We start from the raw sequence: 72,089 nt of genomic DNA, 5'->3' as shown, positions 1-72,089 counted from the left end.
GCATTCGTGGCAGGCCTACTAGCCAGGGGCATATACGCAGCTAACTGAAACAACATCTAATATAGGACCACAACTACAGAACAGAAAAGGCCATGGACATTGTAAATGAGCTTCTTCGATTCAATGCAGTTTGGTTTTTGATTGTTAATAGAGATACAAAAAAGGCTTTGCATGCTGCCTGCTAAACAACACTGTGTTATCTTTATGTTAAAAAGGAAAGACTATGTTTAATGCTTTGTTCCGCTAATTTGTGCACGGGAATAAGTCATTTTTGTGCACACTTTATTGATTCAAGAACATAATTTGATACCTGCTGGATTTCTGAGATATTAATAGAATATAATCCTTTTAGTTTTTGTTTTTTTTATCTGCATTAAACCAGCGCGGACAGACCCTACCCATTAAAAGTGTACAGCACAGACATCTTTCATACCATTTCATGCATTGCTCGTATTTATTCTTCAAAAAGTTTTCTTTGCTGAGCTGATTTTGAAACAGGCCTTTGCTTCATTTTCCCCCAGCTATAGTCTGATGGCTTGACCTTGTTAGGTCTGTTTCTCTATAACATATTCACAAGATTCAAGTCCAGTCATTTGAAAGTGCTGTTTTGATGTCCACCCTAATTCAATAGTATGTACATAACTTTAATTTGCATTCATTACTCAGAGAGCCAAAGGAAAAAGTTGTTATTGTGTTGTTCTGATCGATAAGTCCTTGAATATAAAATTAGTCAGAATATAGGGATTAGGATATATTGCTTTTTCTTTTGACAAGCTTGTACACAAGAGATGTATCCAATGTAATCCAACACCAATCTCTTTTTTTGTCATCTTGTAGTCTACCTGACATCAAATTGTAAATATATTTCATCATCTATGAAATCACACACCACATGGTAACTACAGAAATAATTCCTGGAGAATAAAAAGGAGTGTTGATAAAGAGATAATATTCCTTCTTTTCAAATCAGAAGAAACTAATAGGATGGGCATAAGGTAGTAACTGAAAAACTCTGCTTGATTCAAAGACTTGACTGTAAAAAGTTTTCTCCTAAAGAAAAGTGCTGTGTGTACTGCTGTCCTTTCATTTACTCTGTTCCAACTGCAGTCTCTAATTAGCGGTTACACACTGTCAAGACACATTTACATACAACAGATCCACTGGTATTTTTCTCTTGTACAGCACTTTGTGACTTTGTCTGTAAAAGGTGCTATATTAAAGGTCCCGTGGCATGAACATTTCACTTTATGAGGTTTTTTTAACATTAATGTGCGTTCCCCCAGCCTGCCTATGGTCCCCCAGTGGCTAGAAATGGTGATAGGTGTAAAACGAGCCCTGGGTATCCTGCTCTGCCTTTGAGAAAATGAAAGCTCAGATGGACCAATCAGGAATCTTCTCCTTCTGACGTCATAAGGAGCAAGGTTATCTCCCCTTTCTCTGCTTTGCCCACCCAGAGAATTTTGCCCACCCATTAGAGAGAGAGACATCATGGCTTTCAAATGAGCAAAGTGGCAGTTGGTCAAGGCCACACCCCCACCCTCCATCTTGCCCCCCCCCCGTCCTCCTCAATAGCTACACACACAGAAATGGCACATCCTAAGGAAAGCTCATTGTGGGACTAGCTCTAGTGGCTGTAATTCTGCACCAAGGCTGAATTTCGGGAAAGAGACTTCAGATACAGTATTAGGGGACCACTAAGGTCTATATAAAAGAGACTTCAGATACAGTATTAGGGGACCACTAAGGTCTATATAAAAGAGACTTCAGATACAGTATTAGGGGACCACTAAGGTCTATATAAAAGAGACTTCAGATACTGTATTAGGGGACCACTAAGGTCTATATAAAAGAGACTTCAGATACAGTATTAGGGGACCACTAAGGTCTATATAAAAGAGACTTCAGATACAGTATTAGGGGACCACTAAGGTCTATATAAAAGAGACTTCAGATACAGTATTAGGGGACCACTAAGGTCTATATAAAAGAGACTTCAGATACAGTATTAGGGGACCACTAAGGTCTATATAAAAGAGACTTCAGATACAGTATTAGGGGACCACTAAGGCCTATATAAAAGAGACTTCAGATACAGTATTAGGGGACCACTAAGGTCTATATAAAAGAGACTTCAGATACAGTATTAGGGGACCACTAAGGTCTATATAAAAGAGACTTCAGATACAGTATTAGGGGACCACTAAGGTCTATATATAAAAGAGACTTCAGATACAGTATTAGGGGACCACTAAGGCCTATATAAAAGAGACTTCAGATACAGTATTAGGGGACCACTAAGGCCTATATAAAAGAGACTTCAGATACAGTATTAGGGGACCACTAAGGTCTATATAAAAGAGACTTCAGATACAGTATTAGGGGACCACTAAGGCCTATATAAAAGAGACTTCAGATACAGTATTAGGGGACCACTAAGGTCTATATAAAAGAGACTTCAGATACAGTATTAGGGGACCACTAAGGTCTATATAAAAGAGACTTCAGATACAGTATTAGGGGACCACTAAGGTCTATATAAAAGAGACTTCAGATACAGTATTAGGGGACCACTAAGGCCTATATAAAAGAGACTTCAGATACAGTATTAGGGGACCACTAAGGCCTATATAAAAGAGAATGATCTGAAAGATAGCACAGAGGAACTAATCACGGCAGCACAAGAACAGGCGCTGAGCACAAGATCAATAGAGGCCGGGGTCTACTATACCAGACATGACCCCAGGTGCAGGCTGGGTAAATATGCCCCTGAGACAGTCCAGCACATAACAGCGGGGTGTAAGATACAGGCAGGTACGGCATTCATGGAACGCTCTAACCAAGTGGCTGGCATAGTGTACAGGAACATCTGTGTTGGCAAGATGTTGGGGAGTATGGGCTGTAAGTCCTGAGGTCAGAGTGGGAGGCACCTTCAAAGGTGGCAGAGAATGACAGAGGTAAGGTCATATGGGATCTCCAGATCCAGTCTGATAAAAGGGTGGCTAACCATTGTGGTTGAAAACAGGAGAAGGCAGTTGTGATAGATGTAGCAATCTGAAGTGATAGCAACAAGTAGAAGGAACATGAGAAACTTGAAAGAAATACCAAGGCTTAGAGAGCCTGAATAACAAAGTCATGAATTCACATTTTTTCTACAAAAACATAAACAAACTTTTTCTTATTAGTGGAAAAGTTAGATCTGGCTGGGTTAAGATATTTACAGTGACTGTGTATTTACAGTAACTTTTTTTGAATAGACAATCAATATGCATCACAGGTGTGATTCAAGTCTTTTCATTTAGATGGAGATGAACTGGCTCAGTGTGTGGATTCACAATGTTAATTTTTACCGATCTGCCGTATGAATGTCCAGTTTTTCCAAAAGGTAAAGCTGTAGCTTCCCTTTGATTGCTGTTTCCATCTTCCACTTGCCACCTTTTATTTCCTGTCCAGAGTCCGAGAGAATGAGACTGCCTATTACTAAAGTCCCAGCTCTGTGACTGCTGCTGTTCTCTTTTTATATTCTGACTAAATGAATTAAGTAATCTCCATTAACTCTCAGTGGAGTAATAAGAAGGGTCAATACTCTTTGGCCCAGCTATTCTTTAGATTTGGAAGGCTCCCTTCTGACCTATTACCAAAGGTGATTCTCATGATTTTTTTTGTGGAACGATGGCTCTGGAACTTAGCTCTGCCACTTCTCTTTCTGCCAAAAGACAAAATTGGCCTGCGGGGGAGAAGAAAAGTTGTCATTAAAATTACGTATCCCTTGACCCCACTTGAAGGTCGTATACTGGCAGCAATTACTGAGTGTGACTTTAAGGAGAGGAGAGGAAAGGAGAGGAAAGGAGAGGAGAGGAAAGGAGAGGAAAGGAGAGGAGAGGAAAGGAGAGGAAAGGAGAGGAGAGGAAAGGAGAGGAAAGGAGAGGAGAGAGGAGGAGAGGAGAGGAGAGGAGAGGAGAGGAGAGGAGAGGAGAGGCTGGTCCTTAGTGGAGACTGGCTTATTCCCCTGGGGGAGAACAGGGTGTGTGTGTGTGTGTGTGTGGGGGGGACTGAAGTGTCCTCTAAATGTGAAAGCTCTCAAAGAAGATTCTCTTAGAAGGACAGACATCAGAAATGTTACCGATGGGACAATCCACTCACATCTGGTAATCATGAATATCAATATTCCTCAACCTACAGACATGTTGTTTAAAGCTTTCCATCAGCTGTTCTAAACACTGCTGTCTGTGAGTCATATGCCATACGTTTCACATTTCCAAGGCGTTTGTGATCAATTGGAGAAAGAAAAGAGGTGGGTAGAATTGATGAACAGCCAACAAACAAAACAGAAACTTAGTATGATGTAATACTATACTTCAAACTGAACACTCAGTGTGACTGACCACAGAAATGCTCAGCCACACATCCTGTCGGCCTATGTATTTGCATTCTCATCTCATTGTTATCATCTGAAATTTTAACTACATTCACTCAAGACCAGTTTCATTATCAGATAGGCTACTTGTACTTATCTTGAGTATTTATACTACTACTACTACTACTACAGTACAGTCATTTATGTTTCATCATCCTTCCAAAATATGAAGCTGTAGGCAACATGAAGCTGTTCCTGTAACTTAATTAACTGTAACTGCAACTAAGTCTGAGAGCTGGTATCAGGAGCAGCCGAGGGATCAGTTTAGGGGTCTGGGCTACAAGCGCTCAGTCCCCACCCACACTGAGAGGCTGTACTGCTTCCATTCATACAGCTGTCACTTGGTTCGGTAAGATAGAAAAGAGTAGACAGCCTGTGTTTGTGTCAGGCTGCTGTTTCCTACCAACGCATTCTCATGAACGGGTTCATATGATATCGTACGAAATCTAGGAGACCGCCGACTGGTCACGTGACATTGGCTACAGGGCTCCGTGCTACAGAGTGGCGGCTGCTAGCTGTTTAAGCCGCTACAGGGCTTTGTGATGCTTGATGCTTCGTCAGGTCAGCGGTACTTGGTGGTTCAGCTACCCAAGAATAGGTAACCCTGAGCCGGGTACAGAGCACCTCGAGCTGCCGGTTGTTGTTGGTGGTACGGTTACCCGAGAATAGGTGACTGTGAGCCGGGTACAGAGCACATATTGTGACATAATAAATATTTTTGACATTGAGTCAGATGTCAGAAGTGTTGACACACCCACAGCAGAATATCACCCATTTCAGTAATTCCTCTGAGCTCTACGGAAGGTTTTAGCATTTTTAAAATCACTGTTTTAAAATCCACAGTACGCTCCCGGGCCAGCACCAGACTGTAGACACACAGGTAGAACCTATCGTGGAGCATTTAGCAAAGAGACACAAATTATTACTTATCTCATGGAGCATTTTTTAATCCTTCAATGTATATGCAAATATAGGAATTGTTTTGAGAACCAGATTTTTTTGTTCACTCCACAGATAAAAGCCCGGTCACGACTCCACTCCTTTGCCAGATTTTCCCGTTGCTATTGGTAGAGTGAAATGGCTCCTTATTCCAAGCCTTCCTGGTGTGTTTGAAATAGATAGATAGTTCACTTTATTTAGTACAGTCACGATACAGAAGTACAGTCACGCTACAATACAAATGCACTTAAAAAGGAAGGATACAAATACAACTACAGTGGTACTGCAAAATGAATAAGGTGCAGAGAGGACATAAGGCAAATTATATGAATGTGTTTGTACACAACATACGCGTCCATTCCAACACAACTCTACAGCCAGCATGTTGTCATGGCAACCACCAGCATGCTGTTGTTGCATCAGGTGAGCCAATCACAAGTGAGAGGAGAAGGAATCAAACTTTAAAGTTCAAGCTGCATTTTTGACTCCTGGACTAACTGCAGTTTTTTTTTCCGTGTGTACAGTCTCCAGTGTTCCAGTGTTCTCTGGCTCAAGTAATTCTTCAGTACAGACAACTTTCTTCATCTGCCATGCCAACCAGCCCTCAGCTGCCACCACCTGCCCCCAGCCAGTTCTCCAGTGACCTTTTAAAAAAAAATATATATATATCTTAATAAACACCCTTGCTACAGCTGATACTGTCCTTCTATGACTGCTGGACTTGTAATAATAACCACTCAGTACTCTGTGTTCATAACCCAAGAAAGCAATGTGGAAAGACAACACTCTACTGTAAATGTATTTACCTGATTTACATCAGTACATTTGTATTTTTTTCTCATACATATGTGACTTTTGATAAGATGCATAACTCCTATTCAGTTCATGTTAATGTTCATTAGATTTATTAAAATGTTTCGATCTAAAATATGATTTATCATTCAACTATACATATATTACTTGACTGAATTTTTCATTCATATCTTGTTCAGTCCCTAAAAATCTTTATAATAATGCTTGTTGACTTCAGAGAATGAAAGAGCTGGAAGGTCAGCTCTCGATGGTAACCCAAGTGTCTAGATGGTTGAGGTTAAGCATTGACCTCACAGGCTTCAAGGTAGATGGCTAGGATGATGGCTAGGATAGGTCATCAGGTTGGGGGTTACGCGAGAGTTTCATGGGCAAATCTAGGGTTAATAATAACTAATCCCGCAAGAAGGAAGTTGTTTGGAGAGAGCCGGAGGGAGACAAAAAAGATGGCATGCCAGAGTGTGAAAGTCGCCATAGGCCACATAAAAGTCAGGGCCCTATCTTGCACCGGACGCACGCAATAGGATAGCACTACAACCAGGCAGAGCAACGAAGAAGGTAGAGAAGCTGGTTGATGGATTACCGGTCGGCAAAACTCCGAACACATCTTCCTTTTTTAAGAATGACTTCAGCGCCGTTCTTTGTTCTTTTCTCAAAGAAAAGCTGAACTCCAAGTCTTCCAGAAGACCGCTGTTCTCCAGCAGCAGCAGTCATAAGCCCCGCCCACCGACTCTATACACGATGTGATTGGCCTGACCAGAGTTTGGTTTTTGCACAGCGCAAAGCCCAACGCAAGTTTAAGACCATCCAGCGCCCATGTCGTTTAAATAGCAAACGCACCTGCGCCCATCTTTGCGCCCATGGGCGTGATCGCGCCATTGACCAACAAAAACCTGGTCTAAAGTCAATAACGCAGAATTTCATTATTATTTTAACAGCAAATTAGTAAAATGAGACTAGCGCACGCACACTATGCTTGTTACACACACAGGGACGCACAGCAGCAAACAAACAACTCCATCATAATAGCAATGCGCCAAGGTCCAAAAGCGCCTGGCTTTTAAAGGGAATGGGAGATGACCCTCTGATTGGTTTATTGCATGTTACGCCCAAAACACACCTATGAATTAATTAAGACAATAAGACACAGACCCTTCTTTCCACCGTCAAACTAGCCAAAGTGGATTCGTACACACCCTTAACGCACCTACGCCCTAACCCAACATCTTGATGTGGGTCTGGCTTGTCAGGCTACTCTGACAGCAGTCAGGCGTCCGTATATATACTATATATATATAGGTACATACATAATATATACATATATTTTTTATTGCTCCATTATATCCCAATTTCTTCCGGTTGGCGACTGTAGTTTTTATTCAAGGTTACCCAAACAGGAAGAAATAGTGCATCATTTGTTGGGGGAATCACAGTCATGGGCTGTGATTAAGCACGATTAATTGCAAATTTAAAATACTAGGATTTGATTGTAAACGTGCAGTATTAAAATAAATAAATTAGGGCTGTCAATCAATTAAAATATTTAATCGCGATAAAGCATATGATTTCCATAGTTAACTCGCGATAAATCGCAAATTACTTGCACATTTATCTGTTCTAAATGTACTTTAAAAACTGTATTTTTGAAGTTTTTAATGCTCAAGGGGTGTTTGAGACTGAATGTACTCCAGTGGTAACTCAGTTCACATTCACAGTACATGCAGACAACTTTAGTCTTACGGAGAGAACCATCTGGACCCTTTTCTTTCTCCATTTATGCTCAAGGAATTTGGATTCTTTGTTTTTCTTTGGCTCTTGAGCTTCTTTTGAATGTTCATTGAATTCGTTCAAAATCAGACTGGGAAGTCTCTCTTTAGATGAAGGGTGTGGCTCTTAAAAGACCATTTTATTTGTAATTCAGGATAAGGTTTGACCTCTGAAGCCGTACGGAAGGGTTAGGGTAAACCCCGCAGAACATGTGTGCTAAAAAAATGAGTGCCATTAAAATTAATTTGCATTAACTCGTTATTAACACGTTCATTTTGACTGCCCTAATATATATATATATATATATATATAATATTTTCAGCGGTGGATAAATCCACATTTGTTGCTCTAGTGAGTATTTTATGCAGTTTGGGATTGTGTCAGAATAAACTGCAGTGTGTGTGTTGATGGTGATGAGGAACATGTCCCGGAGTGCAACAGTGTGGCTCACTGGGGAGTTTCAATAGGTTTTGGATAACAATGGAACTGTGTGACCCAGAGGAAGCAGGTAGATCCAGCTGGCTGGACCCCTCGCTTGTGTTACAATTGGAACCAATCGGATTCCAATAAAGAAAGGATTCCATTGGCATCGTAGCCTGACAAGCCAGCCCCACATCAAGGTGTTGGGTCTGGGAACTCACCATCGGCAGGGCTCAATCCGAGGGGCGGGATAAACGGTTGTCTTTCAAATTCCCTCTGCATGCAATAGGATAGCGCTACAACCAGGCAGAGCAACGCTGGTTGATAGATTAAACTTTTACCCTATCCGGTCAGCAAAACTCCGAACACATCTTCCTTTTTTAAGAATGACTTCAGTGCCATTCTTTGTTCTTTTCTCAAAGAAAAGCTGAACTCCGAGTCTTCCAGAGTCGCGGCCAAAGACGATTCCAAAGACAGCTGTCCGCCAACAGCAGCAGCCATCAACCGTCTCAACTCTGCCGTCATTATGTTAAGCCCGCCCACCGACTCTATACACGATGTGATTGGCCTGACTAGAGTTTAGTTTTTCCAGCTTGCAAGCCAACGGAGAGTTGCTAGATGACACTAGGGTGCGTCTAGATTTCTAGGCTATTGGAATCGTAATTTGCGAAACGATTCCAAGTTGGAACCGGTTCTCGATGCCCAATCCTACCGGAGAATGTTAACAGCGACAACCTGAGGAAAGTCACTCCATGTTTATAAATGGATATATAGGGCTGGGCAAGTGAACGCGTTATTATCGCATGAACTCATTAATTAATTAGCGCCGACAATTATTTTTCCGCACATTAACGCTGTGTTTATTATTTCTTTTATTATTGTAAAAGTCTGTGCTGACTGCTGTCGTGCTTACAGGAACCGGAAAAGAAAATAATTGGCGGATAAAACAAACCAACAAACATGTAGAAGGGTACAGAACTTTTGCATGGCCATTTTCATTTTAAAGTTCTTCCAGACGGCGCAGTTATTTGTAACCACTGCAAAGTTGAATTTTCTTAACACCGGAGTACTTCCAGTCTGAAATATCACCTAAATGCAATACCAACGTTAATACTAGCAAATCATTCAACGAAACAAACAGTGGCGCGTCGGCAGACTACGTTAGATGCAGCGTGTGGGAGAAGTATAGATAAAGAAAGGCAAGAGAAGCTGACAAATGCCATAGTGAAGTGGAGAGCTACAGACTGCAGGCCCATTAGTGTTGTGGAGGACGTCGGTCTGAGAAACATTCTGTGAATCGCAACAAATGACGGCAGGTATGAGATTTTACAAGACGCCCCATCACAAAAAGAATACATGAGTTTTATGAAAAGGAGAGGACTGCAAAAGTGACACCTTTGCAACGTGTTCCTCTCACTCTCACTGGACATCACTGGGTAACCAGAATGACCTGGGAGTTCCAGTGCATTATATTGATGAACAGTGGGCGCTGCATTCACATGCTCTGACTGTAATGAAAACAGAGGAGAGACATTATGCTGAAACGTTTGTGCTTCACCTCACTCTAACAGGGACATTTGGTACTGAACATAGACTGGTTATGCTACTCCCTGATAAAGGAAAAAAAAAATTCTGCTGTTATCTCAGAAATTGCCTGTTTTAATGTTATGATTGTGGCTCAGGATTTTGTGGCCAGTTTTATTTTATATATAGCAAACAGGATAACATGAATGCCCTGGCAGTGGCAATAAGCTGTAATTTTGTATTTGCTTAGATTACATTTTTTAAGTTTGAGATTTACACTAAATATTTTATTTAACTGCTACTGTATAAACAAAATGCTGATGTTAAGTGTTTGCAGAACAAATGTTATGGCACTTCCGTTCATATGGCAGAACATTTAAAATAAAATGCTGCGCTATACACTACTTTTGCGATTTTGCGTACAACAATGCGATTAATCACAATTAATCAGGGAAATCATGCGATTAATCGCGATTAAAACTTTTAATTGTTGCCCAGCCCTAATATATATATATATATATATATATATATATATATATATATATATATATATATATACGTTTTATATATTCTGAGCTTTAAGTATATATATATATATATATATATATATATATATATATATATATATATTCTTCTCATTATGCATATAGATATGTATATGCATATTACTACATTCCTTTTTACACTCGGTTTCATTCATTTGCAATCCTGTCTATACAAATACTATTATACAATTATATTACTTTATTTATATTTGATTTGTTAATATATCTTAACTGCAATATATTTTGCTTGTGTGTTTTTCTTTTGAGTGCCATTATGAGCGTTGTTGAAGTGTCCCAGGCCGAAGACTTCCATTGCCAATGACTTCTGTTATTGTTGTGCACATGACTAATAAATAACCTTAAACCTTGACACACACTTGATAGTACATACATTCATTGTTTATTGACAATAGGAAAATATAGAATATCACCAGATCTAAACTACTGGACCAGACGAAAACAATGTAAAGACCTGTGTTTGCTGATAATGCATACACTCATGTACTGTCATCACCATCACACCTGAAGATATCTGTCCTCCAGTCACACACACACGCACACACACACACACACACACACACAAAGGAACATTTCAATCTGGGTCATGCATCCAGAAATCCACAAAAAAGGGTGACAACACAAAGATCTGGGAACATTCTATCCAACACGGCTTTCTCAGAAAACACTTGATTACACCCCCGTCACAAATAGTTTTTATATGTCAGAGTGAAAATTGTCTTCTTTTGAACATGCAAAAGCATGACATTACCATTTCCCCAGTGCTTTCTGTTTTAGCACTCTGGCTAATTAGATGGGTGATAGGAGTGGCACTGATTGGCATTATAAAAGCTGCACTATCACTCCCTCCCCCCCCCTCTCGTTCTCTCTCTCTCTCTCTCTCTCTCTCTCTCTCTGTTCAAAGTTGCCATCTGAGGAATTATTTAAGATAAAAAAACACTGAAAAAAAGATTCTCCCCTGACAGATATTATCATTACAACCCTTTATGGTAAGCGCTAACTTACTTATTTCCTCCTTCCTCTCTTTGTTTCTCCATCTGTGCCACTCACTCTGTCTCTCTCTCTCTCTCTCTCTCTCTCTCTGTGTCTCCCAACGGGTAAAAAAGGCAAGGAGAGAGGAAGGGGGAATAGAAGAGTGAGTGAGCTCTGTCAATTGGAGTGAGTAGCACTGCTAAGTCTGGCTCCACTACAAAGGTTAGCAGATCTGACTGTCAATAGTGTCTTGTGGGTGGGAGGGGGAGGAGACATGGGGGTAAGGTGGTGGGGGGGCGGTCGCTTTGAGAGAAAGAGATACTTTGATATTTCGGAATGTTAGAAGGGTGAATGTGGAGAACTGGAGGTTGGGGATCTAATTACCGGGCCATAATTGGGGGCTGGGGAATAGGTTGCCGTCCTCTCAACTCGCTGCAGATCAATTATGTTAAGAGAACATCTGTAAGTAGAGCTTAATGAGGTCCATTAGAGCAACATGCGCTGCCTTCCCTAACGGTGCTTGTCAGCTTCTTGGATGAGCTGGAGTGTGCTGCTGACTGGGGACCTGGTGGAGGGGCTTAAATAGAGAGGAGGCTCCACTCTCCGCAGCTTTTTCCTGCTGGAGAACCAGAGAGACACACATATAGATAGACAGACAGACAGACAGACAGACAGGGGGAGCCAGGACGCGCAAAGCCGTAGGGAAGCAGAGTTTAGGGGTTCAGTGTGATTTGACATCCCAGCAACAACTGGGCAGAGAACCAACTGTTCCAACTCCTGTCGCCAAGTTTTCTTTACACAATCTGGAGTTGCTGTGAGAAAGTTGCCCTGTGGACACTTCAGTCAAGAGAACCGAGAAAGAGAAACGCCGCCGCAGCGACCCTGAGAAGAGGTTCCGGGCATCCCCTGGCTGTACTTTTAAAGGTAGGCTGTGTTCAGTCCTCTGCGTGTTTTCTGGCTTTCCGCAAAGCAACTTGCGCGCCAAGAGTCCGCGAGCTGCGCAACGAGACACATAGACACAAGCAGCGTGCAGCTGCTGAGGGCAGAGCACCAAAACCCTCTGCTCATCAGAGAGGCTGCTGCTGTAACGGAGCGGCCGCCGGTGCTGAGGATGTGCTCTCGGGGTCTGGTGCTCTCATTTGATTTGTTGTTGTGAGGGAGGGATGGGGGAGGGGTTGGGGGCTGGGGTCAGGCACAGACAGAACAAGCGTCTCCTCTGTCCGTGTGCGCACATGTGATGGGTAGCTATATAAAATAATAGGGGGTGCGTGCTTCCGTTGGCATCTCCTCCATCCTCCCACCTTCACCGCTGCCTTCTGTCTCCATCTCCCATTCACAGAACAGAAGGGCACCGGGAGAGAGGTGGCAGCCTTTACACACTCTACACACACTCTACACACACTCTATACACACTAAACACACACACACACACACACACACACACACACACTGCAGAAAATTGCATGATTACCAAGATAGGCCGCCTTGAAATAATTCAATCCATGACAAAAGCTAATTACTGGCAGGTAATACGCTGTCAGCTTTAATGCTTCTCATCACTCATAATGGCGCAGAGAGCATTTTATGACCCATCTCATTATCGCTGCATTTTAGGCTGGAGCCGCATGCCAACTATTGACTTGCATCTCCTCCTCCCACAGCCTCAACCGTCCCCCCCTTCCCTAGCAGAATATTTAAGGGAATAACTTAAACCTGTCAGGGTGTGTGCTTAAACCTGTCAGGCTGTGTGTTTGGAGCCCTGTGTGGAGGCGTGAGGTGCCCTAACATGTGGGGCTGGTGCAATAACAGGCCAAAGAATCCTTACAGGAAGGGTTGAAAAAGAAAGAGTGTTGAGAGAGGCTGCCACGAATGACGCCTGCGTGTGCGCACACGGAGAATGAATGCCACAGAGAGGAATCTGGATTGATTTCATTGTCCATATTAGATTTGCTTCCTTTTTATTCTTTTCTCAGACTAGTCTAGACTAGAGCCGAGTGAAAACACACAGCATGACCAACAACACAGGGAATGCTGATGGCAGTCTTTGCAGGCTACTCTTCTGGCCACGGAGAATCCTTCGGAGGGACATTCAGTGGTGCTACAGTCCTGAGTAGCCTGGTTTAATGTAACACTCTCTGGACCTTTGGTAAACTGCACCCGGATGAGTCTGGTTGGTGAAGGACATGTCAGTCAGGTGTCCGGAGAAACAGCTGTTTTCCAGACCCAATAATGTATTCCCTGAAAGACACATTGGTGTCCTGTGGACAGACCTAATAGGCTACCTGTGTTTCTGGCTCTAAAATAGAATGAGGCGCCGCGCGTCTGCGCGCACCCCGGCTCCAGAATTGAAGGACGTTGGGAAGAAATGGGCGTTCCGGGGGCGCGCACGCGATGCTTGCTCCGTCATATAGTGGAGCGGCTGCTAATAAGTGAATGACCTTATATCGTGGCGGTGTAATGTCTAAGCGGTGAGGGTACCGGGCTGTATGACTTCTCCCTGCTGCTGCTGCACCGGCTCCGCACGCTCTCCGAACGCTCTGCGAACACTCTCCGCACGCTCTCCGCGCGCTCTCCGCGCGCTCCGCAGGCTGTACGGCGGGCGGCTCAACACCTGTAGCTGTGGGTACTCTCCTCGGATCCACGTGGAGCTCGTTTGCGTCCATCCTGAGAGATCAGCGCAATGCCAGTTTGGTGAACTTTTTAGTGGCCAGAGGGACAGAGACTTAGCACTTCACACTTCTGCTTCACTTGTTGAGAAAGGTGAGAGAGCTGAGACTAAGACACTCATTTAGCCCACATGTTCCAACAGTAATCTTTTTAATGTTCTCCATCATTCCATCCAAGCTGAAATGAATGCCAATGTGCTTGGGTGCAGGCCTGTGAGATGTGAGATGTGAATTCAGCTGTGTGAGTGTGTAGTACTGTTGGCCGGTGATGCCCGCTGCTTGCTACGTCAAAGCGCTGATTAGGAAGGCAGCGTGCAGTGAGCGCGAGCCTCCGTGTCCGCGAGCCAGGCGGATCAGACGGGCTGTGTGCGGCGGAGGGGAAGCATCTCTTTGTCGTTGCTGAGTAAAATAGTAAACCGAGCTCCGGCACGACGGCAGGAACAGAGCCGCTCCGCAGCGTCCTCTCTTCCCCTCCCCTGCCTCTCTTTCCTCCTCCCCGGGCTCCGTGTCGGATTGTCCCCGCTGTAGGCTAACAAAGCCCCCGCTGCCAGCCTCCCCGCAGACGGCGGCTCTCCCGGACCAGGCGGCTCCGGGTTGCATGGTGGTGGTGCTTCGGCTGCTTCAGCGCTTCAACAAATGCAGAAAAGGGAGAAAAGTTTCGGTAAGAGCTGACTTTATGAACGGCCCCGTTTCATGTGTGTTTGGTGGAGCCGAGCTGCTTTTAGCCCCGCTGTTCGGAGAGCTGTTACCGCTGCTAGGATGTGTTTGTGTGTGTGTGTGTGTGTGTGTGTGTGTGTGTGTGTGTGTTTGTGTGTGTGTGTGTGTGTGTGTGTGTGTGTGTGTGGAGCCGCATGGCAGATTGGGTCCGTGTGTTAAATCCGTTATTGGCCTTTAGCAGCACTCCGCTGCCATGGCAACAGTAATTAAAGTGATTGGGTGAAATGTCAGCGTGTGTACTAGCAGGCTGCTGTCCGTCAGCCTCTAGCCGCTACACAGCGGCTCACAGGGGGGGAGACGTGCGGCCGAGGACGCGCAGCTGGCGGCCGCAGCGCGAGCTCCTACAGTGACAGGGTGCGCACTCACACACACACACACACACACACACACACACACACACACACACACACACACACCGCCCGCACCAGGGCTCCGGGGCAGCTGGCTCTCTTTCCCTTTATGGAACATGGAGCTTTTGTTCTTGCACTTCCCCTCGGAGCGCTCACATTCCTGCCATGCTTGTCCCCTTCTCCTCTCCCGGGTTGATTGCACAGTAAAAACCTCTGCCTTCTTTTGGTTTGCTAATGAGTCGCGGGGACTTTGTAGTGTTAACGAGGCTGGACAGAGGCGCAACGCGCGCTCCGCCGGTGGCCGAGCCGAGCTGAGCCGAGCCGAGCCTACAACCACCACAACCTGTTTTTCTCACTGTCTTTGCAATCGATTTACAGTAGAAATACATTGGTTTGTAGGTATAGAATGTGTGTGAGGCGAGGGGAAATGATGGTTATGAGTAGTGACAGGATTCCGAATGCTCTAAGCCCGTTTACAATGCAACTCAGGACTGTTTACCTCTCAGTCGTAGTTAGACAACAAAAGGGCTTCTCCTGCTTAACTTCCAAGGCAGCCGCTAGTTAAAAACATTAGACCGCAAACTTGAAACTTGATAATCCATCCCGGTGTGTGTGTGTGTGTGTGTGTGTGTGTGTGTGTGTGTGTGTGTGTGTGTGTGTGTGTGTGTGTGTGTGTGTGTCAGAGCCCACTGTTTACATCAGTGGGCTCTGACACACGGTGACCGCAGATGGCTGGATCTGCACTAGGATGGCTCAACCTTTCAACTTTGTGTACGCAGCCTGGCTGTAGTGAAGTTAATGCACACCACTGACTGGCTTCCAGCGAGGAAGAGAGTCCAGAGACCCCAGCGTCCTTCAGCGATCAGGCAATGCTTCCATCACCCTCTGAAAGAGGAAGAGGAGAAGAGGAAGTTTACAGCACTTTTTCAAATGCTGAAACTAAGAATGATTAAGTGTGTGTGTGTCTGTGTGTGTGGTGAATGGGGGACAAAGGGGAGTGGGGGTGTGCCTCTCCTCAGGGAATGGTAGGAGAATACTAATTCCAGCCTGGTGTGAAGCCACATTGCCCCCCCTCCCCGCCCCCTGATGGGCCAACAAAGGCTCTCCTCAGTCAGCTCAGGCCAAACAATGCAGGCCACTGCCTGTAGCCACGCCCCTTCACACACAGAGGAGGTCAATGTGAAAAAGTGTCCTGAAGAAATGTGAAACTGTGGATTTGTGTGTGTGTGTGTGGGCTGCGTCACTGCATCTTCAGCTGTTATTTTACAGTACTGGGACTACAACAGCCTCTTCATCTCTGCTGCTGCATCAGGTTTTTGTTACGTCTTGTTTAAATAATCAAATACATTTAAAGCAGTGTTACATAACAACACTGCATGTCGGTTTCATGGGAGGAACAGTGAAATGCAGGGGGCTCCTCAAACTAGTTTCCATTAAAAGTGTGTGTGTGTGTGTGTGTGTGTGTGTGTGTGTGTGTGTGTGTCCAATCCATACTACTAACTAACTCCTTTTCCTTTGTGCATTGCATTTGTGGGACACTACTTCAACAGCACACTGGCGTTTTTTGCTAGACGTCATTTTTAAATAAGTGTGCACTTAATGTTAAGTACCCTTCAGTACGCTGGACTTCATTTTAACTACACTTAGTATTGTTTTTTTTTAGCTAAACTGGGACTTCTGAATACCACTGCCATTTAAACCTGAAAAAGATGATTCTTTAAAACTTGTTTTCTAAGGGCTTCCTTTAGAAAACCTGTTCAATCACAATTTACACATTAGATTTTTGTTATTTGTTTGCACCGCCAAGGAACGTCTGCAGAGTCTGCTACTAACCTTTGATTGAATTTTTCCTAGAGCTGGGCAATATATCGATATTATATCGATATCGTGATATAAGACTAGATATCGTGTTAGATTTTGGATATCGTAATATGGCATTGGTGTTGTCTTTTCCTGGTTTTAAAAGCTGCATTACAGTAAAGTGATGTCATTTTCTTATCAGACTGTTGTAATTGTTCTATTATTGGCCTTTACCCACTTAGTCATTATATCCACATTACTGACGATTATTTATCAAAAATCTACAATATTGTTGCGATAAGTGACAAAAATATGACATTTATATTTCACTCCTAACGTGTTGACATTTCCTCCAGTATACTGTATGATACCTAATTCATTTGCTGTATAGCAGTGCAGGTTAACCCTTGGGTTGTCTTCCTGTCGACCATGAACTCCTTCTGGTCAAAATTGAATTTTTGGCACTTTTTCCGACGTTTTTGTAACGCATTTAAACTTTTTTTTTATTCATGGTCAATAAACCTCATTTATATGATATTATAACTAATTTTTGAGTTTAAACAAAGCAGAAATGATGAATTATTTTGACCAATAGTTAAGGTCAGAGGATGCTGAGAGGATCACAGACTGGTTCATGTCAAAGTTTAGTCAGGATACTGTTTTGAAACCATTCAAACTTTTTTATTTTTTTTCAAATGCTATAAAATGTAATAAAACACCCAAAATGCAATGAAAGTAATCATTAATTTTACCTGTGAAGAATGTTATGTGGGTTCCATACAACGTACAGTACAGGCCAAAAGTTTGGACACACCTTCTCATTCAATGTGTTTCTTTATTTTCATGACTATTTACATTGTAGATTCTCACTGAAGGCATCAAAACTATGAATGAACACATATGGAATTATTTACTTAACAAAAAGTGTGAAATAACTGAAAACATGTCTTATATTTTAGATTCTTCAAAGTAGCCACCCTTTTGCTTTTTTTGATAACTCTGCAAACCCTTGGTGTTCTCTCAATGAGCTTCATGAGGTAGTCACCTGAAATGGTTTTACCTTCACAGGTGGGCTTTGTCAGGGTTAATTAGTGGAATTATTTCCCTTATTAATAAAAAAGTAAAAGGTGGCTACTTTGAAGAATCTAAAATATAAGACATGATTTCAGTTATTTCACACTTTTTTGTTAAGTACATAATTCCATATGTGTTCATTCATAGTTTTGATGCCTTCAGTGAGAATCTACAATGTAAATAGTCATGAAAATAAAAAGGAAACGCATTGAATGAGAAGGTGTGTCCAAACTTTAGGCCTGTACTGTACATCCATGCATCCATGTTATTTATGGGCAATTTGTTTGAAATAAACCCATATTTCTGATATATAAAAAAAATACATTCGACCCGAGGACAACACAAGGGTTAAAATCTATGTTATTTGACAATAAAGAAATATATGAATGACATAATTACGAATGCTTTTTTTTTTCACGTGTCTTATTTCCTTTAAGTGTTATTTTAAATGTGTGTTAAATACATGAATATTATACTTTTGACCACCGCTGCTGCTCAGACATCGAGGAGCACAATGGAGACAAGTGACACCCGCCGTCATCATTTCACTTTTCCTGTCAACCACAATCTTCAAAACAAAGTTCTACAAGGCGTACATGTCTTGTTGTGTTTCTTTGGTTGTCCTCCTCTGTCAGGGCGCCGAGTGTTTGAAGCCTCTCTCTGTGCTTCTCCGTCAGGTATACAAATGCTCTCCGTCCAGCCGGACACCAAGCCAAAAGGCTGTGCCGGCTGCAACCGGAAGATCAAGGACCGCTACCTGCTGAAGGCCCTGGATAAGTACTGGCACGAGGACTGCCTCAAGTGTGCCTGCTGTGACTGCCGGCTGGGCGAGGTGGGCTCCACGCTCTACACCAAAGCCAACCTCATCCTGTGCCGGAGAGACTACCTACGGTAAGAGAGACGTGTGTGTTCATCCCATCCAGATACGGCTCACAGCGTTTGTATTCACAGGAAGGCGTTTGCTTTTGGCCTGGGACCCCGTTTTAAGGCCTCGCAATTTGTCACGACCCAGCTATTAGAAAAGCTGCATATTTGACCTGTAAATTAGGGTATGGCACTCAGGTTTTTAATTAGTTAGACTTAGGTATATTTTGTTTTCTTTTTATTGTGTTCTTTTAATTTTTTTTTCTTTGATTATATTTGGTGCTTCAAATATGGTTGTTATGGGACCTTTTTTTTTTTTTTTTCAACCCGTGTGTTGTCCTCCCGGATCAAAATTAACACTCTTTTAAGACTTTTAAAAAATGATTTTGATGCTTTTTTTCACGTTTTGCTTGCTTATTTTTAACGTTTTTAGCAAATGTTTTTTTCCATTACCACCAGTATCTTCACCACTAGAACTAACTCATTCACACTAGTTTTACAATTGTGTTTTTCGGAATTAATGGTCAATAAACCTCATTTATATGAAATTATACCTAATTTTTGTGTAAGAAAAAAGCCAAAATGATAAATGATTTGGACTAATGGTTAAGATCTGAGGAATGAAGGTAATGGATAATCACTAGGGGTGTGACGAGATCTCGTTGACGAGATTTCTCGTCGAGGTGAAAAGTTGTCTCGTGAGGCGATGTGATGTCAGCGTGATGGAGCGTGGAATTACTATTGAAGATCCCCCTGCCACTTTTAAATCATTTGTGTGGCAACATTTTGGTTTTCCTGCGGAAATAATAAACGGCAAAAGAGTGACAGACAAGACGAACGCAATATGTAAACATGGTAAGAACAAAATGCCGTACTACTATCTACTGCACCCGCGAGTCGCGCTCCATCACGCTGACATCACATCGCCTCACGAGACAACTTTTCACCTCGACGAGAAATCTCGTCTCGTTCTCGTGAACCCAATCTCGTGATGTGTCTCGTCTCATGGAGTAAGCGTCTCGTCACACCCCTAATAATCACAGATACGTCAAACGTTTAGTCAGGATAATGCTATGAAATTGAATACAACACCCACAATTCAAGAAAAGTAGAGATCGGATCCTTAATTTCACTTGCGAAGAGCGATGCACGGAGCCATCCGTGTTATTTCGAGGCAATTCGGTTGAAAGAAACCCAAATTTCTGATATAGAAACTTTGAAAATGGGTCAAATTTGACCTGAAGACAACAGGAGGGTTAAGATAACCAGGGCTGTTTGAAAATGAAGATCATCTAGATTTTTATTATGGATTATGTAAATGTAGAAATTTTTCTTAAAAAGGTCCAACTTTAAAATATGGTAGCTTGTTTTGTTTTTTAAGTGAAACTGTTAGCAATAAAACAGCATCATAATTAATAAATATCACAGGTGACAAATGATAAAGTGCAAAATGTACTCATGTGTCCACTCCAGTCCAGCCTTGTCACTAACCTTTCTGACAGTAAAGGGTTTAAGGGTTAATTATTCTCTCATAATAATAATAATATCATATTAATATAATAATGTGTTTCCTGTATGGAGAGTGGCTCTCTTTGCACCGTGATCCTCTGACTGACAGAGAGAACCGGTTGCAGGCAGTGGAACATCAGCATTTTATTGACTGACAGGATTAATTCATCTATTTTGTTGTTTTTATCTGGATTGAATTTATTTGCTGGAATAGAGTTCACTCACCTGTTTATTCGGGAAAAAAGACTGAATCATTTCTTTAATTCACAGAAACAGACTTGTAGATCTTTTTTTATTTGCAGTTCAGTCTGTTTTGGAGTCTGGCATTATAGTTTATCGGTGTTTTTCCGTTATTGGACATAAGCAGTCGAGTTGGTGAGGTCCAAGCCGTGATCACGGGGCAGACGCACTGCCAAAGCCACATGTAGTTTCTGCATCTTTAACAGAACTCTTTAGTAATACATGGGAGTCAATCTACAGTGTTTGTGTGCTCAAAATGTATTATTGTGCCTTTTAAAAACAATTTAAAAAAGGACATTTTTTAGAAAATAAATTACAGAACATTTACATATAACGCAAAAAAGGTTAGGGTTAGGGGTTAGGGTGAAATGTTGGAAACCATTTGAGACCCTTTATTATTATTACTATTACTATTATTAATATTATTATTATTTAGTAAAGTGTTTCCATCTCCCTGTTTTACATCCCTTTAACATAGTAAAAGATGACTGAAATGAGTGGGCTCAGAGGGTAGCTCGGGTCATCCAGGTTGGTGTCTCTCTGGCGTGTGTGTTTGTGTGTGTGTGTGTATCTTTGTGCGCGTGTGCGTGTAAAATGCAAGTTGCTTTTGAATAAAGTGAAGGAGTCTCTGTTCGAAGTGTTCTTGAATAGTTAGTGTAAATAAATACTGCCGATCTGCCCGTCCCGAGTGCAATCTCATCTTTATTGATATTATATTTTGTTATATATTTCTTTCTACGTAACACAACTGGGCTAACATTAGGAAAGCTAACTGGGCTACAGTGAGACTGGGCTAACATTAGGAAAGCTAATTGGGCTGACATTAAGAAAGCTAACTGGGCTACAGTGAGACTGGGCTTACATTAGGAATGCTAACTGGGCTAACATTAGGAAAGCCCTTCTGATGTTTGAATTCAGAGTGACTCCCGTTCACCGGTTTAGTGGAACGCTGGGTAATAATTGTTGTGTTGCAGATTGTGATTAGTTGCTCATTTTCCACAAGCCAATGACATGTGAACACACACACTTAAGTTTAATTTGACTCAATCAACACATACACGTCCTACTGCCCCAAATGTGTATTAATCTGCAACTGAAAATAGTTCTCAACAAAGGCACCATTTCCTTCTGTTTGAGTAGCGTTTGCTAAAAATCTGTTTTAAACCGTTCTGAAAGAAAAACCAACCGGTATTTAGTAGGAACCAAAGGCCTTATTGAGAGACGGACTTACAGCCGTGGGTACACAGCCCACTGACTGTTCACTGGTCTTCCTGGTGGCTACTGTGTCACTAAATGTGGTGAAGGAAGCCGTTGTTTTCCAACACCGGTGCATTCAGGAGCAGTGTTTGTGAGCAGGCGTGCAGGAAGACCAATTCCAACATGTTATTCTTTCATCTTCAAAGTTCAAGGTGACTGAATTGATTTGACGCTCGCTATCACACAAGTGGCCTGCGCGTGGATGCGCTCTGACATCTCCTCACTGCCGGCTAATGAATGGCAAATATAGAAACGGCAGTCGTCCACATCTGATCTGCAGAGCAACAAAGAAAGCCAGGCTCCATCACTGAGCCAATCAATGGCAGCAGCATCACAAAGCAATACAATTTCACACACATACACACACACACACACACACACCCTTACTCAAAAAGCAACATCAAATCTATATTATTTCTACTTGTGTTTATCTCATCTGTCAGCACAGGTTAGCAACAGGAGAAGAAAAAATAAGCATGACTACACATTTAGTCCATTTTTATATTCCGTTGGCTTTAACAGTAAATGAGTTGGGCCTTCATTATACACCCTTACCCCCTTCTCCAAGTCAATCCTTTTCTGCTTAGCAGGGTGGCATGTTATTAGGCCTAACATAACCAGGCGTAATATAATTCTTCAGGGGTCTACAACCACGAGCCATGTGATCCCACACGCAGAGAAATAATAATCCTTTATCACAACACATGCACAAACAACGGAGGAAAAAAAACAACATACGGGGATAAAAAAAAACGTAGTTTCAGCAGTCCCTGTGTGATCAAATATGATGTACAGAGAGGAGTGTGTGTGTGTGTGTGTGTTTCTGTGTAACCAAGCCATCCCTTCATAAACCTGCGACTGCAAACATAATTACAGGTATTATCTCCTAGAGCTTGATTTGTGCTTTGCTCTCCGAATATGGAGAAATGCAGCAGGAACATTTTATCAACAAATGATCCCTTTGAGAGCAAAGCTTCCATTGATGATACTGGTAACAGCGCGACACCACTGTTTATATGCTGATGTGTGATTTCCACAGTACACAGCGATAATGTTTGAAAGGCCAGAGGAGGGGGGCGGGGGGGGGGGGGGAGCACACAGACTGACACATTTAAGTTAGAAAACGCAGAGAAAATGAAGACTGCAGTACAGCGGCCTGCTGAGTGCCAGCACACACACACACACACACACACACACACACACACACACACACACACACACACACACACACACACACACACAACACACACAGAGTGGCTCCAAGGCCAGCTGCAGGCGTGAAAAAGCTGTTGGGCATCAGTTAATGGAAAACTGTAAATTCCAGGCATCCATTTTAAAGACAGCACCAGGAGAACACTTATTTATTTATCTATCTATTCATTCATTTTTTTTTTTAATCCAACTTCAATTTTCCTCTACAGTGGTTTTACTAAGATTGTAAATGCAAGCAAACTCACAGAGCCGTCAACATGGCTGGATTTATTAACGTTTTGGAAAGCTATCAGTGAGAGATAACCAACATGTAATAACTTACATTCCCCCCCCTCCTTCAGAATCAACTTTGCAGCGTACGGCCACCTTGTATAACCATGTATGTAAATGTAACTGAAAATGTATCGTCTTTCATCTCACATGGGGCTTGTGACGCGTTGTCAGTTTGTATGTCGGCGTCGGGCGTGACTGTGACATCGAGTCAGGCTTTATCTCCAGGGACCGGCAGGGAGAGAGGAGGAACGGCTCCGGCTGTCTGAAGCTCATCTATTCTTTTCAGAAATCTCATTTAGATACATTCTTCCCTATGATCACGTGTCACACCTTTAATAAAAAAAAAACCTGTTCAGTGTGTGATCACTCACAAAGTAGCAAAATATAGTTTTCTTAGCTCAGACATTCAAATGAGGTGTTTAAGGCAGATCGGGAATCGTTTTGAGATCCACTGTACAGCTCCATCCCACCCAGTCCCCCCCCAATAGGACCCACAAGAGCGTTTTCATAAATTAGCGCCCCTAGTGGTGGCAGGAAATACGACCTCATATCTAAACCAGAGAAGGTAACTGTCGCGGTTTGGTTAGGTTTAGGGACCAAAACTACTTAGGTTAGTTTAGAAAAAGATGGCGGTTTACGTTAAAATCTTATCTTCTTTGTTATGTAACTTCACTACCAGTTATGTACGTGACGCAGAACGTGACCTAGTTCTGTTTGTTCCGTTTATTTCCTAATGCAGGGTTACCTCGCCATTTCCTTTTTCTTTTCAAACAGGACATGAACCCCGGTCTCCTGGGGGAATGTCCTGTGTTTGTTTGTCCCATCCCCACCCCCCCACGACTATTGGCGCTCTTATACTTCCTCACCTTACTTCCCGCTTTGCTCCCGTCAGAACTACTTCGGCCGCTAGAGGGCGCCGCCACTACAAACCTAAATATTGGGCAGAATAATGCTGGATCAAACCACTCATGGGGGTGTTGTTCAGGGGAAGACAGACTCCGTCCATTGTTTGCGTTGTGGCAACATCTGCCAAATCTCAGAAAGTTGGCTCATACAGCTTCACAGTGAGCTGAACGTGGCCATAACGTGCATATGTCATAAATAATTTTCACTATTTCCTCATGTCAAACAGGCCTAATAATAAAATAATTGTGTGTGAATTGGAGTGCTGGACTGAGTGCAGTTTATGTACAGATGTAGCCAGTGTGTGTGTGTGTGTGTGTGGAATCTGTTTTGTGTGTGTGTGTGTGTGTGTGTGTGTGTGTGTGTGTGCTTGTGTAAGCACTTAGTCCGACTGATCTTAGAACTCACCAGGAACTCCAGTACTTTCTGTTACCCCTCTTTCTTTCTTCTTCTCTATGTACCTGAATGATTTGGAGTCCAAAAGCCTCAAGATAAGACACCACTTGCTAAAATTGAAACACGTAATGCGCGTGGGTGCCCCGAGCAAATTCACATCCAGTCTAAACACTGAAAAAGATCCAGCCCAAATCTATCTTATGAGTATCTTGTTTATTATCCAGACCGTCCTCACCCAGAAAAAGCCATACAGGTCATTAGTGCAAGCAGCTCATAACATATGTATCATAATGTGGCTGAAGTAATTATCATCAAACAAACACAGGACTTTGACTCAGGAGACCGGGGTTGGTTTAGCGTGTGAACACTCAGCTGAGTTAAGTTCTTGATGCAATGACATCCTGTTACGTATTTATTTGAGTAGTTTTACAGGACTTATTCGTTTTTTTGGATGATTATTTTTGTGGGCGATTTTCCCTTTATTTGATAGTGACAGTGACAGGAAAGGTGGGAGAGAGATGGGGGATGACACGCAGCAAAGGGCCGCAGGTCGGACTTGGACCCGGGCCGCTGCAGGACTCTTACTGAGTGATCTAGAGGCCAATCCCCGAGGTTTTACTCTTAAAGCAACACTAGAGAACTTTTCCCACTTCGGCCCCCCTACAGGTTGGAAGTGGAATTGTCCATTACATTACATTATGCAAGTTTGCCAGATCCGGTAGTGCAAGCTGTAGTTCCAAAGAGACATAATGAGACACTTCCGCTTATCTTATCACTTATCGTATTCTTTATAATTATATAAGTAATATTTATTAATAATTAATTGTTATTGGAGCCACATAAATCCAAACTGAACATAGCCTCTATGAAGGACTAAGCTTTTTACAGGCTCCTTCAAGGCCTACAGGAATGACTGTTGCTAACTGTATACTGGCTAATGTAGCTTTACTGACAATGATGTAGGAGCAGCGGGGCACTCAGTATTGATTGTTTATCGGCGGTTTAAGCTCCCAATGTCTCTAGGATTAGGCAATGGTTTGGGTCAGGGTTAGGGTTAGGTGCCTTGAAGTCACCGGTCGCAGCGCTGCCTTGAAGGAGACGTTGGGGGCTTAAAACACCATCAGGCGTATTGATTGGTTATGAAAAATAAAATCTCCCCCACAAAAGAGATAGAGACAGCAGCAAAAGAGTGATCAGTGTCAGACTGAATAATGGAGTGGTAAAGAAATGGCCATTCAGTGTGACTTTCAGGCTAAAGATTACAGCTACCCAAATCACGCAGAGCACACTGGACTCCCGGCTCCATCTCTCATTGTTATGGCAGCGACGGATGGCAAACAGCCCCCACAAAGAGCTGCAGGCCCGGGATCTTAGAGTCGCCAGAGCACAGCGTCCCGCTAGGCGCAGGGTAGCCGAGCTCCTGGGACAGCTGCAGGAAGCTGCTGTAGTTTGTCATCAGCTCTCTCCTCGCTGATTCTCTGTAGGCTGAAAGATTCAGGCCAGCTCCTCTTCCTCTAATGACTAGCGCAGATGTTCAGCTCTTCTCCCGACTAACGGTGAAGGGCACCGGGACGCTGGTCACTGACACCACAGCTCCCTGTCCTCAGCAACGCTGCACTGGCTGCAGTCAGAGGACAGACGGTAATGGCGTTTTCTTCCACTACATGGTACCTGCGCAACACGCCTCGCCTCGACCCGACGCGCTGGGAGTCCGTGGAGTTTTTAGTACCGCCTCAGCGTGGCTGGTGATCATAGCAGCGCCGCAGTAAACTGCCGTGACCTAACGCGACACACACACACACACAGAACGTGGACGGTGTGTTGTTGTTGTCGTTGCAGCCAGAAGACACATTTTGTTTCAAATGAAGCTGGAGGAAGCAAAAAGAACAAAACACAGCTGGCTAAACTATTTAAAAATGGCGGGTATGTTCAGGACACCCCCGTCTGTCACTTTCACGTCACCTTTAGGTATCGCCTCGGCTCGCTTGGAACCTCGTGGTTGAGGTGATACTAAAAAAAATGCGGAGTTTTTTTGGGATTGTTACGGACAAAAATCCTTGATTATGCGGCACGTTTTCTTAAAAAATGCAATGGAACATGCGGGATATTTATGCAATTTTATGCGCTGAAATTGCGGGAACTTGCAAAAACTGCAGCTTGATGAAAAAGAGAAAACCCCCCCCAACACCCTGCTTTTCTATGATGTTCACGTCGCTCGGTCACTTCATAACGTTCCCATGGCAACAGGGGAAAATGGCTGCTCTTGTGTGAAGTAAACGCAACATTTTTCAACCTTCTGCTAAGATATATTATGTCACTTTTTTGCAACGAAAATGCGTGGATTATGAAATCATGCAAGCCACGCATATTTTGCACGGAAATTGGCAATTTATGCGGCGAAAGTGCGGCGTATTTGAAAAAATGCGGCCCCCGCATCAATATGCGGACTTTGGCTGATTATGCGTTGAATTATGCGATCGCATGATTATGTTTTTCTGGAGGGACTGAAAAGCTTGCCACCCATTCTGAAATAATGTTCATATTGGAAGATTATAAAGCAAGGGAGGTAGACAGGCATCGTGTCCCATTTTTCTGCAGGAGACTAGGGCTGCACAATTAATCGCAATTTTATTGAAATCACAATATGGACTAGTGCAATAACCAAATCGCAGGGGGGGGAAGGGGGCGCAATATTTGTTAAAGGCAAAATATGTGTCCAACCATTCTAAAATAAAGTATTGTGGTGCTGCAGAGACGTCCCGGCCCGCAATTCCTATCCTACAGACTAAAGAAAAAATCTCTGTTTGGTACAGATCCTCGCAAAAATCACACTATAATCATTTAAAACATATATATTTTAGTAATTTTCAATGAAAATGAGAATAATAACACAAAAATGATCATTCCCTTCAATATCGTGAATCATATCGCAATCGCAATATCGGTCAAAATAATTGCAATTACATATTTTCTTCAGGAAAATATGTAAAGGACGGATGGGTCAGGATTTTCACTCAGGAGCAGGGGCGTAGCACAAACTTCAGCGCCCCTCTAGGAAGGCATTCTCTACGGGCCCCTCCCTGCACCCACAGCTATTTACTCTAGCATCTGTTTGGGTGCTCAGTCCCCTTTACCCTATTCTCCATAGCCAGGGTCTGTCCCTACCCAGACAGTAGAGGTTATGTGCAGATATTAAAAACAATGCCACTGAACGTAATCAGTTCTCTGTCTGGCGACATCATGCTTGCTTGTTACTTACTTACAGTTGCAAGTTGTGTGTAGATTTTTAAATTGCCAAACAATGATAACATAACTTCAGTCTGTTAAAAGAATAACTGCAGACATGATGTTCACTGATGGATATGAATATGTTTACAAGTTTCTACAGAGTCAAATTTACTTAGTTGACAGGACGGAAAGGCTTTAGGTTAAAAAACAATAAAAAATCCCTTCACATATCTGAGAGGCTCTCAGCACCTTGGGAAATGATTGGTAGGAATGTAGAAGTATGTGTGTGATTTAAAAATGGACCTAAACAACAGACTGAGGGCCACATAGCAGGTGCCTGTATGGATCTGCTTTTGCATGATCAGAGCAGTGTGAGCAGTATCAGACTCATATTCTGACTAGAATCTGGGTATGACCACGTCAGGCTAGGACCAACCAGCAATAGAATATCATGTCTTGAGCCTGTCTCTCCCATGTCTGCACCTGTGCTGTAATTGTTTTGGGGTTTTTGTTGTTGTTAGAGGAGAATGGGGAGGGTTTTGTTTTTTTGAAGGATGTGGCTCTCTAAAAGGTTACAGTGCCTGCTGTGTCAGTGAATGCCACCATCATTACTTACTCTGTCCTTGTGCCTGGCCACATTTGAGTTTTTCTTTGGCGTGACAGCAGCAGAACAGCGCTCTGTTAACTGCAGTTTAGATCTGAAAGTCAAGTCAGTCCCACACTGACGGACCAACAGGCTTTAGTTCTTACGTACTTACGTACTTATGTGATTTATTTATTGAAGTCACTATCATGTTAAATGGCACATGAGGTTAAGTATTAACACTGGTATGCAGAGGCTCATTTTTTTGGCGCAAAGATTCCGCTCAGGACAAAATCCTTTTTGAGGCCTCAAACAGACGCAGCCTTTAGTATTTTTTATTTTTTTTTCCTTTTTTTGAATCACTAGAGCACTTGAGGGGGAGAATTAGCCTGGAATGTGTCGGTTCATTCAGGCCCCAGATTGAATCCTGTCTCCGCTGCTTCCTATTACAATAGAACACTCAGCTTCTCCTGCTCAACTCCTAATGGGACTCCTAGGTAGAGAATGCACACACACACACACACACACACACACACACACACACACACACACACACACACACACACACACACACACACACACACACACACACACACACACACACACACACACACACACACACACACACACACACACACACACTCTCTCTTTTGGCCTTCTTTGATGCTGCTAATCAGGCTCTCTATCACTTTAGATGATTACCTGATTCTAATTACATACAAAGGGGAAACTTTGTTTGATGTCTTTTGTGTGTTTCTGGCTCTGGCTTCCTATAGCTTTCACCCCCCTCCCCTCCCCCACACACACACACACACACACACCCTTCTACCCCCCCCTCCCCTGGAGACTCCTCCGTATGAGGCCAGACACAGACGCAGCAGCGAGGCGGCCGCAGCACTACAAGGTGAACGATTCCCCGGCACGTGTTATTATTAATAACTGCCACAGAGAGGGGTCACCCAAGACAACTCCTTGAAAAGAACCGCAGGCAAGGCAAGTAGGCCGCAGCTGGGTGTGTTGTAAAACAATACCCCCCACACCCCCACCCCCCCTTCCCCGGAGGGGACTCGCTGCTTAAAGCAAGAATAATGCGCGGGAGGGAGCCACGCAGCCACATTTTTCAGCCGTGACAAATTAAGATGTCACCACCTGGCGCTTTTAAGAATACCTTTACCACTGAGCTGAAGGTATTAGAATATGAATAGGTCTCTTTCTCTGCACCCTGCTTTGTCGTTAAACTTCTGATGGCAGTGTTGAATTCATGTGGCCTGTGTGTGTCTGTGTGTGTGTGTGTGTGGGGGGGGTCGATCAGACATGAAAATGGGAGAAATGCTAATCAGCAGTCAAATTATGGGACATCTCCGGTTAGTGAACTTTCTGGGGTAATTTTATCGAAATCGCAATATGGACTAGTGTGATATCCATATCGCAGAGGTGCTTTTTTGACTTTTATTTTTTTAAAGCTTTTCCCATGTTTTTGTCACTTTTGCTGACGTTTTTGAAGATGATCCTGACGTTTTTTGTCACTTTTCCGGACATGTTTTGTCACGTTTTTCCAACTTTTTTGTCACTTTTTCCGATGTTTTTGTCACTTTTTCCGATGTCTTTTTCCGATGTTTTTGTCACTTTTTCCGATGTCTTTTTCCGATGTTTTTGTCACTTTTTCCGATGTTTTTGTCACTATTTTCTGTGCTTTTTTTAAAACTTTTTTTTCCTATGTGATTCAATGATCTGTTATACATTTTTTTTACATGCTATAAAATTTAACAAAACACCCAAATTCAATGAAAGTAGTGAACTGATCATTTATTTAACTTGTGAACAGCGTTGTATGGAACCATCCAAGTTATATATTTTTTTTATTTGGTTGAAAGAAACCCACATTTCTGATATAGAAACTTTTTGAAAATGGGTCAGATTTGACTCGAGGACAACAGGAGGGTTAAGCCTCTCTCAGTTTGCACGCATCAGAAATCTAGCTTAACGTCCTCGACAGTACGGCACAATTCACCCCTCCATCTCTCCAAATGAAATGGGGTTTTTGGTGGGGTCAAGGTTCACTGCGTGGTCTATGTCATGATGTGATCTGATCTGTGCCGAGGAATGGAATGGGCTGATTCTCACCATGTAGCTATAAGTCCTATAGCTTCACATTTACTGTACGTGCCTCAGCGTAAAGGCCTAACATCGCTGCGTTACAGCGTCCTGTTGGTTTTTGGGGAGCACGCGGTCAGTGAGAGGAGAGTCCGATGGTTCAGGCTCTTACAGTGATTACTCATTCTGTTAACTCTTCGATCCCTGGGAATCAAACAGCTCGGCGCGTCCCCAGAGCAGAGACGGAACCACATACTGTGTAATGAATGAACAAAAAAGAGGCTTTGTTTTCACATATGATTTCACTTAAAGGGATAGCTTCCTGAAGTTTAAGAAACAGAAGTAAAATAAGTGAATGTTTGCCTTCCCTTTCTATCCATTCAAAAAACAGAATATTAAAAAGTATTCTGTTTTTTTTTGACGATATATGTATCTCCTTGCATGGTGCACCTTCACATTTCTTATGATTTTGTCTGAAATAGTCAAATGTGATGATAGCGACTCTTAAAATATCACAAGCAGCTAAGACTTATTTAAATTAACTATTAATATGACTTCCCTTTCAGTAGATGGCCGTGATTATAACATGACTAAACGTAGGGCAGTAGGCATGATCAGCCCGCGTAAATGAAACAAGTCTGGGTTACCTTATTTGACTGAAATCATTGCATTTTCCTGTTATTTCTGACAATTTGATAAACACAATGTATATTATGCTTGAGTAAATGTAACCCGATTTAACAAAACTGCTTAAGAAAAATAACAATCATATGTATATAAATCACCGGGATAGTCCGATACAGCTGGCCGATAACACTGAGGTTAGCTCTCATATGCAAGTTTTTGTTCTTCTTGTTCATTAGTTGTTTGGTAAATTGCTCTTTAAACACATTTAGAGAGGATTAGAATTGCCAATTTTTATTCTCAGTTCTTATCATTTTGGTGCTGCAGAATTTCCTATGGTGCTGGCTAAAAAATCTTCAAAAATTCCTCTATGCAGGAAAAACCAGATCAGATAAAATGAAAATCAGATATGCATAGGACTGGCAATTAGCTTGATTTAATTAGACAAATATTATTGTACTGGTTAGTTTTCTGTGGATTGGATGTCAGGGTCCACTCTATGGGTGACTATCAGTGATCAGTTTGGGTTCTCTTGCTGGCTGATGACATCACACGGGCTGAGCGTGGCCTTTGGTCCAATGGTTAGGCAGTAGAGTGGCCCATGTGTGTGTGTGTGTGTGCAGCCTTCACTTTGTGCCAGTCGCCGTTGATTCCTCACAGCCACATATTCCTGGAAGAGTTCCGAGGCTCCGAGCTATCGGATCACACAGCTTTAGCAAAGCTGCCAGCAGGTTACGTCTTCCCCCTTAGAGGTATCTGTGTGGTAATGATGACGATACAAAGGGAGACGTCAGGGCAAATCTACCTCAAAATGTTCTTCGTATCATTACTGTGATGCTGTATGCACATTATGTAAAGTCAGTGCACCGAAAGATGTACACGCATTAGAAAATGTTTTCATTTGAGTACAAAAAAAAGCTCATTCCGAGACTTTGCGCATCACAATGTAATAGGTTCATATGTTGTGCAGATAGATTTAGAATTTGCTTTGCTCTCTGTCCTAAAACACCTTTTTAACTAAATATGTATACCCATATCAGAATGTTGGATTGAAAACACACCTTGATTGAAGAGTCTCAGGTTAGGGGTAACTAACTGAGCAGCTGGATAATTCATATCCAAATCCAATTATATTTCTGTCATTCAATTGCTCTCACTTTTTAAAGTGTGTGACTTAGTCACAAATTAGTTTCACTGACACAATGTCATATTAGTAAGGCTTAATGCCCGACAAGGTGTCCATTGTCAGGTATTAATGAACGACGGCGAACCGTCCGACATCACAGACATATAGAATGTTAATTTATGGTCGGATGACGCAAATCCCAGTTCAAGCCAAGTCTTATTTTGGTAGTTATTCCCATCATTTCTATCAGTGATGACTGTTCTGTAAACATTGTCGTCACCAAGTGAAATAGTGAAACCAAGTGGAAGAAACATGAGCAGTCACAGAATCAGAGGTTATTAACAAAGGTCAGTCAAACGTTCTGCTTCTGCTCTGTACTGAGGGATGCCTGGCAACATTACAGCTGATCTCCCTTTCACTTTGACTTCCTCAGTGCTTTAGGTCATCACCCACAAATGCTGGTTTGATTCCATACTGTCTGATCATGTGACCGCTCGTGTTTCCGACCATTCACACTTCTCTTGAGGGATGTCAGTATCCTTTTTTTTTTAATGATTAACGTTTTATTTTATTTTTAACACAAAAACATGGACACATCACCTCCTCAGCTGAACCTTGACCTCCCAATACAAAATGTAAGACAAGGCACATTGCATTCACTGCATACGTCTATACATGGCATTCTAGGAGCCCTCCAAAGAGCTTAGGTAATACCCCCCACTTAATTTTGCAAACCGTTTGTATAACATTTTTTCAAACGCTGCTACTCTCGCCGTCTCAAAAGCCCATTCTTTGATTGTAGGAACCCCTTCGTTCCTCCATACTTTCCGAATAATCTGTCTGGCTGTCATTAAACTAGTCTGGACCCAGCTTCTTATGTGCTTATCCATCCCGTTTAGGATTGACCCATCTCCCAGAACAAATAATCTTGGGCTGAATGGAGCCGGGTCCCTGCAATCTGACATAGGTTATCATGTATCCTGGTCCAAAATTCCTGGACCTTTATCACAGGACCATAGGACATGAAGTAATTGGCCGTCCTCTTGTCTTACATTTCCAACAATTTGGTGTGTCTCTTAATCTAAGTCTAAACAATCAGGAGGGAGTCCGATAGTGCAAAGTCAGTATCTTTAAAGCATACTGTTGCCCACCAGCTTTACTTCCGGAGACACAAGAACAATAGCCCTTCTTTTCTGAGTGTTAACATGAGGCTCATTCAGTGTTACCATGAGCCCTGCCTCAGTCCTGATAGTGTAGGTTAGCCTACCAGTCCACATGGACAGCTTAGTGTTTGTGAGTGCTGAGATCCTCCTGTACACAGCCGCAGCTCTGGCTTTCATCACTGGCCTTATCTAATTCAGTGTCCCAAACACATCAACCAGGGTAATGAAAAATTCATTGAGTCAGTTACTTCGTCCAATTGAACACATCCATCATCTCCTTCTGCTTTGTAATATTGTAAATCATGTGGCCGTCCCAGTCAGGAACCCCTCTGACCACGCAGACCTCTTTCTAATGAATATTGACTCATATTGCGTTCAATCCATTCAAGCAAATCAAGCCTTTTAAATGTCTGAAACCCGCTGTAGCCCACTCTGGTCACGGGCGCCGAAGTGTCAGCATTCAATTGTTTTCAAGGTTCTCATTTCATTTCTCCCAGTGTAGAAGTTGATGTTGTTAACTCCATTACCGCCACAGGCTGAATGTAACTCCCCTTCCACAGTGGTAGCTTGTGTGGATTTCTCTCCTCATCCCGACTATTTGATATCCTCTCTCCTTCCAGATTAACCTTTATGGCCCTAATAAATGTTCTATATTGACATCAAAGGGATGGGAAGATGGCGCTATGCCTTATGGGAAGGGGAACACGGCCCTTCTGAACGAGCCTGAGCCCAGCTTCCCTCAGCGAGCAGTAATTGTGCCCGTCCTCTCCGAAATGATGCTCTTCTTTGTCTTTTTAATTAAACTCTAGTGCAGTTTGGAGGCTATTTGACCTTTGCAGGCCCCTCTTTATGGGGAGTGCCGCAGGTCATTTCCATGCATATATTAATGACTCGCCCTCCTTCCTTTTCCTCTCAGGCAATGATCCAGCAGGCTTTACAGATTAACGAGAGGTTTGGGTCTCAAGTTATGCCCGTTTTTAATCTGCTATGCGGGAAGTTCTTTGATAGACAAGAAGCAAAATGTTTGAGACTTTAGTTAGAAGGGTTGAGGAAACGTGTATTTGAAGCGATTGTGTTCTCTCTGTGGCCATGGTTAACCTTCAGAACCCTCGCCTTCAATTTTCCTCTTAAGTCAATTTACAATTGAGAAAACTTTTTTTTTTTACCCTCACTTCACGGCAATATTATTTAGCAGATTAAGAATCCGAGTTTAATCAGTTTATCATTCCTTTGGTGCAGGTTGTCAGTACCGCAAAATGAAGAAATGAAATAAAGAAATATGAGAAGAGAATGAGTAAGATTAGTTTGTTTAAGATTAGAATTAAAAAAACAGAAACAATAGAAATATGCTTGATCATTACGGTGTTTGGTGTTTTAACATCCACAGCGCTGCCTGGAAGGTACTAGGATTAGGCAATGGTGAGGGTTAGGGTTAGGGTTAGGTGCCTTGAAGTCGACGGTTGCAGCGCTGCCTTGAAGTCGACATTGGGGGGCTTAAAACACTATTGAGCAATAATTACACATGAGTATAAAAATACACAGATAGGCAAGTAGGTTTACAGTGCACGTGTGTGCAAAAATACCAGCAATGTATGGATGGAGAATAGTGAATAAAATGTGCAGTGTAATGTAAAAATACTTGTGCAAAGTGAAGGAAAGTGAGGTAATCAAGGCCCAAAAATGGATTTATTGAAATGTTGTTTTGAAGCTTCCATGCGGCAATGACTTAAATTCTTTAAACTTTATTCCCTTTATTATATTTTACTTAAAGTTTATATATATTTTAAAACAATCAAACTGGATTAAATAGTCAGTCTAAAAACATTTTTTAAAACCTTTGGACAAAGTAAACACACCCAACTTCCAAGGCACCATACTGAGGACAAATGCATCGTGGGTATTTAGAACCTTTTCAAACTCTGGGACCAATGTGAGGTTTTCAAATGATTAAGGAATGACAAAAGAGGACAGATTAGAGGGCTGGGTGTTCATAGTGTGATCCTGTCGCCTCCCTGCTGAACTCTGAGCTGCGATTGGCTGTCATGTCTACAGCTGTGTGTATGTGAGGAGCGTGTGCGGTCCCATGCTGGCTGCAGCGCTGCCACAGGTTTGGCTGCCACCTCTCTTCTGCAGGCATGTGAGAGGATGATAAGAGCCCACAGCCTTTGGCATTGGATACGTTTGGTTTCAGGGCTCTGTGTTTGGGAATCATCCACACTTTCCAGCCTGTATACAATATACACTCGCATGGTCCAAAAGCTAAATAAATGCCCCTCCCTTCTGGAAGGTTTAGTGTGGTGGAGGGACTCCGCCTTCTCCCTGTGGACTTGCACACATTTTGGTTTTCAGCTATTGATTCTAAATTGCTCCAAGTGACAAAAGCAGATGTGCTGTGGTGTGCGGGATCAAATACGGCCATGCATGACTAATGTGGCAGGATTTAGGAGCAGAGGAGGTAGGAGTTAGGAGGTTGGAGCAGAGGAGGGAGATATATGTTAGTGTGACCTTTAACCTCTGCGTGTGTGTTAGCAGCTCACTGAGGATCCAGTCAGCTGTAGATGTAGAGCTGCTCTGGGATCAGCTGAGGGCTGGCTGCTGCGGGGTTCCAGTGATGGCTGTGGGCCGAAGCCTCAATAGTAAGTGGATTAGTATTTCATTAGTTGTGGATTAGAATATGTCCAGAGACAGAAAAGACATGTACATGTCCCTTTGCAGCAGTGAGGCCATGTCCACTGTATTGTGGATAATTACTGTTTTCCATCAGATCGTTTATAGATTTTGACATTTCTGACCGCACAGAAAAGGGAGGAGCGAGACAAAGCGAGTGCTTTGTTGTAGCAGGAAACAGTCAGCTGTTCCACAAAGTTCAGCTCTTGTGTTTGGTGTTTTAAATCTTTCTTGTGGCACCGCCTCAAACCACTCAGACAACTCTGATCTCCGTTATATGACTGGCCACCGCAGCGTGACGCTGGGTTGCGTTTCTCCAAAAGTCGAGTCTGTCTCAACTCTTCGCTGCAGGCCCGCTGCGTTTTATTTCAGAATAAATGGAAAGACCTGTATGCTGAGCCTGAGCTGTTACTGTGAGCAGTTAGTGTGTTGGTGTGTGTAGATGAGGTGCGCTTAAGCCAGGCTTTCTGACCCTCCCCCCCCTCCATCCCCCCCGCGCTTAATGACGCCTTTATGGAGATCAAGTAGGAGAGGAGACGGGTGCTGGCTGCAGCTGTTAGAACACTGTGGTGGTGTGTGTGTGTGTGTGTGTGTGTGTGTGGGGGGACTGTGGAAAACAGGATTTCAACATGCTGATTGGTTGGTGTCAGCCCCACTTACAGCCGTTATTTGAATGCTATAGGCAGAGCTGTGAGGCCTGCGCTGAACCCCTGAGCGACTTCTCAATTAGTGGGCGGCCTAGCGGAACTGCCATACACACTATTGTGCGCCACCTCCACCCACCCCCCCCCAGCCAGCCCTGATCCAGGCGCCCACATCTCTGCAGGATCAGCGCTGGGCAGGGTATTCTGGGCTGACTCTGAGAGAACATGCTATGATCAAATCCTTTTGTGAAGCGTCTTTTAGTACAAACATCATGTGGCAGAGTGCTGAAAAGCTCTTCTCAGGCTCCTGTTGTTTTCGTAGTGCAAAGCTTTGGGAACATAATATGATGTGTTTGATGCTGTGCTCTCCTTCATGATAACCACAGTGCTCAGAACGGAGGAGTGAGATGCTTTGTGATGCGTGGAACCTGAATCTCTGTGATAACACACGCCACAGTGAGGAGGGAAAAGGCCGGCTTGCGTAACCAAGCCGAGCCAGACGCAGTCACTGTGCTTCGCTTGTGTAAAATGAGATGTAAATGCGGCAATTTTAACAGCCCGAGTTATTCATGAGGAAGCCAAAAGAAAGAGAGGAATGCTAATGCTACACACGGCTGTTCCCTTGGCCAGAGCACATTAACAAACAAGTCACTCAGCAAAGGAATTAACATCTTCATTAGGTTACCTGACAGCGTTGGCACATGCAGCCCTGCATCACTCTGTGCTGGCTGATGCAGAGCTATCTACAGACACACCTGAGAACAGTGTTAGCTCAAACTGTTTGAAGGCATCATCGCAGGATGGTTGCCCAAGCCAAGACCCTGAAAACTGAACAAAAATCTGTCAGGCTAAATCCATACAAAGACTCATTATTGAGGAGACATCCGATCTAGAATTGGCTTCGGAGGTCTAAAAGAAGCAAAGTGCTAAAGTCACGCATGCCTCTGTATATGTGTTGTGTATCTGAGTACATGGAGTGAGAGGTTGGAGGACACAGCAGTGACTGCGCATGGCTTTCCATACCATTTTAATCTGTGAAATGCTAAAGAGCCAATCAGAGCGGTGTGCAGGCGGCTGTCAGTCTGGGGATTCTCAGCCACTTCCACTGATCAGCGGCTGACTGCACAACACACCCCGCAGCCCTGCTCCATCTCCTCTATGGTGAGGAACTGACAATGGGCTGGGGGTGACGTGCTTTCTTCTCTAAACTGATCATCATTTGATCATGCGATTTGCAGATGTGTTGTTAGAATTCTGGTAGTTCCAATGAGACAACCTGTAGGGGGACCGAAACGGGAAAAGTTACATAGTGTTGCTTTAACAAGGTCAAGTAGTATTTACCAGTAAAGAATATGGAAATGGTGATCAAAACCACAGCATTAATCACTTAGCTGTAAATAGCATCAACATTGTAGAGAGCTTTTAAAAAAGGCTGAATGACTCCATTCAGATGGAAAAATAACACAACACCACAGCATTGACCACTGGATGTCAGAGAGCAGATACCAGGTCTCACTTGCAAATACGATCTTTATCTCAATGTGATTTCCTGATATAATAAAGGTATAACAATTTTTTATATATATATATATATATATATATATATATATATATATATATATATATAAATTGTTATAGTACCAATACAGATAATAGAACTATGACTAGAAATAATAGTATACATTAAGTCCAGGGTTCACATTCACTTTTTCGTTCAACAGCCCAATGGCTAGTGAATGTTCAAATTCTACCAGCCACTCAATAGACTACCATTGCTTTTTGGGTGTTGAGTGAAGCAAATCTAACAGCCACTGGCATATTTTACCAGCATTTGGCTGGTAGATGGTGCTAATTTTGAAGCCTGGTTAAGTCATACATTGCATATTGAGATCAGATCCCAGCGTGAGCAGAATCGAGGTAACCTTTGGAAACTCATGTCAGGGCTGCATCTGTTCTAAACCTGATGTCCACAAAGCCCAGTGGTCCTGTTCTCTGACATGACAAGTGCTCTTAATGGTGCTTAGTCTTGCTTCAGCTGCTCTAACACAAACTGCTCAAGGTCGCTCTACAGCAGTGCTACACAAAGCTTCTCACACTTTAATGCTTTTCCACATTTGGGTTTGGCCAGACCTGAGTCTTTGGTAGGCTCTCATTAATTTGATTGGCTGAACTCGGTCCATTCATTATCAAGATCTCCTTTGTTCCACAGGTTGCCTGGTTTCATTTTCACACATTTTTGCCTCATCGCCACGTTTTTGGAACAATCAGTCATTAGGCAGGGATGCATTTGACACTTAATGATATTATTATTGAGATGTTCTAACATTTGAAAGAAAAATGTTTGAAAGAAAAATGTTTTGAGAGTTCATCTGCTTTCATCATTATTAGGGATGTTAATGATTGACCGTGTTACAATGTTGACTTATTAATACTATCAGTTAACAGTTAAAAACAATTCAATGTTGCATGATAAAAGAAAAGTAGGCTAAACAATATATTTCTTTATTGCTAGTTAGCACTAACACGTAGTTTGAAGCTCTTTGTTTTTGCTGACTCCGTGGCTTTCTACTGAACTGATGATCATGCGGCTGTATCAAATTTACTAATTTAAAATGTGTTTTCATTTTTTTGAGAGCCTTTAGATTTGAAAACAATGAGTCAATTGCTGGATAAGTTAAAGTGCTCATATTATGCTCATTTTCAGGTTCATAATTGTATTTAGAGGTTATATCAGAATAGGTTTACATGGTTTCATTTTCAAAAAACACCATATTTTTGTTGTACTGCACATTGCTGCAGCTCCTCTTTTCACCCTGTGTGTTGAGCTCTCTGTTTTAGCTACAGAGTGAGGCATCTCACTTCTCTTCCATCTTTGTTGGGAGTCGCACATGCTCAGTACCTAAGTAAGGACTACTAGCCAGTCAGAAGCAGAGTATGAGGGCGTGCCCTGACAGTACCTAGGTAAGGACTACTAGCCAGTCAGAAGAAGAGTATGAGGGCGTGCTACACTAGCAGCTAGGTGAGCATTATAACATGTGTTACAAAGTGACCACGTTGGTCTCTGAAGTAAAGGCTGGACTACAATAGAGCTGTTTGGAGCAGTTGGTGAACAGTGTTTTCTGTTGGAGATGGTAAGTCTCTTTGGGGGGGACTTTGGGCTTTTTCACTTTGTAAACCTATAACGTGCACAAAAAAGATATATAACACAATAAAGGAAAGGGAAAAAGCCCAAAAAGCATAATATGAGCACTTTAAATGATAGAAAAGTAATCAGCAGCAGTATTGCTAATTGACTAATGCTAACATGGTGTGGTCCTCGATGCTTCTCTCGCCTCTGTGTCCATGTTTAGGAATGTTTTTGGGTTACAGACTGTTGGTCTGACCAAGAAAGCTATTTGAGGATGTCAACTTGGGAACTTTTCTGACTTTATATACTCCAAAGACAATTGAGAGCCTAACAACAATGAGCATAGCATTATTTGCAGGCCTACTGCTGTGAAATGCATCACAACCAATTTGATCACGTTTATTCTAGGTGGATATAATTGTATGCAAATGCAGTAAATATGATTTCTGTCACTAAATTCTACAAAAAGCTCTCCGCTTGCCACCTGAAAATGTTCACCTCGCTAAAATCCTACATGAAGTGTCTTATTACACACTTTAGGGTTAGGGTTATGTAAAAGCCGAGCAAATTAATGAACTGCCTTTCTGTTAAAACTGTTTTTTGAGAAAAAAATAATTGTTGCAAATGTTGAAAGTGAACCAGACGAGACAATGGATTTGATTACAAGCTACGAACAACAACAGGAAGTTGCTGGTTATGTTTTTTTGTGTGTGCGTGTTCTTCCGCTAAAGTGAAAGGTAACACACCACTCGTTTCTAAATTCTCAATCATTTGTTATATTTGCCTGTGTCTCTTAAAGGTTCAATTGTCAGAAAGTATAATACAAAGAAATGAGAAGCTGAGAAGCTTCCACCTCAGTTTGCAGTTTAATGAAATGGCACATAGATGTTAAAAGCTCTGAAAGCACCCTATAATTGGTATGTTGTGCTTAGGAAAGCTTGGTTGCCATTAACCTCCCAACATCACAATTCACTTCACACGTCTAGCAATTACCACGGCAATAATGCCAGAGCTCGCAAATGCGTGTGTTCTGAGGTTCCTGTAATTAAGTTGGGCTTTTCACATGTAATCTGAAAATGCTAAGGGGTCAAACTGGGCACCGGTAATCACAAGCGATTGAGTCTGAAGGAGGGTCACATGAACTGGAGGCTCTGTTTCCTTCCAGCACTTCATTGTCCCAATGAGAGGGGTCACATTTCCTTAAGGGGAGGTCAAGAGTGGGGTGCCTTTGTTTTGTTTCCCAAAAGCACAGAATGAATGCCATTTTATGGAATAAATGACAGGCCTTCAATGACAATATAATTTAGCCTGCATTTGAAATATAGCCAGTATGATGTGGGAAGGAAGCTGTTAAGTCTTGTCGTTTCCAATACCGAAATAAAGCAGCTCTACCATTGAAGAATAGGTAAAACCCACTCGAGGTGATGAACATGGCTAACTAATCCCAAACCTCACACTGTAACAATCTCATTAGTATTAAATTGCTGTAATTTAGTTCAAGTCTGTCCTAAAACAATAACTAGGGGGACATTAAATGCTTTTTGGTCACTGTGCTCAAGTGCAACAGGCTGTGCCTTATAACGCACTGATGTCTAATACGTAGACTAGGCTACTGTTCTCCTCCTGAAATCTGCTGAACTGATAACCATAAAACCAAACCATCGGAGAAGTAATATGAGGAAGCAGGTCTGGATTCGCCACCACCGATGGAAACATTGTGGTCAAGCTGTTTGCTGACTTTGTAAGATGCAACTGCTTACAGTAAAGTTAGTTTGTCAATGGCGTGAGGCAGAAGTCAATGTCAAGTCTACAACATAGTTTAGTTTAGGTACTTGGGTTGTACATTCCTTTGAACCGGAAAAGTGACTGGCCGGTGCCACGTACACCGTCCTGCTGGCGGAACTACTCACTACAGTACCACATGAAGAGTACTCCGCTGCTAAAAATAGTCCCCAACACATGCACTGTTTTCACTATATTTATATTTCAGCAAGAATCAATGGCACACAAACAGACAGGGTGGGAAAGTCAGAAGGTATTCAAGGGTGAACTAACATGTTGTTGATTCATTCACTACTGGATTTAGAATAAGGCCTCCTTTTAAGTGCCATGTTTTTCAAATTGGCAAAAACTGCACTGGTTCCATTCTCTTTCAGTATTTTCCAAAATCTTGTTCTAGTTATTAATGTTTGAAATTACATATAAAATGACACATACACGTTTGCTTTTCTCTCACTTCCCTTGAATAATATGGCCACCATTTTGTCTCCACGCAGGACACAACTCTGGTATTTACATTTGAACTAAAATGCTTCAGTTCAGTCGCCTGGACACATCATTTTTTGGACCGTCCCCTCCAGTTGAGATTAGCTAAATTAGCTGTGAAGAGCAATGACTCATGGGACTGTGCATGTTTGGTGCAGATAATTATGGGCTGGTGTGCCACAGCCTGGCACCCAGCTTGGGATTGCAGGTGGGTTGGCGTAGGGAAGTGCCTATCGAACTGCACATCTGGCCCCTGCGGGGCTTAAAATCTTTCATTACACCCACTTCAAAATGGACCCAAACACAGCCCTGCCAAAAAACAGCCGAAAGCCTTTTCCTGGTTACTTTGTTTGAAGCAGACTTTTTTTTTTTTTTAAAAGAGTTGTTTCTCGTTTAAGGACAGAGGAACTTTGGTATTTTGACCAAGAATTATGTTAGGTGTGAGTAGATTTGGGAGAGGGAGTTGAAGGTTAAATATAAGGAATAATCTTGTAATGGTTTAGGGTTGGGTTTGCTTTAAAAAAACAAATACATTTGATGATAGTAACTAAGGACAGGACTGCCACCAGTAGTTTATCTCTTCTTCTTACAGTTTCAGAGAAGCGTGCAATGGTGGAACCTAAAATGGTGAGTGTTTTTCGACCTTTTGGAGGAGTTTCTATAGGAGCTAATTAGGTAGCACTCTGCTGCTGCTCTTCAGGCTGACAGTTCAGGGGAATGTTCCTCGGTATGGTCTGCAGTCTCTCAGAAAGCAGGCCATAATTCATCATTAGGATATCAGAGTCCAGGTGCAGATGAGAACTGATAGAGCCGGCAGTCAGGCAAGTCGGGGCACTCAAGGAGGAAAATCTTATCCCAGGGACAATTCCCAGGTCATGCCTGTGGTAATTGAAATAATTTTGCCCCCAGAGTTGGTTAATCACTGACAATCACACACGCGGGGTGGTCAAAATTGATGCACAAGTCTGATTACATCTGCCACCTTTAACGGTCTCCCCTCCCCCAACTGCCACACTGCACATCAGCCCTACTTTTCCGTTTCTGTTCTTCTGCTCATGTCAAGATTGCCTTGAGATGAAGCATTGATGGGCAAACCATATTTAGTATTTCTTACCTCTCTTGTACCTTTAATGGACAGAATCTTGTTTGCACAGCCAAGCTTCTCAATGTGATTAAATTCCAAGTGGGACACCAGCGTGGCTCATCAAATGGACAAAGCGCGGTCCCATTAAAAAAGCCTGTGTTGAGATGCAACGAATCATTTGTCTGTTATTAACCCTGAGCCTGTGATTATGCAGATTGCCATAGATTTTCCCTGGTTGCCTGGAAGTGAGATCCAGGGGTTGTTCTCAGCATGGCAGGCGGACGAGGGAACGGCCGTGCATTACTGAACTTGCCACATTCATCATGTTGACTGATGGCACAGGGAGTCGGTCCCCGGGTCCCGGTGGTTAATGTAGTGGGTAATTAACTGTCATTTGCCTAGTAATAGGCCGATGATCAATGGTTTGTGAGGAAACAAATTCTAATCCGGCATCTGATGAATGCATGCCGAGGCTGAAGCAATTGAAGTGGTGGGAGGGATGGAAGAGATCGGGTTAGGGGAGGAAGGAGGAGAGCAAAGCCACCACCAGAATTTCAAACGGCAACTGAATTTACCGTGGTATCACCACCCCCCCCCCCACACACACACACACACACACACACTCTAAAAAATGCGATAACCCCAAAAAAGGTGAATGATGGAGGAGTTGATTGATCCTTGTGACTCCAGTTTGTTCTGTAGGCAGCGTTCAACAACTAGTTTTAAAGGGTTGGTTCACCCAAATCACAAAATCTCTCTTCCCTCTTCCCCTAGTGTTGTCTATCCATGCAGATCGTTTAGATGTTGTCTGCTAACAGCATTGAAAATCACATTTAAAACATTCAACAGCCACATTTCTCTCTAGATCCCATCTGTGTCTCTCTCCACAGAATAATCCACTGGACACTTTCGTTGGGACTATAGTTTCGATACAAAAAAGTTCCCATGTAAACAGTTTGAACTTACAGACATTTAATCCTTCCAGCACAGACTTGTTTGCCTTCGTACAGTATCAGTAGCTCCATGTATATATTCCAGGATAATGCATTTTACTTCCTACGCCCCAGTAATTGGGCGGTCATTGTATTTCGGATTTAGCTTGACAAAGCTGAGAAAAAGCATTGGCGTGACACCACTCCTACATTGTCTCGAAGGGGCGGGGGCCTGCACATCAGATTGGGTTTTGGGGTCGACTGGGCTAAAGCCTTGTGGAATAATTTAATTGGTGTCTGTTATTCTCTCATCAAATAGGTACCACTGAGCCGTACCAGGCTGTAATGCACAGTGAACGCCTTTTGACTAGAACAAGGTATTGGGCACCGACTGCCTCTATTCTCTTTCAAATTCAGATTCAAGCAAAGCATGAATTTTAATTTCATGTTGTATCTTCAACCTCTTTAAATATACATGCTGTCTTGTCAGCCATGGATATGAAGTGTATGTCAAGCCCACTATTCTACATATGTTATTCTGTTTTCTTTCTTTTTGTGAAGCAGACCCACAGTTAGAAGCCTTCTAGATATGGCAGACAGCTGTACCGTTGTCAGTCTGAGAGAGATGCATTGGAAATGTATGTAATTATTACCAATTATATTATAATCCAGTGCTGAAAGCGTTGAGTCCCAGGCCCTGGGTCTTGCACACAAGTCCTCTAAACTGTCATCCTCTGATTGTATTGGAGCCTGTGCCTTTGAATTCATTGCAACCAAACCACGCTTAATTTGCCTCGTCCCTTGAGAGCCATTAGCGTCTGTGACATCAAACTGGCGGAGCGGCGAAAGACGAGTGGCAGGTACGCTCCATCCGTCTTCCCTCCCCACAGGGTGAGCTGGGGCTTTCTGTGTGCTGCCGGTTTGAAGAGTGTTTGCCACACGAGAGCCCAGGAAGCCGGCAGGCTGCAGGCTGCATGCTGGCGCTGCCACAGATCCAGGTTGGGTAGGCTGTTATCAGCCGCTCCACTTCTTTAGCTCAGTCACAGACAATAACAAAGATCTGTTTGATTTGAATGTGACTGTAGGTATTGTTCCCATTATGTGGTCTTTAATCATTTAAAACAGTGGTTAACGTAGCACAGGAATGTACAGCATGAATTCTCCAGCAGAATAGTGGATGAGAAGAAGCTAGGAGTTTGGATGTTCGAGAACCCTAGAGGTCTTTGGAATGTTTTATTTGTATTGTATCTTATTGAATAGGTCTTTTACACGGATTCCATTTCCTTAGTAAGAAAAATCAATGCATGTATTTGGTGAAAAATATCCTCAAAAATAGATATTCTCTTATTCAGAGTCTAATACCTCAACATGGATGTTGGTGTCTACTTAAGGCCTACAGTATATTTCTCAGTGTACTGAGTTTAACCATACCATTGTCTTCTTTTAAACCTGAGTAGTTGTTGTCAGTGTCAACGTGTTTAAAACCACAACTGTTACGTTTAGGTATGAGGAGGAAAAAACTCTCCTGTGGGTTGTATTTCCTGCCACCACTAGGGGCGCTCATTTATTAAACGCTCCTGTGGGTCGTATTAGGGGGTGGGGGGCAAACGACCTATGTGGTCGTATAGTTTGGAGGACTTCTTGACTCACACAAAATAGTTGACTCACTCCTACCCACTTATGTACTTGTGTTCACTGTTATAACTTACATATTTATGTATTGCTTTTATTCAAATGTACAATTTCAATTCATATTATTAGTTTATATTTTTTGTTTTTGAAGAATGGGAAGCCGTGCTGGCATTTATCTCAGCAGGATACACTACATATCTCATATCAGGTCTATTTTACTCTGGTCTATGCGCTGGACTATTACAGAATACTGTCCATGCCATCTGTAAGATGTTAAATCATTCATTTTCTTTCTTTAATGTGCAAACCTTTTACATTGAGTAATTCACGTGCTGTGGTCAAATGATTAAAGTGGCGACCGTGTGGGAAACACACACAAACACAGATTCACAGAGAGCAGACTTTCACCCCAAATATCTCAGAGCAAAGTGTGACAGTCCTTCCCACCTGGGCAGGCCACACTATACATTTGCAAGAGATGGGAGAAGAGCATAAGCAGACATACCGTTTGGATTCAGGCTGGTAGGCAGAAAGCTTAAAACATCACTTTTTTTTTTTCTTTTTTTTTTTACACAAAAACATTCCATCCTTTATAATACAGAGGCTTGAGTGCACACTATGTGAAAATGACTCAGATTACTGGAAAACAAGGACGTTCGCCCCTGCACGGTGAGAGGCAGCTGCATTGTCGTAAGATGCCAGACAAAGTGCCGCTGTTATGCTCAAACATTCATGCTCATTATCTCGCACTGAATCCTATCATTTCTTGTTCTTTTTTTAAGGATTTTTTTTTTAGATCAATTACTCGCCTTTGTAAGGAGAGAAATAGATGAAATATCAATTTCATGTGAAGGCCTTCCGGCAATGCACATTGGTGCAGAAAAGAGAAAGGACAAGAGATAGCACAAATGTATCCAAAATTAGATTGCTCAAAGGAGAAGGCATAATTCTTTTAATTAAAGTCAGCGCTAATCCGTTGAGTTGGCCCTCTTTGTTTTCTCCCACCTACCATGTTACAAGAGATATCCTTCATTGTCTCAAGGTGTGTTGACAGTGGCTCTTAATTCTGTAGATATTCATGAGGGCACAATCTATCTGCTTCCTTTGCCTCTGGGAAACATACTTTCTGAAGGTTAATAAACAACCCTGCATTTCCCAAGCCCTGAGATCATTTATCAGATTGCGATCTCTTACAGACTCTGAGAGTGGCATGCCGTTTTATCATTTTAACAACGACGGCTAAAAGTGCCTCAAGAAGTCTGCCTAATAGGTTATTTTGTTATATGATTTCGTTATCAGATATGTTTTTTTTCCCTTGCTAGTATAGTCTAGGTCGCTGTGTAGTAACAGCCCTGACTCCCTAATGAATACTCACATTAATGTCCCTGGAGCAGGCCAGGAAATAATAGGCTCCTCCCTGGGCAGTAGTGCTAGCTCTGTCCCATCTATTTCTATGGCACAAGCTGTGGCCCTGTGCTGCTGCAGCCCGCCTCTGTCCAACCTATTCCTGTTACTGATTCAGAGAGTCGATCATGTTAGCGTGTCTACCACAATCTCTCTGACAGCTGTCGCTCTCGTGTTTCAGACGCTCCGAGAAGCAGCACGAGCACTCGGCCTCTTGCAATTCTCTTGGCTGTATTATAATGGAAGGGTGGGACACAGTGGTGGGGGAGTCAAGTTCACAAACTCTGGACGCCAAATAATATGATACTGTACATTCAAGGTGTCTTGGAAATAAGCATGGTGTTTACCTACCGTGTCCCCAAAACATTTAGGGAAAAAGTCACCTCATGTCTCTGTGATTGTTATTGTTATTATTGGTATTACTTCAAACTAGTGGACTGTTGAAGCTTTCATTAGAGCATGGACGACATCAGTGAGCTTCCTTATTAAATGGCACATCGTGCAATCAACAGTCAGTGGGAAACAATCCACAATCGAGAGTACCCTGAGCTCAGAGCTATCTTCTGTAAACAACTGGCTGATTGACAATATGCTGTCACTACATTTTCGTAAGACAGAGGCCATCTTGTTTGGTTCAAAATACAGATTGAATAGATGGTCGGAATTTAGGGTCATTTTGAATAATGTTGTGGTCAGTGCAAAAACGTCAGTAAAATACCTGGGTTGCATCCTAGAAAACAACTTGGATGGCAGGAATATGGCCAATAAGGTTTTGAGTAAAGTTGGTCAACAATGATCATCTTAGCTAATGCCTTAATTTTAAATCACTTTGAATTTGCATGTATACTTCCTGGTTTGAAGGCCTAACAAATCGACTCAAAGGGAGGCTGCAAACAGCACAGAATAAATTAATAAGAGTAATTCTGAATTTGGGCCATAGGTCTCACATAGGTAGGTCACAATTTGTTGAGCTCAACTGGCTCCCTGTGGAGTCTCATGTTACTATGTTAAGACTGACCATGATTCAGAAAATATTGTTTGGTAGTGTCCCAATTTTTTTGTCGTGTCTTATAACTAAGGTAAAGGACACACACAATATTAATACTCGTGGCAGCATATCTGACCTGTGTCCTTATAACTTTAAGACAGTGTTAGGGAAAGGAACCTTTGCCTATATGGGGGCAGTTCAGTGGAACAAGTTAGATCGTCATATTAATCATTTCCAGCCTGAACTCTTTTAAAAAGAGCATCAAGGTCTGGTTACTAGAGAGGGTTGTGGAATAGATTAAAGGGCAAGTTACTATTTTTATTTATTTAAGAAAAATGTTTATATGTTATGTCATTGAGTATCTTGTCTTGTCCTGATCTGTGTTGAGGACCACAATGGAAATAAGTCTTGGACTTTATTGTGTTTTTATCCTCGATTGTATTTGATGTCCTTTTATCATGTGTAAGGCATTCTCTTACAATTAAATAAATCAAATCAAACATGAACAGAAGATCCATACACCTAAGAAATTAGTCAAATAAGATTAAAAACTGAAAATAAAAAGAAGGGCTGCACGATATGAGGAAGATATGCGATAATGTTGAATCTCGCGATAACGATATTACGTATGATAAATAAACCGATATTAAAGTGTACTCAGTTCAGCTTTCTTTTATTGAACAAATTGAACATTAAATGAAATATAAAAGGCACCACCGAAAAAGAATGACAGTTACATTTTAAAGTGCAGTTTTCTGCTGATATTTTCTGTGTCTTTAACGACGTGTCGCAGCCTTTGGCGATGTGTTTATTGCGCCAGTTGGTATCGCGATGACGGTAACAACATTTTGCAGCCCCCAATCAAAAGTAATAACGGGAAAAATTTGCCGTGTATGTCACTTTTCCTTGCTAAGCAAAGCTAAGCTAAGCTACAGACACCTCCCAGACTTATTGTTGTGTACTGAGTTCTGGGGGAATGACTTACATCATGTGTCTTCTCTGTGTGTGTGTGTGTGTGTGTGTGCGCGTGTGTCTCTCTCAGGTTGTTTGGTGTAACGGGGAACTGTGCGGCCTGCAGCAAGCTAATTCCAGCCTTCGAGATGGTCATGAGGGCCAAGGAGAACGTCTACCACCTGGACTGTTTCGCATGCCAGCTCTGCAATCAGAGGTGAGTGATTGGGCCGCTCGTGCTCCTCTGCCATGCCTGCGTCTGGGCCCATGGCTGCTCAGGGAACGCCAGATCACAGCGCAGTGAATCTCGAGCGCTGCTGAACGTTGAAGACAGATCCCATATGATAGATTCATCACTCTAACCTGTGGCTGAAGAAGACACATCCGGGGCCTCAGGGACGCCTGCTGGACCTGGCACTACTACAACCATCATTAGGATGTGGTCAGAGATTTCAGGACACAGCACAGAGGAAAGTTTGATAAACTCCTCACTGAATCTCTCTACAATGCCTTTATTATGTACACCGTTACAATTTATTGCAATCTTACACAACAGCCCTGAAATAATCTCTGTGAAGCTTATAATACTCAGTGTCTGGTTCATAGTTAGTGGTGGTGGATTGAACTGTAATAGTGCTTCTGTCCTTCCTCATTTACATACATGAAGGGAGTTTAAGATACAATAAAACGCAGTTCCACAGTGACACGCAAGTGGAGTATGAGGGAGAGCGGGGTAAAGCCAAGGGGCAGATCAGGGGCTTGCCAGAGTCCAGTGATCCAGGACCAGTGGTTTCCAGTGTGGTTAAATCCCACTCCTCGGGATCATGTGTCCGTGTTTGGCAGGAGCGGAGTGGTGGCAGGAGTCAGGTCCAGGTGGCAAGGGTTAGCGAACGATATATACGAGCAACGAGAGCAACAGAGTGGCTAGAATGTGACTAACTGGGAGGTACTGTCTATGATCTGGCGCTGAGTTGAGGGAGGTTGATTGTGGCTGATGACATGCAGCTGGACACGTGGACACCTGGCTCCAGTCCTGCCATTAACACACAGACAGAAACAGAGAGAACACAGCACAGATACCTGCTACACCCTGGGCCCCAGAACGTTTTCTCCACATATGTAAAACATTACTGTTCATAGTCATGGGAACCCTGCAGGAAAAAAATAAATAAAACCAAACATTCTGGAGATCCTCAAAGGTTCTATCTTCCCATGGTACTATGATGAAACGCTGCCTGGGAGCATTCATGGAGTTGAATGAACAAACCAGAATGTTATCCAAGGTTAGAAGAAACGCCATCGAACAGAAAACTTTAGCGGAACGTCAGGAGGGTTACTTTGTTGGTCTCTCACCTTCCCAAAACTCGGCTTTGTTGCAGACACACAGACACAAGCGCCTGCATGCAACCACACGAACCAGACACATTGTGCATGCTAAAGGCAAAGGACATGGTTACGCACAATTAGCACTGGGTTATTGTCTTGCCACTTCAGCCGGCTGCACCAGAAAGCCTCCCCTAATGGAAGAAGTCAGCTAATCTTCATCAGCCGGGTCCAGGCAGGCCAGCTTTGCTCTCCCACATTAAAACCCATTAAAGCGCGAGCAAATCTTTCTTTTTACATTAGGCCAGTTGATGAACTGTTGAATAAAATCGACGTCAGTGTGTTTCACATGGTCCACTGTGGCCTTGCAAGCACCGTTCAAATGCCCATCACAATTTCACCGGGGCCTGGCCAAGATTTATGGTGTGGCTCCGACTCTAATTGAAGCTGTTCCTCGGCTCGGACTGTTTGTTTTCCATTTAGTTTCTTTACATCGGTGGAGCTGTTGTGGGAGAAATACCTGTGCAGGAATATGACTTTAAAGGATCAATTAGTTTACCATGAGTCAAATTCTAGAGACAACATATTTCAGTGGGTATGTATACCTTGAAAATAAAGCTCCGATGTACAAATTATTACTGTTGCTATTACTGTTTTTGTCTGCAAACAGGAGACTACCGTCAACAGCCTACTAGCGAGCTGTTGTTCGGAGAGGAAGTGTCTTTGAGTTGTATGCCACTGTAAGATTTAAGGCATAGCTCTAACATTTGTGAGTTAATGAATTTCTGTCTTGAAGAAGATTTTCTGATTCAGAGCAGTTTTGATGCATTCTCAGGGATGACCACAACATTACTGGATTAGTCTAGAGTGAGTTTCTCACATCTATATCCAGATTAATAGAATGACCTTTTACAAATGTTCCCAGCCTCAGCCTGAGATCTATCACGAGATCTCACTTAAGGTTTCCTGAATAGTTTTTCAGCGCCTTGTTGCCTGGAAATAGGCTTCTGGTCTGGCATACCGATTTGCTGTCTTGTTCATCTACGCCAGCTCAAACAAACATGAAAGCCTCTGTCGACCCCCCCTCCCCACGGGCCCCTCAATAAAGTAATCTAATCCATCTCACAAATGGCCCAGAGATTTCTCAGCGTAACATCGTCAGAAAATGTGGAATCTGATAAACAGAGCAGGCGATGGCGAGGTCAGCAGGGGTCACGCAGTGTAATTATCTGTTGCTCCTGCAGGTCAGCCGCAGCCCATGTTGCCGTTTGAAGGTTGAATTGCTACAATCAAGTCTAACCATACACCCACACACACACACACACACACACACACACACACACACACACACAAACATACTCACTCATGCATCTATCCATGTCATCAGTTGCTTTGTGGGTACATCCACCCTACTGTATCCCACAGAGCAAGGATGGGAAACGCCAAGCCAGTAATTACTCTGATTTCATCAGGGACTCCCTGCAGGACTCTAATGATCATCGCCATGCTCAGCTATTAGGGGCCTTGCTTAAGTTATAGGCCAGTTAGTACAGGGCAGAGATGGGAGGACATGTCAATCGTGACCTGCAACTGCTTTTTTTTTTCTTCTTTGTCATCATCACCATCAAAGTGGCGGGCAATCTCTGGCTTGCCACGAAAGAAGCATTGAGAGCTGAACCTTTTCAGGAATAAGAAAAATGGAAAAGCCTCACCAGTTATCTTACTTGTTTATCTGCCAGAGAGCAAAAGCTCCCCCCCCCCCCGTCTTCACTCTGTGCATTACTTTGAAATGGTATCAAGCTGAGTGGAATGAATAGCTCCTGTCCCTGGTCTATCAGTGAAAATATAGGATCCTACATTGGCTCTGATTGCTCATGTCTGCACCCAGTGTGGCCTTACTCTGTTAAACTGGACATAAATCTACCGTTGTGACCTTCCCACCAGCTGGACCTGTTATTTCTTCTTCTTGGGGAAACCATGGTCTTAGAGCCAAAGGGATGGGGTGGGGGGGGGCTGGTTCTGAGAAGAGAGGGGGTGTCGGTAAGGGTGGGGGTGTTGGGAATAAGGACAGAGATATGAGACTCCATCCAGCAAGCAGTTAGCCACAGATCAGCCCTGGGGGACAGCTAATCGATGGGGCTGTCGTCCAGCCTCATCATCTAGCCACTGCTGGCCCAATTTCCCCCTGATGAGCTGGAGGCCACAGTCTGGGAGGCTGGAGGAAGGTTAGAGGAGAGGGGAGCGGGGGAGAGCAGGATGGGTGACAGTGCAGGGGAAGGTCAGTGCTGATAAGGGAGGATGCTCCATACTGGAGCTTTGGAAGGCCAGACTGACACCAATTGGGTTCAGCAGAGCTAAGCTCAGCCACTGGTGCCTTGCATGTCACAAGTTAGGCTTGTTAGACAGGAGCCTAATAGCCAATAAGGGACACAGTTGTCACTTTGTGTATGATTGGTGTTGAGAACTCAGAGCTTGTGCAGCCAGCCTACAAGAGAACACAATTTAACTCCGTAATCCTGCACAATTTCAAGTAAACATGACACATTTTATACAAATAAATGTCAGTTTTTCTCCACTCGTGGAGATGATAGAATAGTGTTTCAACCAATAACCAGTCCATGCATTTGCAGCACTATAAAGATCCTAGCTGTGTACCATCAGCAGCCGCATCCTTCGAGATCTGCATTTTTGGACCTTGACTAGTAGAGCTGTCAGTCTTCCTCTACAATACCATTCAAATTTAATTTGTTCATGATAAAAGCATTTCATATTCGCATGTGGGTAGGCCAAGGCAAGAACAGGGAGATTAGCTAACATTAGCAAACATATCTATGCATATAAATATCTTTTTTTCTACTATTCGAATTATATTTGACTTTCGGAATTCGTTCCAACAGCCCTATTGACTAGTAATGTGCACGTACCCAGATGAGTTCTGAGTACCATTTTAGGTGCTGCCTATTTCAAAGGAAGCCAAACTGAGCTGCATTTGGAAGAACTTTTGGAATGGGATAGCCTTGCCAAATCCCTATTTTATGGTTTTATGATTAGTACTATCCATTTCTGTGTCGTGAACAGGGCCACACAGCTTTCTGCAGGCCCAGAATTCTGCAGAATTGTTTTCTATTGTGGACTTTTTACTCTGGCAGAGCAGGGTCATATTCAATTGGATGGTGCAACACAGCTAATATGATGGCGTCCTCCAATTGTGGCCACAAATTATTTTTTTAGTGTTGAAGTACAGTAACCTGGCGTCTGAGCACTGAGCATCATAAATGGAGACAGAATGAAAAAAAAAAAAATAGCAGTGGACATTTAGCACCAAAGATGGACACAAAGTAAATACATGTCAATCTCCTTCTTTCCAGATGTGAAATTATTTTCTCCACGTTACACTCCACAAAGAAACACTCATCTTCAGTGTGTCCTTGTGCTGCTGTCTCATTGCCCAGCAGCAATCTGCCAGGGAAGATTTACAACATGCTGTTACAATTAAGCATCAGTGTCACTGGGCCAAGTGTCTCTGAACCTGTTTGCATCTCAACAGTAATTAGATTTGGTGCAGTTGAGGCTATTTTCTCTCTTTGACAATCTTCCTGTTTCTTCATCTGAGTGGAAAGTGAATACTCTAGTTAACACGGGCCTCCGAGGCAAATTGCTGGCATCGCAATACATCTTTTAAGTGTGTGCCCGTGGCCAGCCATTCTTTCTCTTCCTCCGACAACAAGAGGTCTTTAAAGACTCATTAGTCACAGTCACCTCTCAGTAAAGGAAGGAAGATGGAGGCAGTACAGGGAGAGACCAAGACAGCAGAAGCTGACTGACTGGAAGTTAGAAACCATCATATGATCGGCCAACTCTATGGATCCTAACAGATGTGGCGCTAAGGTTAAAGCTAGCTCATATCAGCTGCTCACACAGCAACGTCTGGTTTAGCTACAGTACATATGGGTGACGTCATAAAGGAAGAACCGGAACCTGAGTAAATTACTACATATTGAGTATTGAAAGCAGTGGTTTCATACAGGGTCTGGGGATGAATGCTTTGATGAGTGGCTTGACAGTCACCAGATCTCAACCTAATTGAACCCCAATTACAGATTTTGGCGCAACATGGTGAGGTGTCCCTATTATACTCATTTTCAGCATCATATTTGTACTCTAGATTAGGTTTACATGCTTTGATGTTCAAGAAAACATATTCTGTTTCTCACACTGCCCACTCTGTCTGAGCTCTTGTCCCGCCTTCCTGAAAAGCCCAGTCTGCTCTGATTGGTCAGCCGGCCCACGCTGTTGTGATTGGTCAACCAAATTCAAACAAGCCACTGGGCGGGCTGTGCTTGCTCAGGCAGCACCAATGGGCAGCACAGATGACAAACTGGGCTGGGTTGGTCAATCAGTGACATCACTAATGGAGAAGTTTTCAGAGAAAGCTCCATTTGGAGTGTTTTTTTTTGTTGCACTTTATACATCTATGACATACACAACTATCTAACTAACACTAAAAGATGGGAAATCCAAATATGCTAAATAGGGGCTGTGAGCGTGTTTACCAAATGTTTACTGAAAGTCCAGTAGCAGGCGACAAATATATCAGCATTCTCTAATAGAAGACGTACCCTGCAACTGTTTTTAAGGAAGTGGAAATACTCGGGCAACTCAAGGTCCTTTATTAGACACGCCTGTGTAATATCCTCATCATAATTGGTGCACAGATGTCAAATATGCTGTTGACATTTCACCGAGCAGAAACAATTTGGCCGTGTGAAATAAGCGGAGGAGGGCGGGGGTAAGAGCTGTGAGGAGGGGGGGTCACTGCTAGTGGGAGAGAAAAAATAAAGAGAGAAAGTGAAAGTGGGAGTGGGCTCGGCGTCGGTAAAGACAGCCGCTTAATAGATGCTGTCATTTTTTTTATTAGAGTGGATGACACCATTACATGTAACACAATAATCACCATGCCAAGATGAATGGATATTAGTCGTCTGGGTTTAGTTGGGTAAAAACAAGTCCTGGCAACAACCACAATAGATATGTAAGAAAATAACTGTAGGTATTGCAGGCTAAACATTTCTATCTGCAACTACGTACGATTTAGGAAACCTTTAATAAAACATGTTTTTATATATATATATATATATAATTTTATTTATTTTTTTATGTGCCAAGGCTGTTGTTTACTGTCTCTCATGTATCTGGCCAGGGCATTAATGGGCGGAGCTTTAAAAGTACTTCCTGATAGGATGCTGCAGGGAGTGTTCATGGACAAAGCTTCCAAGAAGAAGTTAGTAAAGCAAGGCGACTCTTGTGCTGGGGCGATTGGCAGGAGTAGGTGACTGACTGAAATGTTCATGAATTCAATACATACATCAGAGTGTGCAGCTTTACATGATTATAATTTTTTTTTCAAAATAAATGTCAGCTCTTCCTCAGAGCATTTGGATTCATTTCCAAAAACACACCATTCTTACACTTTTTGGTATTTTAGTGCCAACACCTTACTAATTGGTCCCAAATGGAAGTAACAAATCACGCTCTGAATCTGCCCTGCAGCCCTGAATACATGCTGCCATGCTTGTCAGGTACCCGGGCTCTGTCCCAGCACTCAACTCAGCAGTCTTAACATCCAAGGAAGTCAAACGCAGGCGAGCCCCCCCCCCCCCCCCCAGGTAAACACTGCTTGCCGACCTTGTCTAACCTGCACACCGAGGGAGATAAGCAGCCCTCGGGACAGAACAGAGAGAGTTACCGCTCCTACGCACTCAACATAATCTCCACTTGGCACTGTGCTGAAAGGTCGAGCGTATCTGTGCCCCCCCCCCTGGCTGGAGCAGGACGGGCCTCTGCCGAGGTCGGTGGGGGTTTCTGGAAGAGCTGCAGGTGGAAAAGACCCCATCCCCAAGTTCTGCATTAATTATATAAGTTCCCTTGTAACTGAGAACTGCTTCCTAGAGGAGAACCTTGCAGGGACACTGCAGCGCTGCAAGTGAAGGGGGGGGGGGTGTTGGTTAGGTGTTGCTAAAGTAGAGATTTTGCACTGTAGTCAGGAAGCTAGCTGCAGCTGGCTAGGCCTGCTAGCCTAGAGCTCAGTGCTAATGATGAGATGCTTGCTTTGATGCTTATGTAAAGCCTTCTCTCTCTCTCTCTCTCTCTCTCTCTCTCTGTGTGGCGCAGGTTTTGTGTGGGAGACAAGTTTTTCCTGAAGAACAACATGATCCTGTGCCAGACGGACTACGAGGAGGGGCTGATGAAGGAGGGCTACGCCCCCCAGGTCCGCTGACCCCCGCAAGACAAGGAGGAGGAAGAGGAGGAAGAGGAGGAGGAAGAGGAGGAGTAGGAGTGGGAGAAAGAGAGACTGAAGGAGAGATTGCTCCTGTCCCCATCATGTACATAACTCAGCTTCCCTGGGAAGGGGGAGGGGAGGGGGGGGGGGTGGCACACTCTGCTGTACAGAATAGCCATACAGACGCCAACATGGCAGGGAAAGGCCCTGGAAGCCTCCAACAAACTACACAAATGAAAGCAAACAGTTTGGCCATTTCTGTGTTTGTGACGGATGCTGCCTCTTTCCTCCTGGCCAACCAGAGCCTTCTAACCAACAGCTGATCCTGCCTGTTGGAAACAAAAAGATAATGAACCCACCCCAAAAGCAGTCTTGTCTCATCTTATCTGGACAGGACAGACAACTTACTACTTGAATCTAAAATACACTGAGGTATTGCCAATCAATGTTTTAGAGAAAATATCTCTGTGCTGAATGATAGATTTAAAACACAGTGAATGTAAACTGATGATTTATTTGTTGCTGTGCGTGCGAGCGTGCGTGCGAGCGTGCGTGCGAGCGTGCGTGCATATCGTCCTTTCAGAACCTTCAGATTCCAAACGTAATCACACTAGTAGCAAGATGCTTCCAAATCACACAGCTTTATTATTTCACAAACTCTAAAATACAGACTTTGTGACGTAATCAGTGCGTTTCTCTGGATGGATGGAATCTCTCACACGGTCACTAGTTGAATATATTTGAGAACACTATGTCACTAGAAGCAGTTGACCCTTGAAAACCAGTGTCACATAGGACTAATCTTCTGGTAGCACAAAGTAAATGTGTGATTGGCCAATCAGTGAAAAGACCTTTCCTGGTCAAAGGCGTCCGCATTTGATGGGACCAGTCCTCCAAACTATACAATGATATCGCTTGTTTATTCCTCCCTCTATTATGACCCACAGGAGCGGTTTCCATCCTCGTGTCTAAACCCGAGAACCAACAATTAAATGCGTTGTTAAAGATGTGGAAGGTTGCAGTTTTGCTACTTTTTGAATAGTCTGTATCCACGACGTTCCACTTCTGGGATTACTCCGGTGCCGCAGGAAACTGCCAGAGGTCACTCTTTTTTGGCCGGATGTCCGTCCCTATGGTTACTGCTCCTCAGATCTCTGCAGGGTAAATCCAGACAGCTAGCTAGACTATCTGTCCAATCGGAGTTTTCTGTTGCACGACTAAAACTACTTTTGAACGGACACATGTTCCACCAAAACAAGTTCCATCCCGAGGCTATTTAGCAGAGACACCGTGGCTCCGTACGGCGCTTAGTGCCGCCCATGACGATTGTGATTGGTTTAAAGAAATGCCAATAAACCAGAGCACGTTTTTCTCCCATCCAGGAATGCTGTGTGGACTAGCCAGACCCTCCTCCGCAACGCTGTGGAGGAAGGTCTGGCCATGCAACACTAACTCTCTTATACAGCATGATTTACGCTTCTGTGTTAAATCTACGCCGTGGCTACCTCACCCTACGTAGCTGTAGCCTGACGTGCACCTCTCCAAAAATGCAACTACACATCGCGGCGACGCAATTCGCTCGGCTCTGGCTTGGTAGCAAGGAGAGGGTTAACTTCTCCTGCTACATATTTCCCACCGTGGTCAGAAAGAACAGGGGAGACACTTTGTCTCTCTAGCGTCACTACTCGCTCCGAAAGCTAGTCACCATCCCTCTCTCACTCGCACACATGCACCAAACCGCGGTCAAAGTTAGCAGCTAGTTGGCTCGGAGGAGCATTCAGCAGCAGAGCCGGATGTTCTCACGGTATTACCGGAGACCAAAACGGAGCTTAAACAGTGAGAAGTGGACTTCCATTCATCCTGATGATGTCGCTCTGTGTCAGCTGGATGTGTAAATAGGCAACAAACAGATTTGGCAACAACGTTAGAAGGACGACAGTAATTTTTTAAGATGTTATTCTCTCTACTGCCCCCAAGTGGTCCAACAACAGCAGCTTTAAACATGATGGAGCAGATGTAATGCCTGTGGACAAACATGTGGCTGTGCCACGCTATCTTTCATGGGGGGGGGGACCAGAGCAGCCGGGTTCTGACTGTGACTCCAGCTTCTGTTCTGAAAGAGGGCTGTGTATTTTTTTGCTGGAAACAGTCTTTCTATTTATGAAAACCTTGCTTTCACACTGCTCAAAGGGAAACGTGGGGACATGCTGGTGGAGGCGGTTTGTTGTGGGGGTGTACAGATTGGTCTGGGGTGGTGGGGGTTGGTTACTTTTTGTACACTATTTATTTGATAAGCATTCCCTGTTGTCCAACATTTGGCATCGTTTGACATGCTGATACTTGAATCCAGTTGATGATTTCTCAGTCTCTGTTTGGTCATGTGTTGAGGGTAGCTGTGTCATTTCCCACACAGCTTTGGGTTCAGTGAACTGCTCTCTGCAGCAGGGCGGCCATCTTGGTCCCAGCGGCTCCCTGCTGCAGAGGAATTCCATCCGGTATTAACTGTCGGCATCGGAGCGTGTGCAACAGTGCTCAGCATCATTTCTTAGCTGGAGAAAAAAAATAAAAAAACGTTCTTTCATTTGTAAATTGTGGGTGTACATATAAGAAATATTCATTTTGGCTTGCTACTGTACAATGATTTCTTTTTACGTATCATCCAGCATGAGATGTTTATTTTTAGGACAACGCTTGTAAATACTGTAATTGTAATAATTTTAAGCACAAATGTAATACAGTTTTATTGTGTTACCAGGGAGTGTGGTGTCTTTTCTTTGAGTGTCTTTTCAATAGTTGTCAGGCTGTGATTTATATCTGAAGAAAGTTTAGACTTTCATACTTTGTATATCCATTTAGAAATCAGTGTTTGCTGAAACAACTAAGGTTAAGTATTTAGCTCAAGGGCACAGCGCTAGATCCAAACCCGGAGCCAGAAAGAGCCCGTTTCCTGTCCATTACCCGAACCAGCAGAGCATGGTGCAGCCTATGATATATGATTGATCTAAAGTGCATTCATTTCCTCAGTTTGTTGTCTCTGCTGCTTGTAAAAATGCCCCTTTTGTCCCCGTCATAGGGAGCTCAGAAAGAAGAGCCTTGGTTGCGTGGTTTAAATTTCCCATTCAAATGAGATTCATTTTTCAAATCAATCCTTTTGTTCAGCTATAAAAACAAAACAGGCTTTCATCTTGTCGGAGGACAAAAAGTGGATTTTTCTATTTTGGTCCTGTCATGTGTCAAAACATGAAAAAAAAAAACCTCTGCTTACATTGCCATCAGCAGCTTTCAAGAATTAGCGCCCGCTATCACCTCAGAGGTTGTTTCAACTAATTACCTGGATTTCAATTTAGAATCACGTGGAATGTCGAAGTAAAACATTTGGATTAAAGTTATTGCTCTCATTAGCGAGGTGCTTTTAAAGTGCCCTGTGAAGTTTGTCGACACTGATGCTTACATCACATTACAGAGCATAATATCCAGGCCAATTAAGCTAATTGAATTTCTTTATCCAGAGACAAAGACGAGAGAGAAACTCTTTGATTAGGTTCAAGCTGTTGGAAGTTGTTTGGTGGATGAAAACACTCAGAGTAGATGGAGATTACAGCCCAGGCAAATTAAAAGCAAGCGTGGCAACCACAGGGAGAATTCTCGCTAATGGCCGACATGTGTCATGTGTTATTATGGCTCAGCTGCTCTGGAGTCAGATGTTAGCCCCTGAATCCTGCTGCCGAGAACGTAGCATCATTACCACCTCTTTGTCTGGTGTCACAGGGATGATGCAACACAAAGCCATGGCTAAGTCTAGTGTACGATACTAGCCATGTAGCCATATTCACCACATGGCGTTATGATCACTGGTGGTAGGAACAATGCTTTCATATGCTAGAGGTAAACAGCCCAGGAAAGGCGAAGTCGCTTGTAAGAACCAAAAAACAAAGAAGTATTAATGGGCTTATTCATGTGTTATCTAGGTGCCTTTGAATGTAGTCTATATCCACGACGTTCCACTCCCGGGATTGCTCCGTTGCCGCCTGAAATTCTGCCGGATGTCCCTCTTTTCGGCCGGATGTCAGTTACCTTCCTCTTTCTCCGGTGGATTTGTGAGGACTATGGTTAACTGCTCCTCAGATCTCTGCAGGGTAAATCCAGACAGCTAGCTAGACTATCTGTCCAATCTGAGTTTTCTCTCGCACAACTCCATCTGGAGCTTAGTGCCGCCCAAGACGATTGTGATTGGTGTAAAGAAATGCCAATAAACCAGAGGATGCTTTTCTCCCATCCAGGAATGCTGTGTGGACAGCCAGTAGGTGGAGAGAAATGGGAGAATCATCAATCCTGCTTTTGATTTCAGTGATTAAAATTGAAAGGTTATGATGGATTACAAAGGCTGATGTACCTATACCACACTAAAATGAATAGTAGGCATTGGCTTAATGCAATGGCAGAAAAGAAAACACTGTAACAAACCCAAATGCTACCATAGGCAATACGTATGGCAATCAGGGGTGTACACACCCAAACTACTTTCTTTCTTCATGTGAGGAAAAGATTTGCAGTTGTCATAATCTGGTTGAAAGGCTACTTGCTACTTGCACACAGGTCACTTCATATTTAATATTATACACATTTTACTTTGCTATATATACTACGTATGTTGCTTGTACATTTATTTTATTCTACACTTGTATATATATGTACATTATTTTCATTACTCAAAGTATATATAAAGTAGTATTGTAATTCTTTCAGTAGTTTTTCTGGCATTTTTATCTTTGCCATCTTATTTTATCTTATTTTTTATCTAATGTATTATTTGTAGTATATTTCTTGTATTTTCTGTGTGTATGTCCTTGTGACTTGCAACTGTAACAAATTTCCCAATTTAGGATTAATAAAGTCCATCTATTTATCTATCTAAATTCATGTTTTGTAAGCGCTTGAAGGTCCAATAATCACTAAAGCATATTTCATGCAAGAGAGATATAACAAACAAAACAGCACTACACCCCTGATGATGTCTAACCCTGAATATAAAGTAGCGTACTAGCACGCATTTGTTTCTGGATCAGTTATTATTGCAGAACTAAAACATATGATCAACAAGAAACATAAAATGTAAAAGGACAATATCAATGAGGAAATATTTAAAATGTGAACTGAAGGGTATACTGTATGGATAGAGGCAAACAGAAACATTTTGCAAACGCTCAAGGTGAGAAATGTTATGTAGTATTTCTGAAATCTGTAAGCTCTCCCTCAGGAATCATTTTTGGCTGCAACAAATGTCATTGACAGTTTAAAATGATTCAATTTAATTTCCTTAAAAATGACATTTTCTTAAAAAATTTAACATCCCGGGTTACCCAAATGACCTGAAAATAAAACCTAATTTTCTGACTTCCTTCTAATTGGCTGGCAGGCTACGTGCAGATAGTTCGAGAAGCTTACACAGGTCTGAGAGAATCTTCACCTCTCATTATTTAAAGATCTGTTGCAGCTGTGACTGGTGATGCGTGCCGTATTGTTTTCTGCTTGTTTTGCTGCGTGTCCTGCGCTGTGATTGTCTTCAGGTGTGTACCTGTGCAGGTGACGCCCCCCCCCACAGCTGAAGCCACTCAGCTGTAATCAGGGAGCATAGCGTGGCCGTGCTGAGCCGGCAGGAGCCGCTGATTGCCAGTGGGAGTTGGACAGAGCTTCAGTGGAAGCCAGAGTGGAGCCGGTGGGCCAGAGACTGCACTGTTTTAGTTTGTTAAAACGTAGCTCTGTAGTTAACCTTTTGTGATATACTTGTTCCTTTTTGAGGAGATTGCTTTCAGTCGTTGGTGTGTGTCTAGTATGACAATAAATAATTGTATTCATCATGAACTGTTTCCACCTTTCCCCTTGCGCTTTTTTAAAATGCTTTTGGCGCTTTAAAAGAAAAAAAAAATTCTATGCACCACTAACATCAACTTGTTACCACAAGTTTTACACTTAGAAATGATTGTCATTAAACTGCATTCATACAAAACTATACCAAATTATAAAAGAAACGCAGAAATTATGAATTATTTGGACTAATAGTTAAGATTGGAGGATGTTGATAGATTATCACAGACATGTTGTTTTGTCAAGAGACTATTTTCAAACTATTTAAAAAAAAATGTTCAAGTGCTATAAAATTAAATAAAACACCCTCAATGAAAGTAGTAAACAGATCCTTCATTTTACTTACAAAGAGCATTGTATGGAACCATCTACGTTTTTTGGGGGGCAATTTTGGTTGAAAAGGTCTACATATATGTAGACCATGTTGGTTTGACCCTAGTCTATATCCTTCATGTTACACTTCCGGGATTGCTCCGGTGCTACAGGAAATTCCGCCGTATGCATGTCTTTTCTATTTCCTTACGCTTTCTTTGTGTTGGCATTCTAAACTCCGGTGGATTTCTCAGTCCCTCCAGAAAAACGCAACTATGTGATCGCATAATTCAATGCATAATGAGCCAAAGTCCGCATATTTATGCGGGGGCCGCATTTTTTAAAATACGGCGCACTTTCGCCGCATAAATTGCCAATTTCCGCGCAAAATATGCGGGGCTTGCATGATTTCATAATCCACACATTTTCGTTGCAAAAAAGTCACATATACCTTAGCAGAAAGTTGAAAAATGTTGCGTTTACTTCACACAAGAGCAGCCATTTCCCCCCGTTGCCATGGGAACGTCATGAAGTGACGTAATTACGCGACGTGAACATCATCGAAAAGCAGGTTGTTGGGGGAATCACTTTTTTTCTCTTTTTCATCAAACCGCAGTTTTTGCAAGTTCCCGCAATTTCAGCGCATAAAATTGCATAAATATCCTACATATTCCATCGTATTTTTTAAGAATACGTGCCGCATAATCAAGGATTTTTGCCTGCAACAATCACAAAAAAACTCTTCTCTGGAAAGACTGATTTCTGAGGACTACGGTTAACTGCTCCTCAGATCTCTGCAGGGTAAATCCAGACAGCTAGCTAGACTATCTGTCCAATCGGAGTTTTCTCTCGCACGACTATTTTGCAGTGGCTCTGTGCGGAGTTCAGCGCCGCCCATGACGATTGTGATTGGTTTAAAGAAATGCCAATAAACCAGAGCATGTTTTTCTCCCATCAGGAAATGCTGTGTGGACTAGTCAGACCCTCCTTCAGCGCGCTTTGGAGGAGGGTCTGGCAAGGTGAGACTAGTTTGACCCAAACAAGCCATTCTTATTGTCCCTGTTACATCTGGGTAGTCCCATAGGAAATATTATGCTTAGAATCCATAGTAAATTAAGCCCTTAGTCAACTAACAATATTCTTTGCCTATTCTTTAACTTTTCTTTGCCTATTCTTTAACTTTTAAGTTACCACATGATTATTTTAATAGATAGTGAAGTGAAACACATTGAACATTTCTTCTGTCTACAAGTAGCTGACTTGAGAACGGTACTTGCTACAGTCAGCCTCCTCTTGCTCCCTCGTGTGTCTAAAGTTTGGAGTAGTCCATCCCATAAACACTTGGCTGCAGTGGCGGCTTGTCAATAGAGGGCGCTGGGGCGCCGCCCCCATCAAAATAACATAAATATAAATGTATACAAAAATGATATAAGAGAGAGGAGGAGAGATTCGTGAAAGAGAAGTTATACAACGTCGTGGAGCTGCCGACTAACCTGATGAACCTGATAAAAGGGTATGGTTAATATTGAAATTGTTGTTGTAAATTTTAACTTAGCTGTTGGTTAATTCAGCTAGACACGTATGTATTTTCCCGTCCTTTAGTTGTGACTGCTATGTTTTCTATAAGCTAGTTAATTAAGATGGACAAATAACATTAAATTTAAGCTAAAATGTTTAAGTGAAATGTGGTTAAAATGTGTAGTATGTAAGAATATGTTGTATCTTGAGGAGAAACACAAGTGAACTGTTACGATGGACAACTGAGTGATTATTCTTCACGTTTTGTGCAGGCTGTTTTTTGGTGAGACTCTACTGGGAGACTCAAGTCACCGCCGTCATACTGCCTCCTGGGTTTCATCTTCATCACCACCATCTTCTTACCGCTCACTACATCTTCGCCGTCATCATCTCCACTACTCACAGGATTTTCACGTCGTTTCCCTACTCTATTCTCTGAGGAGCCAGGAACTTGAGTGCACTCAAACTAAGGAAACAGGGTTGAAGAAACAGACTGATTTAGTATTCCCCTGGTTATCTCTATGAAATAAGAGATCTCAGTTTTTGGTTAATTTGGTTTTATATTTTTATTTTCTTTGTCAGGTTTTTGATATTTAAGTTGTGGTTTGAGTACATTGGGTTTGAACCTAATTGGCCTATCTACCAAACTGATTTTGATTACCATACTGAATCATTTAGTTTAGCCATGCTAGACTTCTGGTAAAAGATTATTTTGCATAATCTCAAGTTTTAAAGTAGTACTGGTCGTGGGTGCAATTTGTTTCATGCCCAAGCTACGAGTTAAATGAAGACAGGGAAAAAAATAACCCTACAGTTAAGTCAAGTTACTCTGTTGTGAGTTAAAAAAACTCAGTGAGTCACTATCTTATTCTGTTTGTAACTTGAATCTTGAAAGCTCTTTTTAAATACATAGTTGTTTAAATAAAGTTGTGCTGGTTGTTTTGCCCAGTTTCAAAGTACTGCTTTGTATTTATTTGGCCCCCCCCCACCCACCACCCACCACCAAAAATAAGTGCCCCCCCAAAAATAATTATTACCAGCCGCCACTGCTCTGCTGTACCAAAGGAGAAGCTAGACAGCCAGCCTGTGTTTTATTTAGGAGTTTTGATTACAATATCAGCCGCTCACTACTCACTGGGGCCGTCAGTGAGATGTGCTCTCCCCTCCCTCCGCCCGCAAGGGGGAAAAAAAATACATCAAAGTAGAAGAAACCCTGATAAAAGTAGAGAAAAAGCAACAACTGTGCCACATGGAGCTGACAAAGCAAAGAAAGATCCCAAACTCTCATACATTAGGGTTGGCAGTCATTAGGAGCATTTAGAAAAAGCATTAGCTGCCAGGCTGCGTATCGTTAGCGTCTTCATCCCTGTGTTACAGCTGACCCTGGAGTTAGCGCTGGCTGTGTAGTTAGCCCTGCTCTCCGTTGCCAAACGGCTCCAGGGGCAAAAATAATGATCTTTACAGACATGCCAATGCTATCTGGACCAGATAACGCTGCTTTAATGACTCCTTATCCTTTGGCCCTTTCAAGGAGATGGGTGCCATGGCAAATATATTCTTGTTGTTGGGTCATTTGCTCTTTATTGCAGGGATAATGGAGTTTTGTGTCTGATTTGAGTGTACTTGCCAACTGAGTACAGTCTCCTGAAAGATTAGTTAGCCCTCAGTAACAATGCATAACACTGGGGTTGACCAATCAGAGGTTGGTAGCCAAAACAACTCTTGACATGTGTTCTATGAAAATAAGACACAAATAAATATATGTTTTTCTGGATAGTGATTGTTTGTACCAAAGTTGTGGTTCTCTGAAGTTGTTTTTAAAAAACTCACCACTAATTATGTAATGTTCCATCTGTGCAGCGTAACTGTGTTGACCCGCTGTGGCACTATTCTATTCTGGATTCTGACCCTCCCAAATGAGGGAGGGAACGAGGAGCAGGAAACTAATTCCATACACTGTTCTTTAATTTCACGAGCAATACTTGGAGGTAACAGCTGTGGTGTTATGAATGCAGCTGCTGCTGCGCCTCAGTCATGGCTGTCAAATCAGCTGTTTGGACTTTGACAGCTGATGGAAAGCAGCTGCTTTGACATCCCTTACTGAGGTGTAGAGAGATTCCATGCAGAATCCAATATGGATCTTTGTGGTTGCCATAGAATGTGTCCTAAATCAGGTGGTCCCTTGACCCCCTTCAGTTCCATCAACCAACGAGGTTTCTTCAAAACTAGTGACTGAATGTATATGTGAAATTTGCTGGGGATGTTCATGGTCTCTGGAAGATGAAATGGCGCAAAGCACCAGCTTGTTTGCGATTGAAATGTCATGACCTTGTAGCATTCATTATTCATTGAGAACGAGATGTGGGTGTATATTGTTTTCCTTCTGATAATACCCCTGCTTTCAGACTTGTTAAGTATAAGTTCACGCTTGCAATAGGATGAAACCATTTGAGTTGAACGACCCAAAGCTGTTTCCTGTGGTGGACAGTTTAAATGTATACAGTCTCAGCAGTACAGTGTTAGTGCTCTGTCACACCAGGAAGTGGCATAGCGAAATGTATCGGCACGTTCTTGTGAGTGAAGGTAGTTCTTGATTACGTGAGCTCTCGTTAGGAAGGGTATATAAGATTGCAAGGTGCAATGCAGCTAAAATTATACCTTCCTCCATTCTGGACCCTCCACTTTTTGGTGGTGAGAAATTGCATTTTATGGCGTTTTCCCATTACATGGTACCTGCTCGACTCGCCTCGACTCTACTCGCCTTTTTGCGTTTTTTAATTATGAAAAAAAGTACCCGGTACCTGCTAACAGGTACTTTTTTTAGTATCTCCTCCGTCGAGGTTCAAAACGAGCTGAGGCAATACCAAAAGCTGACGTGAAAACCTGCAGACTACTGATTGGGCGGAGAGAATCGTCACTAATCACATCAATTGCTAGCGACAGACGGGGGTGTCCTGGACAAACTCGCCATTTTTAAATAGTCTAGCCTGCGGTGTTTTTTTTGGTTTTTTTGCTGCCTCCAGCGTCTTTTGAAACAAAATTCGTCTTCTGACAAACAGCTACATGCCGAGAATCAAAAACAACACACCTCCGACGTTCTGTGTGTGTGTGTGTGTGTCGCGTTAGGTCACGACAGTTTCCTGCGGCATCGATAGGACGACCAGCCACGCTCGCCTCACGCATGAGGCGGTTCTAAATCTGCAATGGTAAATGGAGGACGGGGCGCCGCGGCCGAGCCGAGCCAAGCAGAGCTGGTACTAGCAGTCGGTAAGCGCCATTAGAGCTCACCAGAGTTGAATTCTGCAAATGTGAATGTACTTGCAGGAATTCCACTCAAATTAACTGATTTCAGTCTAAAATGTGGCTGTTCTAAATGCTGACTGAGCTCTAAGAATAGCAAAATCAGTATGTTGTTCACTCGGCTGTGGTGCAGGAGCTTGAGCAGTCGCGAGTCGGTGGTTCGATCCCTGGCCCCTGCAGTCTACATGTCCTTGGGCAACATACATCCCACATTGCTCGTGTGAATGTTTCTCGCTCCCCTCCTGATGAACATGCTAGCCTCAGTGTGTGAGTGAGTGAATGCTGGCTTTTGTTCTGAAGTGCTCGGAGTGGTCACTAAGGGCGTTTTCACACCAATAGTTCATTTGCTTTAGTCCGAGTCAGTTGATGAGTTTGTAAACTTGGTTTGGTTTAACACCTGGAAAAATCCAAGCGTACCAAAATGCGTCGCAACAAACCACGGAAGAACATTTACTTCTCTTATTGGTCGGATGTGTCTGGGGGCGGGAGCAAGAAAGTAAATACCAGATGAAGGTCCTGTGTGCTGGACTAGTTCATATGGTCAAACCAGCTCATGCAATTTCAACAATCACACATTGTTTCGCGAGCGACGTTACTACGTCTGCTCTGCCCACCGAGACTTCGCTCTGCTCTGCCGGCGTCTGTCTCCAACTTTAGTGGCGGCTGGTTTGGCCACAAAGATGTGAGTGATGGCGAGCTTGCCTGCAGTCTATTTCTGTGAGAGAAACATTGAAACTGCTGAAGTTTGCTGCATCGCAAATTGCTAAGTACAGCTGACTACAGGAGACATTAGCTCAGACTTGTGGAGTTTATATAGTTGGTGCGGTTCTGGGTCAGATCAGGTTCTCACCACGAACCAACCGCTCCAGAGTTGGATTGAAAGCGAGACCTGCTTTTGGTGCACCCGAGTGCCATTGCTGTGTTCTCACAGCTGCCCAAACAAACCACACCCGTGGGGCAAACCAATTCAAGCGATTCATCCGAACTAAATGAGGCAGGTGTGAAAGTGCCCTAAGACTAGAAAAACGCAATATAAATGCTGTTCATTTACGTCTACCAGTGAAGCCTTAGAATTTTGATTTGGTGGTGGAATGTTTGACTATATTCTTCCCACCTTTTGCAGTAGAACGAATGTTATTTTGTCTAATTACCGGGCTATTCTTTATTGTTTAAACTGGTATCATGTTGTCTCTTCAGTCACAAGCTAACCCGGTTGATTATTGACATTCTAGATAGCAGAAGATGTCAGTGTCCCGGAGACACACAATTAGCACCCCATTGATTGTGCAGTTGCATCTCAAACACATGTTCCAGCCCCAATCTAACCGAGTCAACTGATCCTCTATTCAGAGAACGCGTTAGGTGAGTTAGCATCGCTGAGGAATCTGCCTGTCATTAGCCACAGTGCAGTCAGGGTGCGTAGCAAGAGGCTAATGGTCGGTGAGATAAAGGATTCTGCAGGCATTCAGCTTTCTGGGTCGTTTGATGTAGCAGGGTAACCTCTACCAGATGCCCATTTAGGCCTCAGCCTAACAGCTCAACCATGTAAGCAAAATGATTGCAATCCACCTCACACACACACACACACACACACACACACACACACACACACACACACAGAGTCACAGCTGACCAACAGAAGCCATGCACAGCAACTTTATTTAAAGCATTTAAATGATAAAAGTGTGCCTCTAGTAGTGCTAAGAGAAATATTAAGGCTCTTCTCAGATGGCAGCGCTGATGTCAATACTGTCGTATCTCAAACCGTGAGAACTGGTTTGTTTGTTCAGATATGATTTATGTTGAATCAAAAGAAGCAGCCAAAGCCGTAGTGTGTTTACTGATCCATCCGCAAATCAAACATCCAATCTGGTCAGGCTGCTTCGGGAGGAGGGTGGGGGGTCGGCTTCTCTCTTTCTCCCAGTTAGTAACAGAGATCTGTGGATTTCTGTTTGTTTGTTGCGCTGGTTTCTCCTACTGCCAGTGTCATGGCAATCAAGGCTGGATGCACCCAGAACAGGGGGAAACGGTGCCACCCTCCCCATCCTCCACCGCCGGCACGCCGACCCTGTGTGTTTACGATGCGCTGTTTCCATATGACCTAATCTCAAACAAATTGGAAAGATGATTGTCATCTGCAGGGGGGCAGGAGCTGCATTATTCTCAACAATAACCTTCAGAAAACCTTTCAGGAGCAAAAAAGAAAAAAAGAATCAAGAAGTGGATTATTCAAAAGGCAATTTTCTCTGTTTCCAACCCACCCAGCTCGTTTGGTAGAGAAGCGCTGTGCGATGAAACATTTATTTTGTTGTGTGAAATGGCGGAGGAGACTCAAATACACCGCTCTCTCTCTCTGGAGGATGAGTGTAATCAAACAGGGCGGGTGGCGGATCTGAGCAGAACTGTGTATCCGCGATAAACAGAGGCGCAGTCTTAGAAAATACAGAAAGCAATAGTTCTACCTGAACACTACACACACTTACAAACTTTCAGATAAATGTACAAGCAGGCAATGGAAATCAAAATGAATATGTGCAAGACGCAATATATGACCAAAATCCTGTGGACACCCTTGTGTGCTTTCAGCCTACTCCTACTTTTTTTTTTAAGTTGACTTGAAGGGAAATCTGAAAGCTTCAGCATAAAATGGACAATAATTTGCTTCCATCAGTTTGGGAAAAGCCCTTTCCTGGCTGTTTCAACATGGTGATCATAGGTGTAGATTTCAGGGGGGGGGAGGGGAGGAGGTGCAGGGGATTTGTCCCCCTCCAATATTTAGCAGAGGTAGATTAGTCCCCCCTCAAAAAATATGAAAGACAACCCACTCCGCAAAAATAGGTCAAAATAACCATTCAGGGGGTTCAAAACTATAACTAAATAACTGTTTCTGCTTGTGCTACATTAGGGCGTTAAAGAACACAACATGATCGTGAAAAATAAAGAGAGATTCATGCAGCTTTAAACATTGGAGCTTATGGCTTTAACAAGGTCTCATTCTCCAAGAGATTTGTTGTTGAGATGTACATGGTTCCTATAATAAACATCTTAAAACATGTATAATGTTTAGAATGTGCAGAAAGTTTTGAAAAATACAGGAGAATAATGTATCATACACAACAAATGCCAAAGTGTTAAAATCCCAGAGTTTTGATGACCAGAATAGAATTTTATACACTTTGGTGTCAAATAGGCAGTAAGTACACTTTTCGGGGTGTACCAGAAACGCTCTTTGGTGTTGTCTCTAAGTATAATGCTGGTGTAGAGTAATTGAAGTGTTTATTTTAGAGTCCAACTGTTGATTGAAACTTTCCCGGCCGCATGTAGGTTTAGGTTTCGATTCGTCATCAGGCCCTGCGCCTTCTCATTGGTTGAATCCAGACACGTGTGACCACTTGTCCTCTTCCACACAACGGCAAACTGTTTTGGCAGAGACGGTGAAGGTTGACCATAGAGCTCAACAGTCCCGCCCCTCCTCTGAGAGACCTTGGGTTCCGGAAGTAAATTTCCCATTCATTTCTCCCTTTGACGTCTGGAAAAATCCGTACATAAAGAGTTTTAGACCATGTCTTAGGCTAACCAGATGGTACGTGACTCACAAGCATACAACGTACCATTTTGAGTGAAAAAACAAAAATATCGTCATTTCAGAGCGAAAGAACTACTCATCCCATAAATCACCATGCACCACTGAATAAAGGAAGCTACGGCTTAGCTAACGGCTAATTGGGCTAACCGCTAGCTGAGACAGCATTTAATAACTTTAAATACCCTCAAAATAAAACCTGAAAATAACCATTAAAATATATAACAGCTGTTACACCAGCTGTAGCCTGCTTTACCCAGTGTTTAGTTTGAGTTAACATTATTTTAGACTAAATCAAGCTGTCAGCTAGCATTAAGCCGAATTAGCTGTTAGCTAAACTAACGTTAGCTTCCCGGCGGAGGCTAACGGCAGAAGCGTGGAACAGATCGTGATCCATGCAGTGTCGTAAATCCTCGTGACGGATTGTGCAGGCAGCTCCCCCTCCTCCCCCTCCTCACCAGCATGAGTTCCACCAATCAGAGGCATCACTGTGGGATTGGGGGATTGTTCAGGATTGTGGGTAATGAAGTACTTATCCAAGACATCGCGGAAAAAGACGTTTATCTCAAAACAAGGTTGGTGTCCCATGATTTTTGGCGCATGTATGAGCATATAGAATCGCTTAGTCACGTCGGCATGCTGGTTTTAAGTCTACCATCGACGGTTACCATTTTATGGCTTATATTCCAATTTGTCAATGGAGAAATTGCATTGTATTTTTGTGTG

The 72,089-nt window shown here is 42.9% G+C and overlaps 1 protein-coding gene across 1 annotated transcript; it reads left to right on the top strand.

Annotated features, from left to right (window-relative positions):
* The first annotated feature begins 14,700 nt into the window (after positions 1-14,700).
* On the top strand, positions 14,701-56,862 carry lmo3 (LIM domain only 3). The gene is made up of 4 exons (XM_028570935.1): positions 14,701-14,736; positions 18,694-18,907; positions 49,274-49,399; positions 56,677-56,862. Exons 1-4 carry the CDS (start codon positions 14,712-14,714, stop codon positions 56,780-56,782), a joined length of 471 nt encoding a protein of 156 aa, XP_028426736.1. The 5' UTR covers positions 14,701-14,711; the 3' UTR covers positions 56,783-56,862.
* The last annotated feature ends 15,227 nt before the right edge of the window (positions 56,863-72,089 follow it).

The sequence above is a fragment of the Perca flavescens genome, chromosome 23, assembly GCF_004354835.1.
Source record: "Perca flavescens isolate YP-PL-M2 chromosome 23, PFLA_1.0, whole genome shotgun sequence".
Lineage (NCBI taxonomy): Eukaryota > Metazoa > Chordata > Actinopteri > Perciformes > Percidae > Perca > Perca flavescens.
This window is presented reverse-complemented; position numbering and strand designations above follow the sequence as displayed.

Bases quoted from the DNA above. Each gene is read 5' to 3' on its own strand.
- lmo3 (XM_028570935.1), top strand. From the start codon at position 14,712: ATGCAGAAAAGGGAGAAAAGTTTCG. The intron at 14,737-18,693 runs GTAAGAGCTGAC...CTTCTCCGTCAG, and splicing joins GAAAAGGGAGAAAAGTTTCG to GTATACAAATGCTCTCCGTC. The intron at 18,908-49,273 runs GTAAGAGAGACG...TGTCTCTCTCAG, and splicing joins TGCCGGAGAGACTACCTACG to GTTGTTTGGTGTAACGGGGA.